The sequence below is a fragment of the Amblyomma maculatum genome, chromosome 9 (genome assembly GCF_055883805.1).
Source record: "Amblyomma maculatum isolate TAMU_Amacu chromosome 9, ASM5588380v1, whole genome shotgun sequence".
Lineage (NCBI taxonomy): Eukaryota > Metazoa > Arthropoda > Arachnida > Ixodida > Ixodidae > Amblyomma > Amblyomma maculatum.
In genome coordinates, this window is record NC_139352.1 from 3,866,898 (window position 1) to 3,927,845 (window position 60,948).

Here is a 60,948-nt window from a genome sequence, read left to right on the forward strand (position 1 = left end):
ACGGACCTCCGTGTGACGCCAGGCTGCCCATTTTTTGTATCAAAGTTGTTACGCAATTTCTCTTAACGTAACATTCCGGATGATGTCGTACCATTTCACTTCCCATTTAGACTGCATCTGATAGTAAAGCTAGAGGCTAGTTTGCGATAAGGAGCTGAATCAGCAACATATGTACCTCCAATTGTACGTTTTAACGAGCGGCCGTGTCTTACTTCACCACCTTAACTATCATACTGGGCGTCGTCAGAATAAAGAGAGTACAGCAGGCATCGCGTATACCGGTCGCGTGGTGGCGCGCGCCAGAGGAGTAAGAGTTACTGTATATGCTACCAGAGTTGGTAGATTATACAGTAATTCTAAATGAAGTCAAAAAGGAAGCGTGTGGATCGAGCGCCGCAGCAGCGCATCCTGCGAGCAAGCTTTCGTTAGTAATAGACGAAGGCTAATTTTTTAATGCTTCATCGTCATTAGCAACCTGACTACACCCACTGGAGGGCAAGCGCCTCTTCCATATCCCTCTAATTAACCATGGTCCTGTGGCAGCTGGATTCATTGGGTCCCCGCAAACTTCCTCATCCACCCACCTAACTTTCTGCCGCTCCTGGCCTTCTCTTGGTCACCCTTGGTCTTGTTCTCTGTCACCCTTAGCGACCTCAGTAATCTTTCCTTCGCATTACATTCCCTGCCAATGCCCGTTATTCCTCCTGGATTATTCCACCAAAACTCGGGATGACATCATCGGTGAAGACAACTATGCAAGATAACGATATGCCGTAATATTATGGCAATATCGTACATAATTAGATCACAACTTGTGCCACAAAGCGGAAATTAGACGATGTGTCAGTATCAAAGTCAGTATTAGTATCAAAGTCCTGGTATTTTCCGTATCTTGAATGTATACGAGGCCTTTAAAACTAGTAGCGTTAATGCGAGCGGTGTATTTGCCCTTTTGAAACCGGGCTATCGGCATCGTCCAGTATATTAGGTTTTGAGCCAGTACTGCTATGTAAGGCATTCATCCTCATTGGACCTAGCACCTATTGATGCCATGTATGGAGTATTGAAAAAGAAACATTGTTCAAATTTCTGCCAAAATATCCCGATAAAACGAATTGCAAAATCACAATATTGCTTAGTTTTTGTGCCACGCACAATTGAATGTGTAACAGAAATGTACGCGAATTTTATTTTTGTACCTAAAAAAGTCCCTGTTTTCTTTTTCCGAGAAAATGATGTGGTCAAGGGAAGACAAACTATGTAATAAATCTGAAAGTGCAATCCTAAAAATTTCGCGAAATTTTGACGGGCGCTTTCAAACCAGTCTGCGAAAAAACGATTTCTTTCTCTTGTTTTGAAATCATTATTTTTGTTTTGCTCTCACGTATAAAGACAGCTGACATAAGGATTGAATGTAGTTCCATGAAAGAATCAACACAATTACTCCACTCTGGCGACCGCAAAGTTTTTGTCAGAAAATGCAAATGTGCAACGAGCGTACTATAAAACACATTTTGGAATCGTCCTACGGATATTATCTTGCGCATGTTTGAAAAATGTCGAACTCTTCTACATTATAGCTCTTTCTTAGTGCTGTCTCGAAATCAGAAAGCCTTGCTGCAAGCCAAAACTAAGAAAAAAGCCAAGCACTGCTCGTGGCCGTAATACCCCAGACTTTCACTGCTTCTATATACCACGTGATGAGTAATCGAAAGCTGTCTATACGTTTACACACTCTTTGGTAGTTCCTCGCCGTCTCGCGTTCCGGCCTCATTCCGTCTTTCTCACTTTACGTCCGAGGAACTTCGATCCATCTTATCAATGTAGAGTTACCCTACAGACCAAAGCCACAGAAACACTGAATGTTGAATATCTTGCGTACTCTGCACTGGAGAAGGAGAAGAAGGACTGGTTTGGTCTTGCTTGATAGGGTTTTCCACGTGGCTGTTGAAGGAAGAAGATATCTCTTGAATTTTGCCTGGTCAAGGGTTTCGTTCTTTGTAACATCATGTGACATATTTTTTGTATAAGAATCCGCTTTCTTCCTAATAAAACATTAGTTGCGAGTCAGCGCTCGTCTGTTGTGCGTCTCTTCTTGTGTTTCGTCTTTTCGCGCTGTTCTACCCACTATGCAATTGTACCAACTCGCCCAACTGTCCATCCTACTTTACATGTGAAATTTTCGCTTCAAAAGCACACCTGATCGGAGGTCACTGGTGAGGGCGCTCTTCAATTGCTTCTACACTTGCCTGCGCTTTCTTCACCGATCCTGCAGAGTAAAGGGGCCCATTGAAATATTATCCGGTGGCTTTGGGCATGGGCAGATGCAAGGAGCTCAGTCGTAAGCGGAGTGGCGTAGGAATCTTCTGAAAATTTCTAATGCGGGCTCTGAGTCAGATAATATATACACACCGCTCTTTAGATGGTTGATCTAAAGCCATTATTTAGCAGCGGCTGATGCAGAATTATGTCTTAAAATGAATTTGAGGGTCGGCTTCTGAGCGGGTATCACCACGGCTGCAGACCGCGCTTTTGGTGACACAGATCCCTCAGCGTATACGAGAATATATAGTTTTGATATTCTGACCATGTATACGCCAGAGTAAGTTGCCTGAGTCCATTAACTGGCCCCATAGGTTTCTTCATTATCCCGGGAACATGCAGGTGTAACCATGGTGAATGGGTGGGATATGATATGGAAACGCATATTCTTATGGTATTTTCGGCAGATGGAGGCGGGGTAAAACTGTTGTCCGGTCGCTCATCCAAAATCGGTGGCAACGCTGTTGTGTATAGGTACGCGTAAATACACACGAAGTGGTTCGTGCGACAAGTATATCGATTCTATTAGGCAGGTATATGCCTCTTCAATCGTGCCTTTGCTGGATGTACATCGTGGCAAGCCAAGGTATATCTTGAGCGCCTGCGCTTGTTCACTTTATAAAGTCAGCAAGCAGGAAAGGCTCATATTAGAAAGTACTGGGAAACTGCACCAAATGCACTGTACGAAAAAACTCGTAAAGTCGCAGTAAGGAGATCTCAGTTACAAATTGATGCTTGCTATGAAGCGATGAACATGACACCATATTTATATGGTTCCATCAGCCATGACAATCTGCGGTCAATATATATCTGAGAAAGACGAGGATATGAGAACGACGAAGTTCCGCTGCGCTGCTTGAGCTTGCTTAAATTATTTCAGCAACACTAACTCCTAATTAATAGGTTATCTATCATACAGTCAAATCGACATTATCAATTGTATTAGGTCATCTACAATGAATTCTGGCCAATCCCCCACTGTGGGTATGTGCCATTATAACGAACCAGAAGAATGGCTGTGTTCTAATTGGGTTGCTCGCCGTGCAGCTTACGGAGAGTTATATTCCCTCTTAAAGCACTCAGTAAAACCCCTTTCACTTGGTGGAGGTGAGGATTTCCTGCCGCCCTGGAGCTCCGCGCAGTAGCACACTCCCGACAACAGCCATTACCGACGCTACTACCCTTAGTCCAACCGGCCCTCACCCCCCGTCTTCTGCGCTGGAGCTTTGCGCCAGCGGGATCCTCCTATCTTCAACGGAACCGGCGACCACGACTTAGAAGGCTGGCTGGCCTCATATGAGCGGGTCAGTACTCACAACCAACGGGACGACGGCCTAAAATTCAATAGTGTCATATTCTACCTAACGGACGTTGCAAACCTGTGGTTCCGCAAACACGAGGCCGATACTGCCGATACCACATCGTGGTCTGTTTTCAAGAATAGTTTTGCCAATATCTTCGGCCGGCCTGCAGTGCGCAAGCTTCGCGCTGAGCGACGCCTGCGCGGCCGTGCACAGCTTCCTGGCGAGAATTTTACAAGCTATTTGAAGATGTTGTATACCTGTGCAAGCGCGTACGGACGCTTCAATGCCGGAACGCGCCGAGATTGACTACATTTTGCAAGGAATTGACGATGATGCGTTCCAGATGCTTGTGGCCAGAAATCTAGCAGCCGTCGTCGACGTCATCAACGCATGCCAAAACTTATTTGATGAGTTACGCAAGCGCTGTAACCTCAATCGTTCTTCGCTCTCACACCCGCAGCCTCTTGCAGCTTTAACACCTGACTCAGAACAGTCGTCCTTGCTGCCCCAAATAAAGCAGTTTGTTCGAGAAGAAGTTGCCCGTCAACTATCCGTCGTTCACCAGCGTCCTGACGCTCGCTCTCCGTTGGTGTTGAGGTTGCAACAGGTCATCCGCGAACAAGTCGCAGAAGCACAATTCCCGCGCTTCCTGAAGCTCCTTCTGTCGCTCCTTTGACATACGTCGGAGCATCAGTGCAGTATAGCCAACCTTCTGTTCTGGCCCCTTTGACCTACGCGGCAGTGGCAGCGCGGCCTCCACCTGAGCCGTTACCACCCATACAGCCTGTCCTACGCCAAGCACCGCTTTCTCCAACAGCTCCGCTTCATCCTCCCACTCCGCGCTATTACAACCCTTGGCGCAGTTCAGGCAATCACCCAATTTGCTACTACTGTGGTTGCCCTGTTCTTGCTACATCGCCACGGCGCGCCGCGTGAGCTGCTGAGTGACAGAGGCCGCGTCTTCCTCTCCAACGTCGTTGAAGCTCTACTGGCCGAATGTCGCATCATACATCGGACCACCACAGCCTATCAGCCTCAAACAAACAGGCTGACTGAGCGCTTCAATCGCACTCTCGGAAATATGCTCACGATGTACGTTGCCGCTGATCAGACCAACTGGGGCGCTGTTCTTCCTTTCGTGACATACGCATACAACATCGCTACGCAGTCAACCACCGGCTTTAACCCTTTCTTTCTCCTTTATGGGCGTGAGGCGTCGTCCACAATGGACACTATCTTATTATATTGTTCCGACTCCTCCAAGTGGACTCCCCTTTCAGACGTTGCAAAGCATACGGAAGAATGTCGCCAGTTGGCCTGGAGTTTTACATCGGAATCTCAAGGCCGCCAAAAGCATCGTCACGACAAAGATCAGGCGCCACACGTTTTCCCTACAGGATTCCTCGTTTGGCTCTGGGTTCCTGGAGCCCAACCAGGATTGTCATCAAAATTTCGAACCGAGTACCACACTCCCTACCGCATCTTCCACCAAACCTCCCCTGTAAATTATATCGTGGAGCCTCACTCCTTCTTCGGAAGTGTTTCCTTTAATAAAACGTATACACTTCGCTTTATATTCTTCTAATTGTTTAAGGTGTTAAGTGCGTCTCTCTTTCTCTCTCTCTCTCTCTCTCTCTCTCTCTATATATATATATATATATATATATATATATATATATATATATATATATATATATATATATATATATATATATATATATATATATATATATATATATATATATATATTCTTCTAATTGTTTAAGGTGTTAAGTGCGTCTCTCTCTCTATACATATATATGCGATCGCTGGACACTTTCCTGCCTTTAAGAGCAAACCTTGACGCCGTAGGTACGTCAATGTCGACGACATAGTTCCTGCGATCACCAGTACAGATGTTCATGTTGTCAGCATATGCACTGATGTGGTTGGTTTATGTTTTATGGGGTTTAACGTCAAAACGCGACTGGGGATATGAGAGAGGCTTTAGTGAAAGGCTCCGGAAATTTCTACTCACGCACGAATCGCACATACGGGCGCCTTACTTTTCGCCTCCATCGAAAAGCTACAGCTGCGGCCGGAATTCGATCCCGCACCCTTGGGTACAGCAGTCAAGCGACCTAACCCCTGAGCAATCGCGGCGAGTGAACTCATATAAATTTTGGCTAATAGCTCACTCACCAGACTAATTAGCGCAAAGTTAAATAAAGCTGGGTTAAAGACTCTTCCATGTGGAACCCCACGACACATATGCGGCGAGCAGTCTATCAGGCGCAGTCATGTAAATTGCGTAGCATGTGCGGCTACCAACGTCGAATGGAACACGGAATAGACTGCTCAAACGAGAGCAGTGGCGATCAAATTTTCATTTAGTGAAACGGGGTATTTTAATCGGGTACAACGTAGAAAAAAAAAACGGTTTTAGTCCCTCACAAAGACTATAGCGTCGACCGACTCTCATGACATGCAATGTTGGTAGATTAAAAAGGGTCGAATATTGTTCCATCGCGGATTAACCGTGGCGTCGTGCAAATTTGTCGATTCCATTGGCTGAAAGGCGCCTCTTTGACGGGCACCTGGCGCTTTTTTTCTTGAGTTGTACCTGTAACTGGCTACAGAACCCTTGATTTCTGCATCAGTGCTGCGAAGGCTGCTGCAGTGTTAATTGACGCGATAAATATGTATCTGTCATCCGTTCTTCTGTCCGCGCTTCAATCTTTAATCATTGCGCACTAAATTAATTTAGCGCGAACCTCGTGTTCCCAACTTGGAGTGCCGGACTTCGAAGGTGAAGTGGAGGAATTTCGATGTTTTCGCTATAGGATGGACAACCGTACCTTGAGCTTACAACAGGATCCTTTGATAACAAACAGATCTACGCGAAAAACGACTTCCATCTGATGCCGTATTGAAAAAAAAAAAAATAATTTGCAGAGCCACATGAGAAAGCGTTACTGACTGATGTGGCCACAACTTGACCGCAAACCTCTCGACATGCGTTGAAGTTATTTGTACACATTTCTGTGTCTGTTAATTTGTTGCGCACCAGATGGACAATATTTGGGTCTTCTCGCTGCAAAGCGACGATTTCCGAGTCGACGCATTTGCGAAACCACGAGGTGCATTAGCAGTAGACGTAGACAACAGTGTCCACAGCACACCCGTTCAGGCTCAACCAGCCGCTACGGCTCCTCCCTTTTCTTCTTGTGGCTCAAACGTACTGCTCCTTTTGCAGCTTCTGCAAATTCGTCAATGACGTATCGCGTGACGTCACAGAGGCCGCCGACCAATCAGTACCCGACCATGCCACCTGCCAACTACCAACTGCCAGATGCACGCTCATGATTTTTGTGCACAGACAGGAAGACGGACGGACGGACCGACCGACAGACAGACAGACAGACAAAGACGGACGGATGGACTAATTTTAGGCTCAGTAATATGCTTTCGAAATAAAAGGACCTTACGAAACCCCCGCACACACACACACAATTAAGGTTGGTTCAAACTACCACAACCTCTGGTCGGTAGACGCTTTTGCCACACCCACATCCCACTGCTCACAAAACGGCGACGTGATACCCGGCGTGTGGTCACTGCTCTGACTTACTTGGACTTTTTGACACACATCAGTGGTCACTTTTAGAGATTATGAGAAGTACACAAACGGCCGTGCGCAGAAATATTGATTTAAAGCCAGCAGTTTTTAAATTAAATTCGCAATCTGCGGCGCGCTTTATAATTTTTGGCGGACCGCTGCCATGAGAAAATTATTCATGTCCGCCAACGACGCACTAGCTCCGAAGAGAATGTTCCCGATCGCATGCAGGTAAGGGTTTGACGCAGGCTGACGAAAGCGCGAGGCATGTCTCCCGGTAGCGGTTAACAGTTTTTCCAAGGAGGTGAAGGTACGCCGCCTTTGTGACAGTCAGAAAGGTCAGGAATGTTGAGCTCTGTCTACCATGCGCTGCACCATTCGCTGCTGGTTCCCCCTATTAGGAAGATCTCACAATCTGGCAAACTTTCCTATATTGCGGAGGGATGGTTTCACAAGGCAAGCAATACCGACGAATTCAGGAGGCACCAGCCTCTTCCTTATGCAGAGGTCAGAATAATGGGGCAGGTTCGACTGCCCAGAGACTGGCTCCACCTAGTGTGCTTTTCACAAGTCCCTGACCATATCGCCTTTATAAGGGCTGTCTCTGAGAAAGCTGGCGGAACACACGACGGATTTCCTGTGGAAACGAGCTCTCCCAGCGTTAGAGAAGTGAACCAAAGAAATCACAAACGGCAGTCCACAGCTCCGGGCTCTCAATGGCATTGATATTCCAGAAGATAATACCGGAGTCCTAAGGAAAGGGCCGAAGTACAGTGTCGAGCCACAAGTTACGTGACATGAGCTCCTATCATTGATTACAAGAATCGTCAAGAAAGGCTGGCCCAGAGGACAAGGAACGCTGTCTCCTGGATGGGGTCGAATCCTTCATTAAGACCGTACCTTCCAGTGGGCTCAGGGTTAAGATGCTGTAGCAGTCCGTACGTAGAGCCGAGGCGTCGGGAAACTCGGGCATGACAGAGGCGATGTAGTAGTCGAAGTCAGCAGAGTCACATTCGCGGTCAGGGAAGACGTGAAAGACAGTCTGCATCAGCGTGTTTGCAGCCACTCATGTACGAAACAGTGAAGTCGTACTCCTGCAGACGAAGGGCCCAGCGTGCCAGACGATCAGATGGATCACGAAGGTTGACGAGCCAACACAGGGTATTGTGGTCCGTCACAACCGTGAAATGGCGTCCATATAAGGTAGCACCGAAATCGCTGAACAGCGAAAACTACAGCGAGGCACTCCTGCTCCGTAGCAGTGTAGTTACGCTCAGGTTTGCTGAGGGAACGGCTTGCATACGCATTTACATGCTCGCCGGTTGGCGAATGTTGCACAAGCACAGAGCCGACACCAATCTCCCTTGCATCAGTGTGGACTTCCGTTGGAGCGGACGGGTTGAAGTGGTTGAAGTGCCGTAGTATGGGATGTGACGTAAGCAGGAACAAATTTAGGTGGTAGAAAGACGCGTCGCAATCTGAGGTCCAGTCGAAAGGGATGTCGTTTTTGAGAAGGGACGTCAGAAGATATATAGGCGACGTCAGCAAATCTTGGGATGAATCGTCTAAAGTAAGAGCACGGTCCCCAAAACCTGCGAACCTCATTTTGAGTCTGTGGTCGTTGGAATGCGGCAACTGCTGCAGTCTTCTGTGGATCTGGCCGAACTTCATCCTGGTCGACGAGATGGCTGAGTACCAGCGCTTGACGTTCGCCAAAACGGCACTTTTTAGAATTCAGGACAAGGCCAGCCTTCTGCAGGCAATCTAAAACAATGTGTGTGACACCACCTCCTTCGTTCCGCGTGCGCCGTTCCCCGTCACCACGGCGCCGATCTCCGTCACCCTTGCAGGAAAACTAGCCAGCGCGGCCGATGGAGGTGAGGTCGCTGGACAATGTGCTCTGCTACAATAGCTACAAAGAATATTGTACTCTTCTTCAATGACAATAACTTTCGTGTTCTTCAGGCAGAAGGACACAATAACAAGGAGGGGGATTCGTCGCCATGCCGTCGGAAATGTTCTGTGAAAAAGCTCCGGAGGCCGTCCGTAAGAACTTTAAGGAAATGAAGTCGAAACCAGTAAAGGTAAAAGGCAGAGCCATTGCGCTTTGTGAAGAGTTAGGTTGGCAAAAGCTAAGCAATTGTATTCAAGATAGCAACTTTAACTGTTACCTGTCTTTTTCACGGTTAAAACTCACACAGAAAATATTCCCTTTAGTGCATTTTCAGTACAAAATGGGCCTGGAAAAACCTGGTTAAGCCCATTTCTCCTGAAAGGGTTAACACACTGGTTGTAGATTATCCTTTTGTTGTCAACAATAAACTTTTTATTATTGAATTCTTGCGTTAAACCAAAGTAGACAGGATGTATGTTTTCGGTATATATATATATATATATATATATATATATATTGCCGCATAGAAGACGACGCCAAAGATGATGACTGGGCCCCACAAGCGCGAGCCTGGAAGAGAAGGAAGTTGGAGCGCAAGACTCGTCCAGGTTGATTTATTAAACCCGTCCTATCTTTGGGTCCTCCTTGGCGTTCAATCGAGACGTGACACTGGTGGAGCGCGCTGGGGTATGCATAAGACTCCTTCCGGCAGTCCACAGCGAATCCCAGACATCGACACGCCTGTACATCGCGCTAGCCGCCGCCTTCTAGGCCTAGCCCCGGAGTACAACCATCTGCCAAGCTACTCTTCAAACGACCAAGTCCATCAGGTCTCCAAAGCCATGGCACATCCCAACCCTACACCGGTGACTCTTCAGAACACCAAGGTGCCAGAGTGCTTTCGCGGGGAAGCGTTTGAAGATGTCGAGGACTGGCTTGACCAGTTTGAGCGAGTGGCCAAGATTAATCAGTGGAGCGAAGATCACAAGCTTTGCAATGTTTATTTTGCCCTTCAGGATAATGCTAGAACGTGGTTTGAAAACCACGAGGCCAGCTTATCCACATGGAACGACTTCCGCCGCCAGCTTGTAGACACCTTTGCGAGAACTGATCGACGCGACAATGCGCTGCGCCTGCTTGAAGTGCGTGTCCAGAAGCCGAATGAGAGCGTGGCTATGTTTGCGGAAGACATGGCTCGCCTTTTTCGCCGTGCCGACCCTGATATGAGTGAGCCAAAGAAGTTACGGCATCTCATGCACGGTGTCAAAGAACAGGTGTTTGCCGGCTTAGTACGCAACCCACCTAAAACCGTGAGTGAGTTCATTAAGGACGCTACGGCTATAGAGCGAGCCCTCCAAGATCGGTGCCGCCAGTACAACCGACCAGCCGGCTGTGCCCCGACGACTGCGGCGGCGCTGACTGCAACAGATCAGACCACTCTTCGAGACATGATTAGAGAAATTGTCCTTGAGGAGTTGCAGCGAATTTCGGTTACGAAAGCTCAGTCGTCAGAGGCCCTCGTGCAGGCTGTAAGGAATGAAATTCGGTGCTCCCTAACACCGTCTGCCCAGTGCAACGAATTTCATCCAGTCGACAACGCGGCAGTCATTTCCGAACCACCATACCGCGTTCCACAACCGGTCAACTACCCGGCCAACATTCCTGCACCTTATCACGAGCCGCAATCTGAGAGCTACGCCGCGGTCCTACGTCGCCCGCCTCCAGACCACGCCTCACCGAGCGCACCAAGCCGTCAGGAGACGCGATTCTTCCAGGGGCCTCAGTGGGCGCCTTCCAGGTGCTCTCAACTACGCCGAACGGACAGGTGGCGCAGTTATGACAGCCGGCCACTCTGTTTCTACTGCGGACAACCTGGCCACGTATATCGGTACTGCCGTTACCGCGAAGAGGGGCAGGCCTTTCCGTCTGCTTCTGCTCGCCGCCGCTTCGACGCTGACACTGCCCAAACCGACGATGGCCTTCCGGTCAGCAGGGAAACCGAATCCCCGGGCTTCCGCCGCCGCTCCTCCCCATCGCCACAGCGTTATTCTCCGCCGATGCGTCGTGGCAATGCTGACGTTGGCGGACGGCGGTCCCCTAGCCCTCACCGGGGAAACTAACAGCCGCAACCTCACGAGGGGAGGTTGCACACAGTCTAAAAGTGTCAAAACCCTCACCACCGCCGCAACAGCCGACAGCCCGTGCTTCTGACGCTGCCGTTAGTATTGACATTGCCGCACTACCGCCGAAAATGCCGCCTACATTACCACCGAAAATGCCGCATCAGATGAGCAGCCCCGACGACGAAGCTGATACCGCTGACCTTGCCGCACTTCCGCCGAAAATGCCGAAAGAGACGAGCAACCCAGATAACGTTGTTAGCGCTGACCTCGCCGTTTCCATTGATGGGCTGGAGGTACATGCTCTGGTGGATACCGGGGCGGATTTTTCAATTATTAGCCAGAAACTGGCTGACACGCTGCGCAAAGTAAAAACCGAATGGACTGGGCCAGTAATAAGAAGTGCTGGAGGCCAGCTACTGGCACCGACAGGGAAGTGCACTGCCCGGATAGGAATAGGAAACGCGGTGTTTGTTGGCAGCTTCGTTATTCTCCCTGACTGTTGCAAAGATCTCATCTTGGGCATGGACTTTCTGCGTCTTCATGGGGCTGTAATCAGCATTCGTGACAGCGTCGTTGCCTTCACCATCAATCATGAAGACCTTGGTTGTGCGGAAGTACCACTGATGCCCTTACGTGTCGCCAATGAGACAGTGACATTACCTCCGCGATCATGCTCTCTTGTTGAAGTGAAGTGCGACATGGCGCATACCGGCGATGGTATCGCCGAAAGGGCAGTCGCCCTGGTACTAAGCCGAGGTGTATCTATAGCTCGAGGGCTAGTCAACTTGACCAATGGACAGACCGAAGTGCTGCTGACAAACTTCAGCGACGAGCGTCAGCAAATTCCGAAAGGCACAACTGTGGCCTTTTTCGACAGCGTCCCAAAGGCGCAGCACTGCTTCTCACTGCAACAGGAAGGATCAATGTGCAAGACGCCCGTAACCATCGTCGATGTGAGTAAAAATTTGTCTTCTTCAGAACGGGACCGTCTTTTGGATCTCATAGATCAATTTCGAGACTGCTTTGCTTCCGAATCGCGGATCGGCCAAACGCCTTTGACAAAACATCGAATCATCACGGATGACTCGATTCGCCCGATTCGACAAAATCCTTACCGTGTAGCTCCGAAAGAACGTGCAGCCATTCAGCGCCAGGTGGCCGAAATGCTTAGAGACGACGTTATCCAGCCGTCACAGAGCCCCTGGGCTTCCCCCGTGGTACTTGTTAAAAAGAAGGACGGCAGCTTACGATTTTGCATAGATTACCGCAAGCTCAACCAAGTAACTAAAAAAGACGTGTACCCTCTTCCTCGCATCGACGATTCCCTTGATCGCCTACGAAATGCACGTTACTTCTCATCAATGGACTTGAAAAGTGGATATTGGCAGATAGAAGTAGACGAGAGAGATCGGGAGAAGACAGCATTCGTCACTCCCGATGGATTGTACGAGTTTAAGGTCCTTCCGTTCGGTTTATGCTCAGCACCAGCAACATTTCAGAGGTTGATGGATACTGTGCTCTCGGGACTTAAGTGGCAAACATGCCTGGTGTATCTTGACGACGTGATTGTGTTTTCGGCCACATTTGAAGAGCATCTACGCCGTCTGCTAGCTGTATTTCAGGCCATACGATCTGCGGGCCTCACACTAAAACCCGAGAAGTGCCACTTCGGGTACGAGGAGCTGCAATTCTTAGGTCACGTCGTTAGCCAAGAAGGTGTCCGGCCTGATCCTGAAAAGCTCTCCGCAGTCGCCAAGTTCCCGACACCTACGGACAAAAAGACATTGCGGCGTTTCCTGGGTCTTTGCGCCTATTACCGCCGGTTTATTGCTGGTTTCTCACGAATTGCCTGGCCATTAACTTCGCTGACGCGTGACAATGCTGTCTTTCACTGGGGTGAAGAACAGGAACAAGCGTTTAATGAGCTGCGGAGACGTTTACAGACACCACCTGTCCTGGCGCACTTTGATGACGACGCCCCTACACTGCTTCATACGGATGCCAGCAACGTGGGCTTAGGTGCTGTGCTGGTGCAGCGCCAGGGTGGTGTAGAAAAAGTAATTGCTTACGCCAGCAGGACCCTATCTAAAGCAGAAGCGAACTACTCGGCAACCGAAAAAGAATGCCTTGCAGTGGTATGGGCGGTTATGAAGTTCCGCCCTTATTTGTACGCTCGCCCCTTTCAAGTCGTTAGCGACCATCACTCGCTCTGTTGGCTGACGAATCTAAAGGACCCTTCAGGGAGACTCGCGCGTTGGAGCCTTCGATTACAAGAATTCGACATGGCAGTTATTTACAAATCTGGGAAAAAGCACGCGGATGCTGACTGCCTTTCGCGAGCGCCGGTCGAACCTTTCACTATGACCGATGAAGACACTGCATTTTTAGGTGTCATAGATGACGCAACGCTTTCCCAACAGCAGCGAGAAGACCAGGAATTGCTCCCTCTTATTGATTTCTTGGAAAAACGAACTACCGTTGTGCCTAAGATTTTCACCCGAGTAATCTCTTCATTCTTTATTCGCAACAACGTGCTTTACAAGAAGAACTTCCGCCCTGGGGGAAACAGTCATCTACTCGTCGTCCCATCTGTTCTCCGCAGTGAAGTTCTGCAAGCGTGTCACGACGAGCCAACCGCCGGTCACCTAGGCTACACCCGCACGTTGGCTAGAGTCCAGCACGGATACTACTGGCCAAAACTGCCTGCGACAGTGAAACACTATGTACGTACGTGCATAGACTGCCAGCGCCGTAAGTCACCCCCTGTAAAACCAGCTGGCCTACTCCATCCTCTTCAAGTGCCAACAACACCTTTTAAGCAAATCGGCATGGACCTCCTGGGACCATTTCCGACGTCGACAGCCGGAAATAAATGGATAATTGTCGCCACCGATTATCTAACCCGCTACGCGGAGACCAAGGCTCTGCCAAGGGGTACCGCCGCCGAAGCAGCTCGGTTCTTCGTGGAGAACATTGTCCTGAGGCATGGCGCTCCGGCGCTCATTATAACTGACCGAGGAACTGCATTTACGGCCGAACTTTTGGAGACCGTTCTCCGCCTCAGTGGTACCAGTCACCGTAAAACTACAGCCTATCACCCCCAAACCAATGGGTTGACGGAACGCCTCAATAAAACCATTGCAGACATGCTTTGCATGTACGTTGACGTGAACCACAAGAATTGGGACGAAATTCTTCCCTACGTCACGTTCGCCTACAATACGGCACGCCAAGACACCACTCGTATGACACCATTCAGCCTCCTTCACGGGCGACCAGTAACAACTATGCTGGATGCAATGTTGCTCCCGAATGCCGACACCGACGATCTCGATCAGGACGCCGAGGAATTCGCTCAGCGTGCAGAGGAAGCCCGCCAACTAGCGCGTGTGCGGATCAAGAATCAGCAAGAGCATGATGCACGACGCTACAATCATAGACGCCGACATGTCATGTACGAACCTGGCGACAAAGTGTGGGTCTGGACGCCTATTCGCCGCCGTGGACTCTCCGAAAAACTATTGCGGCGATATTTCGGGCCATATGTTGTTCAGCGACGTTTAACCGACGTCACTTATGAGGTGGTGCCAGACGGGGTGTCGACCTCGAAGCGACGCCAGCAACAAGCCGACGTCGTCCACGTTGTACGCATGAAGCCGTACAACTCGGACTGACCTTGACCCCCTACTCCCTTTTGTGCTCATCGGGACGATGCTTCCTGAGGAGGGGGGCAAATGCCGCATAGAAGACGACGCCAAAGATGATGACTGGGCCCCACAAGCGCGAGCCTGGAAGAGAAGGAAGTTGGAGCGCAAGACTCGTCCAGGTTGATTTATTAAACCCGTCCTATCTTTGGGTCCTCCTTGGCGTTCAATCGAGACGTGACAATATATATATATATATATATATATATATATATATATATATATATATATATATATATATGTGTGTGTGTGTGTGTGTGTGTGTGTGTGTGTGTGTGTGTGTGTGTGTGTGTGTGTGTGTGTGTGTGTGTGTGTGTGTGTGTGTGTGTGTGTGTGTGTGTGTGTGTGTGTGTGTGTGTGTGTGTGTGTGTGTGTGTGTGTGTGTGTGTGTGTGTGTGTGTGTGTGTGTGTCATGAAAGCCGGCCACTCATTTTTGTAACATAACATAGGTTTTGAGATATGAAGACGGCTTTTGCAACCCAATTGTACCAGAGTTGGCGGACGTCAGAAAACAGGTGGGTTATGGTACTTAATAGTCTGGTTAACCAACTTTTTAATTATTACAGTTAAGCATGAATTACAGGTTTATAGGCGGCCACCCATACAGTTTGTAGAACTTCGAAGATGCGATTAACGTGAGATGTGGCTCAACAAATTTTGGCTACCTCTCGCCAAAACGCACTCTTTCGAAAAAAATTTGCAGTTACTTAGCTTGGTTAAGCCTGGTAATTGCGAAAGCAATAGCTATGGCTACGCCTAGGTTCAGCTGGTGGTGTAGCTGGTTGTGGTGCTTGTGGTTATGCTTATGGTTATGCAGTGATTCACTCTGGCCACGGCATATGGTTCAACTATTGTTTATTGCGGGGTGCTACCTGGTTATTCTATGTATAACTAGTAGCGAGGCAAAGAGTGCCGTGGCTGCAACGATGTACCTGGTTGTGGGTGAGGTTAAGGCAGAATGTACAACTGCCGCTCCGGCACCGGCTGCAACGGCATTCTTTACGCCAGCAGAAATGAAAGCATCCCTGGAGACTGCGTTGGTTCCACCTGCTGCTAGGCCACCTCCTATAGTATCCAACGTTGCACCCCCGGCGGTAGCTGCGGCTGCAGCCCCATAATTCTTCTTAGCTTTAGGAGCATGTAGCACAACTGCAGCTCCGCCCGGCCGTAGATCAACTCTCGGTGTGTAAGCAGTGTAAGGGTGTACCCGAACCGGCGCCCCAAACGTCTTTGTAAACGGTCTCACAACAGTCTCAGGGATGACGTCACTCCGGCTGTAGCGCCTCTCGTGGAAGGAGCGGGAGTTAGGCCGCGGTTGGTAGCTACCGCCTCGCGAGTTTACGGCGCGAGTTGGGGCCCCTGTTTTTGCGCAGTTGTGCTTGGCGGCGCGCCAAAGTCACGCTAAAGGTCAATAGTAGCTATCGCCTCGCTACGCGAAGGGCTGAAAAGTGAAAGTAGTATTGCTTTCGCAATAAAAACGAGCTTTCGGCGCTGCCTCCAGCGCCGTTACACATAATCGGGTCACGGATGAATGCAAAATGGCGCACGAGTACGGGGACCTCCAAGTAGTGCTTCGTGTCGACCGCCATTTTGCGTAAATTGACTACTGGTTTACTGGCTACTGGCTTATCCGTTCATAATTATAATGTTATTGTAACGATGCGCCCCCATTGGTGTGCACACTCCCAGACGCCTTTAGAGTGTGGGGAGGGAGGGGGCGGGCCGGGTTAGCTGTTCCGGTCTCAAACGAGATGCCCACGACGCGTGAAATCTCAGCCAAAACTCAGCTACCTGTAGTGACAGAAGGGGGTGACCGTTTGGTGCCCAGCTTTCGCCGGTTCGAGCCAGTGTAAGAATCGGAATCAGAATTAACAAGCAAAACAAACTTTATACAAAAAGAGACGTTACTGAGGAATGCACACTAACATTCAAAGTGCACAGACGAGATGTTCACAGAAAGGCAATGCAAAGCAGGCAACTCAATAAACGCACGAGGCTTAATTGGCGACGCTGAGAATCAGAGCAATTAAACACCAAATTGTTCATCGGGTACTATCGAATACCGATGCCTGAAGAGTCACGATGTGGCCGTCCTGTAGACGAGCGCCGCTCCCTCGCAGATCAGAAGCCGATCAGTACTCGAGCAGTAACAGGCGCTGCAACACTGGCTAGCTTGCCGAAGCGATACGGCCCCGTCTGTCTGTTACAACCATTCGGCAGGTGGCGCGCACATACACAGTAACTTTCACTCTGCAAGCATTCTCCCGCCGAAATTAACGCGTCATTGGTCTAGGCTTCGGCCGAACCTTCTGGAGACATTCAGTTGCTTCTCTGGCCGGGTGGTCGAGTCATCGTCGCCGCCATGTGATGAGGATGGGGTGACGCCGATGCACGCAAGGCTACGAGCTCTCCTAGCGCGGAAAAGGAGACTTTTCTCCAATCTGCTGGAACCCTCCAAGCGACGCCACGCGCTCGTGCGCTGACTCAACGAAAATGTGCACCGATTTCGTGATGCCCTCCCGCGAAGTGTGATTGACCTTGTACCCTGTGGCACGTGGGCTTGCTAGCAGCAACGAAATATACTTACTCTACCTTTATCCATGAGAATTTGAATGAAACAGTTTTAATTCACTTTTGCAGTAAACGGAGGCCCAGATGCTGCTACTAACGTGCTCTACTAGTGCTGACGACAGTAAAGGATATCGTATAAAGCGTGCGCTCGTCATCGCAGCCTTTGACTATTTATTCGATCGTCGCTAACATCAACAAAATTTCTGAAGCGACACGGGGAGTCTTTCGTTGTCAACACATGAGGCCCATTTTATACGAGCGAGGTCTAGGCTTGCAAAGAAATAACCCAGAACAAAGAGAACAGTCTGAACCAGGGAACCATTACAGCGCATCACCGGATATTCCTGGCTAATGCAGTGCTCGCGAAGCCACTCCCCCCGCGCCGTAGCTGCGGGGACGGCAACAAACGTCGCCATGACAACGTCGTACGATATCGGCCTCCGGCGTTTTAATGAGACGTGACCGGCTATGACAGCGCCAGTGGTCGTCCTTATCTGGGAGGTCGTCTCAAATGTCCTACCTTTATTCAAGTTCCGTGAAAGAGGGTAGGAGTTCGAAGAATTAAGGGAGCTAGATAGCGCATTCTTAAAAAAAAAAAAAAAAAAAAAAAAAAGGGGGGGGGGGGGGGGTTGTTGGCTCTGGGCTTCCAGCCAGGATAAAGCGTACCGGGTCTAGTCGAATTGATATATACAGCCAGCCGTCATACAACGCGGACAACAAGAATATTGCGACAAGAATACAAGGAAAGTTAGTCATAATGCATAGGGGAATATATAAACATGATCGTTTATCGTAACAATAATTGCGTAACAATATTTAAGCAAAAGCGCAGATTAAATCTGCGCATATTGAATGCTTAATTCTGACTCCTAGAGATCGTTTGATGATGCCCGTCAGAATTATTCTTTATTATTTTTGCCATCTGGACGGAATTCATTACGTCATCGCGTGATATCGTGCATACACTTTTGGGGCATCCGTGGTGCTTGTGAAGCAAGGATTAAAAAAGCGTCCAATGATTATCGGAAGTAGCGCATCAGATAATTGAGGTACATTTCATAGCAATCGAAAGGAATTTATGTTCGATGCTTTGCTCGCGTATTATCGCTCTGATAAAAAAAAAAAAAAGAGCACATCCTTGGCGATGACCAAGAAGTGTGCACGGACGTAGACAACGGTTATAGAAACTGACACCGTGATAAATACGCACAGTACATGCTGCGATCTTCTGCAGAATCGCTATATACACACATGTTCTTTCAAAACGCGAAAGTAGGGAAAAGGTACTTCGCCTGGTTTCTGTCAATAATCTATATGCACTTACCTGCTTCATGTCTATTTCACGTCTCTTGTTTACTCCAACTGCATTTGCAGAAAGTTTGCGAGATTTCTTTCAGACGAGGTCATGCCGGGTCGGTCAAGGGTAGCGACGTGAGTGCCTTTAGCGAAAGAAAAAAAAAATATATATATAGACGCGTCGCCCTTGAGCCTTCCTTCTTAGATATCAGAGCCTAATCGATCATTCCTCACAGACATCAAACACTATGCAAGTGCTTAACCACTTCCCGCATTTGGCAACGGCACAACAAATTTTGCCCCACCGCGGCCGCGCGCGTATCCGAAACAAAAACTGTAATCTGTTGCCATGGCGACAGCGTTGGGCTCGTGTCGCCATCCCTCGGCTGCCCAGGGCAAATCGAAAGTGCCTGTGCTGCTGCTTGCAGCAGTATTGGAAGTGTAGAGTAGGAAAGCGGTCATCCTCGAGCGTGGATCAGGGCTGTGACCTCTCCGAACATCCTGTGCGGCGTCTGGTGGACCCCAAGGAACGTGTCGCGGAGCGAATCTGCGTCAAGGTTGTCGTGTTGCGGCACGCGTCATAACTAGAGACCCACCACCCGCATCCTCGGTCCGTGGACGTTCAAGATGGCGCCTTTCCCCGAAGAAGTGGATGTGTTTTCGGTGCCGCATTCGCGGATGAAGCGGCTCGTCGAGGTGTACAACGAGAAGGTATAGTGCACAATCACACATTACACAGTTGTCGTGCCAGTGAGCTTCAACTCTGCTTCTTAGGTGCCTGCTCAGTGTAGTCTGCATCACTCGGCTTGCTATCATGTCTCGAAAATGAGAGCTCTTATTTCTCGGTTCACATCTGTGTACATAAGTAGTTGATCGTCTTGAACATATTAAAGACTTTCGGCAATATTCCCCAGTGTCCATTCTTTCATAGTGAGCCTTGTAGTTAGCAAGATCGACCCTCGGTATCGTCCAAGCTGTACGGTAGCTTGCAAATGCTGCTCGCGCGTGGTTTCGTTAATGCAACTCAGCTCACTCACCGTAATATTCATTCTTCGGCATCGCCTGTGCGTTATAAAACAACGTTTGTTTAACTCGAACGTTTTGTAAAAGTGCGCTTCAATCTGAAAAGCGCAGCTCCATACGGTATGCTTGTGTCAAGCTCTATCGGTGTACCGGTTTATAGCGCATTGATTGACGGCTCTTGGAACGGTCTTTGAATTTACAGCTTGTTAATTTTTGTTTGCTGCCGTTGACGAATACACCGCCGTCAAATACTAGACCTCGCTGCCTTTTGCCGTCAGATTGATCAGATCCAGCTCACATTTCGCCCTTCCGCGCGCGGTAAGGTAGAACAGCTTTGTGGCTGTGCCGCTATTCAAGCATGCGAGTCGCCGATCTGCAGTGTAGGCATACATGCAGTGAACTCCAGTGGTTTGCGGAAACGCGCTTGTGCAATCGCCTAAATTACCACGGCTGTTCCCGGGAAAGCGTCCGCGCGCGTAGGCGTGCCGACTTGGCAGCGATGCGAACAAGGTGCGCTTGTAGTGCGTTTTGCTTTTTCTGCTATGAGCCGGCGGTTGTATCTGCGTGCGCTTTGGCACGTATACACGGCAACGGAACGTTTCTCTTTTTTCCTCAGTTTTTTACCCCTCCCTCTAACAAACGTTTGCACTTCTCATGTACGTCTTTCACAGCTGGTTTGCACGGACTTCGCCGACTACGGTGCCCTAGAATCTCTCCTGCACGAGTGTACCAGACCTTCCGAGAATTCCGATGTCACGAGCAGATCGAGAACCAGCTCATCATGACCAAGTTGAAGAAGAAGCTGAAGGTGAGGTTCTATGCCCCGATTCCTAATCATATATTGATATTAGCTGAATCCTCTTCTCGAAAACGAAATTTTGTACAGCTTGGCGTTTTGTACCGAGATTTTCGTGGATAGACCTGCTCCCCAAAACATGTGTTACCTTAAGCATATTTGCTTGTATTTTTCGTCCATGGACATGTAGGAGGCAAAAAATTAAAGTTTGTCACCCTAGTTCAGGCATGTTTACTTGTTAGTTAAACGTGCTGTAGGTTTGAGCCAATCTGCCAACTGCTGAAGTAAGAGTCCATAGTGTGGGTTTATTTTGTTTTGGCTACCTTCGTGTATTTAATTATTAGGACTAGGTAGTTTTGTTTTAGTAGGGTGGGAGCTAGTAAAATGGATGAAAGAGGCACATTTATTGTGAGATATGGTACCATTATCCATTGTATAATACAGTGATTCATACACTTGTTAATGCGCTGTAGGGATGCGCACTGGTGCATATTTGTTGCATTTCCTGCAACTCATTGTGCGCATTATATATCCTTGGGACGCTGAAAGTAAACCACAATAAAAACGAAAGCCTATGCCTGATAAGATATTGTTCTTAGCTGCGGGCTGGTCATGCATTATTCCATTGGGTTCCGCAGTGTGGCACATCCCATATAAGTGTGTTTGGCATTTTTTAATCACTGTCAGATGTTTGTCGAAGATGAATTGAGGGAAGGAATGTTCTTTTAATCCCGAACACATTACTTGAGATTGAACGGTGAAATATGCAGTTTGCACTCACAAAGTGAGGCTACATATCATGCTGCAGCTTTGAGAGTGCTAATCATTCTCAAAGGCAAAAGCAAAAGGGCATGGGAATTTGCATATGCAAGCGATAATTTTAATGCATGACTGTTTTACTGACAACAAAAAAGGTGCTTGGAGGTGCCACCTTGCAAGCATGCAGCAAATTACAGGAAATGGCAGGAGATTTATACCAATAACTGAAATTGGTGGTCATTAACTTAATTTACATGTATAATGGTGTCATATTGTCAATGGGTAATGGTAATTACACAGTTGCGAGCTTTTTGTTGCTAGGCTAGGTGTTAAAGCTTAGCAGAGTTACACTCGGCCTGCAAAGCCAGGCTGTGTACATAAATGGCGATGAAATTTTGCCATTGATGTGTCTCAGATGCTGGGTGTGCACACATTGTAAGCTGCATATAAAATTGAACTAACCACAACTTTATGGCTTTACTAGGAATTTGTTGCACATGACTGTGTAATTCTCCTTATGGATTACTAAGCCAAAATTTTCTCAGCATTTCATCGTGTGGAAAAAGGATTCGATGTCATTTCTATTTCCATGGAGGAATCAAACCCACAACTTGCTGACGTGAACAGGCCCACATAAGTACATGCATAATCCTTACCCTCTGTTCAAGGCTGTTTACCTTGTTTTGTGTCTTCTTTCGTATTATGAAGATGTTACCTTTGTTATTGTGCAGTGCAGAGCAAAGTACCATGAGAATGGCTGCAGTTGCAGCTAACGTAGCATTTGACATGAGCTTGATTGATCTTATGTTCGGTTTTATTTATTGTCACTGTTGTTGTGGCATGTGCATACACAAAAGGAGAGTTCTGATTTACTTGCGTAGGAATAGTGTAATGGCAGGCCTTTGTTTCAAGTGGGCTATCTATTATTAGTGTTTTCCTGTGTCCGGTTTAGGAGACAACACTTTCTGGCTTGTTAGATTGAGGTTTGTGATGTTTGTACAGAAAGCGTCCAAAGCGCTGCCTCATTTATGCTAATACCTTGCTCAGAGGTGGCATCATCTACACGGTTTTGTGTAACAACAGGGCATGTTGCAGTATTTGGCTGCTTTGCCTAAAATATATTAAAAAAAAGTTATTTATGGTGATGTTAACCTGTGTCCAAGCATTGCAGTTTGCTAGGACCACCCGCACCCATATTTTTTTCTAGTCAGTGCATAAGGATCAGACTTGCCATTCCACTGAGCAACATGCATTCCGTGCCTTTCGGCGTTTTGAAAGGGTGAGGTTGATGTGGGACTGGGCCGAGGAGTGAGAATGTACAGGGAGACGAATGAACAAGACAAAAGACTGTCGGAGTGATAGTGCCAGCGATCCTCTCTTGGGAAATGAGAGTGAACTGCATACACACAAAAAGAGGCGATGTGGTGGCGCGGCCGCTGACGGGTGTTGTCTTCTGATGGGTAATGGGTTAATGATGGTGTTTCCAGGGTACACGAAAATACACAGGCCCGGTTCAACGTTAAAACGGCGTGGAGTCTCTCAGCATAAACTAAGGCATGTATTCTCAAGCACTCCTCGCAACAGAATAATTCGTTCTACTACGTGAAGATCACACTTGCCAGTGAGTGTTACAGCGGCACCGACGTGCACAGTAATTCATTTTTTCGCCTCCCGCCCCTTCCTCCCTCTCACTGCCCAGCTGCAGCTGTACCAATTTTTCAATTGGTACCAGTTGGAAAATCTCCAGTCGTGAATTAGTAGACATTTTGACCAATTAAAACAGCCTTTTCCATATATAAGGTGTCATGAAGGTAATAGCACTCAGTAGACATTCACAAGGTGTACTTCTACATTAAGGCGTGCAAAACGCTCAATATGAGCGATATTAAGGTTCAAGAAAAAAAGTCCAATTGCAGTTATTGGTGTACAGGGATGACACTCAGCCTTATTGTGCCAACATTTTTATGAAGGAGTGCAAATCATGATACTTGCTTTCACATATATAAAACAAGCAAATAGTCAAGCATCATACTCAAGGGATATACACTGCTAGTGTAACCAAAACACAGATTCATAGAACACATTTGCTCCCTCTTATATATCCCATATATTGACACGTGCATTAGAGCTAGAAGAAGAAGGAGCGAAATGGGACGAAGTAGAAGACGTTGAAGTGCCCGCCCGTTCCTGTTGCTCGCGTTCCTAACTAAGCTCTCCCGGTGTCCTCGTTCAGCGGTTACAGCAATTCTTTAGTGTAGCAACCGTTACACATCTGAAGAATTGCTGTAACCGCTGAGCGAGGGCACCGGGAGAGCAGACTCAGGAACGCGCGGGCACTTCGTCTTCTACTTCGTCCCATTTTGCTCCTTCTTCTAGCTCTAATGCACGTGTCAATATTTGACTCTCATGCTGGGACTAGTTATGCTTGTTAGTCCTGCACAGTTATTCCATTTAATTACAACTGCAGAAAAGTGAAAATGATGTAGTATACAATTCTGTAGATTAAGGTCTTCAAAGCTCTTAATATAAAAACCGTAAATATTCTGTCGTGTTTGTCAAATATTCAAACGTTTCCACGGATATTTTGGGCACAGTTAGGCAGACCAGTTGTACCTATTGGCAAAACCAACTCTTTTTCCCAAATGGTTCAATTTGCAAGTGCAGTTGGACTCGTTTGGAATCAATCAAGCAGTAGCCGCATGAGGCGACAGCCCCTAGCGATCCGTCACGCGACGCTGCCGCCAGCGCCTGTCGTCATCACTAGTGCATACCGCACGGAGCGACGGGGCTCAGTGACAGAGAGGCACGTTTTCAGCGTTTGCTCTGTTACCGCCGCCTCGTCATTCATTCAAGGGCAGTGCAATCACACTATATCACATTTCTAAGACTATACAGCATAAAGTACGATAAACTTTCTTGCAATGCATCGCATTTTAAAGGGTCACAGCACAGCTGTAGCGCAGCGGTGCGCTACTACACTGCAATCCCGACTTGCTTTGCACGCTGTGGCTTTCTCCTGCCCCTTTCGAAAATTAACAATATCTAGCCACACAAAGCCCCCCCCCCCCCCCTCCCCTTTTATGTTTTTTACTACCCTTCCAAGCTTCTGCTGAATTGTCTCGATGCACTCTTATATACACGGATCAGATGAAGTGAGTGCGTACAGGCACTGGTTCTTCGCCCAAACTGGACTAGGAAAACAAACTTCACATGAAAAAAAAAAGAAGCCAGAACGGAAGTTGAGCACCCCAAAGCCTTCTGCGATTGGCTGCCTCGCGAGTTGCTTTCGGGCGACACGCGATATTTTCTAAAAACCCAGAAACTGAGCGACAGCGACGAGCGGCAATGCTTTGGCGGCCCTCAACCCGTTGCGCGGCGTGTCGCTGTGAATTGTCGCCTCATGTGGTTAGCGCTTCATGACTCAATTGTAACCAATTGGAGTCAGTAACTTCTCAGCTGGTCCAGTTCATTCCCATTTGTAGGTACAATTGGAATCAATGGGTTTCTCCTCTCACTCTATCGTAACCAATTGGAATGAAGATTTTTCCAACTGGTTCCAATTGATTCCATTTGATTCCCATTGGTAATGCCAATTGGAGTCAATTTCCTTTTTTTTTTTTTACTTTACTGGGATAGGCTTGACTGATCATGAAAAGTTTTGCTGCTTCAACCTTGAAAGCTCGGCATTGGCTCATTAAAGGAACCCTGAGCACTGTTCCGTGCAATTTTCATTCTCAATAAAAATGACCCTCTCAGTAGCAACAATGGGGGATTTTATTGATGGAAAATTGTATATAAAAAGAAACTTTCATAACCTGCCACCCAGTTTAAAGTCGGGATGTTTATAATGACTCCATGATTGACACTTGGATGTAAAGGGCCTGCCGCCTCGCCTTGGATATGTGCACACGAGTATGGTTAGTGACATCATCAGAGTTTGCTCGTGAGAACAGTCAGAGGTGGCATCATGTGTATTTTCCTTCCCAGTCTTTTCTAGCCTCAGTTCAGTTCAGTCGTTCAGTCGTGTCCGACTCTTCGTGACCCTATGGACCATGTCACGCCACGCTTTCCGGTCTTTCACCATCTTCCAGGGGTTCTATCTGATGTTTCTATCTGGGGTTAAAGTCTGTGTTTCAGCACATGGTAATCTACCTTTCTAGGCCAGCTTCAGTTTGTCCTCGGTGCTTATGTGATCTAGCGTACTCTTGTTGGGGGAATTTATTGAGAGCGAAACAGTAACTCCGGTGTGCTTATACCTTGATTTCAGTTACTTGTAATCAAAGATAAACGGCTGCATTTATCATTAAACAAGCTAAAAGTCCTGTGACATATCTTGCATACATAGAACTTATTAAGCTTACTTTTGACAGACTGAAAGAGTGTGAATAATCAGACTTGTTTTGCAGAGCATGTTGCACAATCAGACAATATTTGCACCAACATCTAGAAATACTACATGCTCTTTTTGAATAATAATTCTACTTTGCCTCTACAGAGTAAAAGATTCATATGCATAATATGTACTATATCATACAAGCAAAGTACTTGTTACTGTCCACAGTGATTAAGAAGGATTTGTGGCTTATGATTTGTAAGATAATGATGGTAATTGTGATTGTGGACTTTCCTTTATAACGGCCTTATATGTTTAGGTTGGTGCTTGGCTTTTGCATTTTATGGCCCAATAAGTGATTGGGCCACAAAATGCAGTAAAGTACTAGGAAGAATGAGAAGCCGCTTTTCCAAATCTGCAGCAGCATATTAATCTGAGAGTGTTAAAAGTCCAATTTTTCAGAAAATTTGTTGTCAGCTTTGCAGTTGTGAGCAAAAAAGGAAGTAGCGACAGGTGCTAGTTTGCATATGACACAGCCTAGCTCTGATTGGTCATTGTGTTGTGTGACATCACGAGACCACATGACGTGGCCGAATTGACAGGAGCTGCCAACCCAGTTAGCTCCTTTGAGACAGTGGGGGAAAGGCCGGAATCAAACCCTGCTGGACCCACGAATTCTGAGTCGCACTATACTTCTTGGCCACATAAGCACGGTCATATGGCTTGGCTAAAATGGTGTTTTATGTCTATGTTGGGCGATGTGTCATTTAAAGTTGTAGGTTAGAACTGTATGTTAATGAATATGTGAAAGCAGAGGCACAAATTAGGGGATTAATGATAAAGATTAGTGATTAAATTAGTGATTGAGTGCTTGTTCGCAAACAAACGTCTTTAAGGGGAGACCCAGACAGAAGCGAAAAACAGTCATTATACCCTTAAAGGGACACTAAAGAGAGAAAGGAAGTGGGTTTGCATCGATAGAATTCCAGTTCCTGATTACAAAAAGACCACTCTTACTGAAAACAGAGCTGTTATAAGGTAGTAAAGAAGAATAACAGAAATACAGGTATCGCCACCACAGCCAAACGGCCGAGGCTCGCAACTACAAATCACGTGACGCGCTAGGGATCCCGGAGGCTGACAAATGCGAATTACGTTGCATGTTTGAATGCGGTAGTACGTTTTTTCTCAAAGATGATAACACGCTTTTTTCATACGTAAACGACGGCGAAAAGACAACGTAAACGTTGCAAGGCAAATACAAAAATATACTTGGAGGCGCCACAGGCGCCCACTTCAGTTTTGGTTATGTTTCGGCTCAGGCATTTCGTGCGCACTCGGATAGTTTGTTTGAGCCTGCAGCGCCTGAATTACGAGCTTGGAGCAGCAGATGCGCCTTGATGGTTCCCATTTGAGCATTCGGAGGCACGAGCGAGCGAAATCCGCTACCGCCGACACACTCCTTCGTTCACACTTCTGCGCCAACATATCGCCGCCGTTGCCGCTTCGACTGCGACCTGACCGCTTGACTGCCGCTACGTACGCCACGAAAAGCATACATATGCTAAGTACCGAAGGAAAAACGCATTATCATTCAATTGTTCACTAAATCATGGCACATCTGACCAACATATACTGCGTCAACAAGACCTTCAACGTGCAATTTGCAGGCGTCGTAAACAAAAGGGGCATACTGCCGCTCATACCAAGGAGAGCATCGATATATTGCGCTCGTTGCCCGGCGAAAAAAAAGGGCCTTGAGTAAAAAGTAAAAACTAAAAATAACGAAGCACCAGAAATACATTACAAAAGGTTAAAAAAAATCGATTTGTAAAAAAAAAAAAAAAAAAAAGAAAAAAAAAAGAGAACCCGCCAGAAGCGGTAAGACTCGAACACGCTACTGCTTGCTCCGTAACGTTCGGCGCTAACCGCTCGGCTACGCCGCGCCACAAGAACCTTGGAAATATTTCTAGTTTTTGTCATGACCCCATTTACAATAAAGTGTTTCTGCTGCCGGTCTAAAAATTACAACTTCTTGATCATCGGCGCATGCTGCCTGCTCTCACGTCTTGCAGCTAATGTTCTGGATGCCTATGCGCACTATATTGTGCACTGGATCCATTTTAACATGTGGAATTTCACAGCGCTGGCAAATGTAGTGGCGCCGGCACTTCGGTCATGTTCTGCTACCGTGGACGTAATTTTCGCTGAACACGGAGCTGTAGCACAAACCTTGAAGGAAAAAAGTGCGACGAAGCTTCAAAACTGACAAGCGCAGCAGCGAGGACACTATTTTGCTGGTAACTAAATCTTATTTGTATGTAAACATGTCAGGAAGCGTTGCGATGACCGAGGGCTCGGTTTGTTTATATACAGTGCAAGAAGGAGCGCAAAAGCTTGAGAAACATGTAAAGTATCGTGCATTACAAGCGCTCTATGTTTTTTTTCTTCCTTTATGGGCCCATCACTCGGTAAATTACTCTCTTCATCGTTTTATTTATTTCGGCTGAGGCCGTCATTGCGAGTACGCTGTTGCCAAGTTGGCCCTCAGGGATGAGACGCCGCGGGCCGCGCCGGCTCGCTAGCTATCACGGAGTCTCCGCTTACGTCATAGTGTGCGTCACTCAACTCCAACTACGTAGTTGGAGGCCACAGTTTGAATTCGACCGGCGGGAACAAGAAAAAATCTCAACTTCTTATCGCAATATCTCAGCAATTATTCGATTTTTTGCTGCCGGATATGCGGCGACAGTGTCACCAAATGTAGTTTATTAGATTTTCATACCATCTTTGGCTGTCTTTAGTGTCCCTTTAAAAGCAAAGCTTATGTCTCCCTCTCCCTCTGATGTTTTTTTTCTAAGTGTGAGGAATTACCGTTATTTAGTGAATGCAGCGAAAAATTTGAGATGAGGTCAAGGCATGCGGACATAAGTAAATGGAGCACGCTTTTCCGTTCAAATTAAAACCACGCCTTCTGCTCCAGAGACAAGAAAACAAAATTTGTTTCAGAAAGGGCACTGGCGTCTACTATTGGTTCGCATATACCATTACTGCCAGTTTCAATTATGCTAAGCATGAAAAGTTTTAGAATAAAATAGCATGCTCCGTTTACTTTTGTCCGCACTAGTACATTCCTGGGATTTTCTCCTGGAACAAAGGAGAATTTTCCAATCGACGCCTCAGGGAACTAGACCCTGGGCTGCGCCTTCGTGTTCCCCCTAACAAAGGGCGGCGCGAAACAACACTGATGTGCCGTATGTGGCTTGGTGTTGCATTCACCAAAAAATATGCTTATGTGATGAGAATGGCGGATAGCCCTAACTGTGAAAGATACGGCTGCGAAGAGACCACACAGCATCTGCTTTGCGAGTGCCCTGCTTTTTCAAGCGAAAGATATGCGCTGCGTTCGGCTCTGGACCATCTTGACAGCTGTCCTTTCACAGAGGAGAAAATCCTCGGCCCATGGCCACAGAAGGCGTCTAACGGCAAAGCCTTCAAAGCACTTATGTGTTTTATGAGAGACACAAACTTGATTGAGAAACTGTGACTGTGCTCCTCGCCGCCTTACCTTTCCTATCATTCTCTTCTATCTTTCTCCTTTAGACTCCTCATTCCCTTTCCCCAGTGCAGGGTAGCAAACCGGAAGCTTTCCTGGTTAACCTCTCTGCCTTCACTCTCTTTCTCTCTCTCTCTCTCTCTCTCTCTCTCTCTCTCTCTCTCTCTCTCTCTCTCTCTCTCGCACGTGGCCCATTTTTAGCATTTGACTGCACTACTGCTCTTGTTGTGAGAATTCATCCACGTTTGGCTGAGCCTATTAACTAGTGTAGAAGTACTTGAATTGTGAACAAAGCAAGCATATGCATTAATTAAGTAAGCGCAGTATATTATACTGGAGGCACCATCAGGGGTCATCCATGTTGGAAAATTTAGAGCAAATGGTTCAGTATTTCAGCCATCAGGCAAATTTGTGCTCACTGCAGTTAGCTCGTTGCACTCTGTATATGAAATAGGATGAAAATGCTGTTGAGAACGGCATTCACACCGTGTTGTGTCTTTAGATATCTGTTTCTCTCGCAGGCGCTCTCCATTCACGATTCAGCGGTCTGCAACTGTCACAGCGACAACCGCCTGTCGGACATGCTGGCCCTGGTCCGGGATGGCTATTCCTGCACCAACAAGTCGGCTGCAGAACGCCTCAACTATGGGCTGAAGCTGCAGCATGCGCTCATTGAATTTACGGAGAAGTTCTTGCCACACATGAAGGAAGAGGAGGAGGTGAGTGCTTGTGCAGGAAGCTTTATTGAGACCTTACTTTGCCTCATGAGCGGCATGGGCAAGAAGTGTGAACAGGAAGTGGCAGCAAATGTATAACATGATTTCTATATCATAATTGCGATGCAACTACATTCATTGTGCAGCATTCAGGGTGGTTTTAAGCCATTTCAATTCCCATTTAGCGTGTGTCTAGTCAAGTTGGAAGCTAATTTGCAATAGGGATTCAAACCTGTCCATCAAGAAGTGACACATACTGCGCTTTTCCTTAACCCAAAAACCAAATTAATTAAAGATGTTAAAAGTAAAGGCGCTTAAAACATTGCCAAATTCTGTGCTATTCTTTCAATTCTAAACCACCAAGAACATGCCAAACCATGCCAAACACTGCTTTCGTACGTCTTATTCGGTTAAAGTGGAGCTAAACGGTTGCTAATTAAAATTTTTTTATTTTACCCTTAGCCTGGCCATGTGTTGCTTATGTAATATCTCTAGAAGCAGAATATATGACGGGTGAAATGACATATATGTACTATTCATGGTAAAGAAGTGCTGTGCTTATCTCTGTGCCGTCCAACAAACCCAAGCTGCAGCATTACTGAATTACATATTTTGTCCCATAACTTGAGTAACATTGGTTAGTTACTGAAGAGTTGTTCAATCGGCAGCTTTGAATAAGGCTGACTTTGGTGTTGGAGCACGGATCACACTGTTTGTCGACCTGTGTGGCAGAAATGATTTTGCTTTTTGTTTAGAACTGGTTATTTACATTTGAATTTATGCTTGTGCAAACGGTGTATTGGTGCTGAATTTTGAAAGTCTAGAAGGTAACCGTGGCAGGTCATGCTAGTGTTGGTTTTCTTCTTTTGCCATCACTCAAATGTGCAAGCCTTGAGTTTAGTCTCAGTTTTATTACTGAAGGCCATTAGTGAAATCTGCTTGCTAACATTACTTTGTTGTCCTTAAAGGTGAATAGTGCACCCATATTTTCGGTAATGCGTTTTCCGGTAGGGAGATATCTGTGAAGTAAAATGTGTGCAGCTTCAGGACATTGAATCTAATCTTTGACATCAGTGTGATGCAGTCTTCTACAGATTGGGTCCATTCCAGTAATTTCTTGTCACCAGTTACCCTTTGTTCACTTCTGTGTGCCAGGGAGCGGAGAGGGCATGGCAGTTTGTCGTAAAAGATGATGGGAAGACAAATGTCGATGACCATAATGGATGGTGGAAGCAGTGGTAACCGTCAGTTAGGCCTGTTTCAGTTCATGATTCACTCCACTTCAGCCTTCCAAGGATGTTTTTAAATGAAGTGTGAGAGGCGTCAGTATTTCTATTGAGTCGTGCCACTGACTGCAGTGAATGTTTGAAATGAAAGCCTTGCTTCACTAACTGTCACAAAATAAGGCCGTTTGTTGTTTCATAAGAAACTTTTAATTCTAGCTTGGTAAAGTTTTAAATAATTCTAAAAAAAAAAGTTAAAAAAAAGTAAATGAAAAGGTCTTTAGATTTGGAATAGGTGGTGTTCCTTGTGGCTGTAGCTTGGTGCATTCTAGGTTATTTAATATAAAAATTGACGCTAGGTAAGTGAAATGTAAAGCTAAGAGGAAGTGCCTGTCCCTGACGTGCTGTGGAAATACTGTTAATCCAGCCTGGCAAACTTCCCAGATGTAAAAGTTCTTAATAATTAAAAGTGTGAATAATATGGGACAAACACAGTGAAAACGACTGAATGAAGCGCCCGTCGTCAATGTGTTTTTCCCGTGTTATTCGCGCCTTTAAATATTAAGAATAGAATGTAACCAACTCACCCAGGAACAAGTTCTCTTAAACTTATAAATCAGATGCATCATGATCATGTCAGGTCGTAAAACACACACATACTGCTTGGCTTGCACCTGGTGAATGCTACTCAGACAAGTGAGAGGAGGAACTCTGTCGCATGGAAACGAGCATATAAACAGGTAACGTCATGTCAGGCGTTCACACAGGCATACATCATTGGTGACACATGGGGACAGAAAATGCAAGCTTCCTGCTTTGCAATATACTACAAAAGAGGTAATTATTTTAGGCTTGTTTTAAACTGTCTGCACTTGTTTATATGCTTTTAGGTACACTTCATAGTGATATTCAAAAACATGTCATGCAAGAAATGGGATAGCGGTTGTCTTTCTGGCTAGCAAATGGCAGCAGCATATGTAGTAGTTAAATCAGAGCTATGCAAACATATGTGATATTAGGGGAGGGGGGAAATGTGGTTTTCCAATGTGAAAAGGAGAGGAGGAGGCCTTGGCCTATGCAACTGGACAGGCATCTTTTGGTTTGTTTCTTTTTTTTGTATTAAGGGGGTAGCTAGTTCATAGCTACAAAGGAGACAAGATCCATAGCGGTTTTTGAAACCCTTGATTTCGAAAACCCTATTTTCAAGGCCTCTTAGGCCTGTGACTTTATGGAAATACAGTCGGGCCCCGTTAATACGGACGACCCGAATTATGGACAATTTTTCTGAAAATGAAACTTTTTCAATGTATTTGTGCCTCGTTAATATGGAAACTCACTGTCTGGACAATGGACAGAAAATGAATGCACAGAACCCACTCGGGCCCATGTATTTTTGTCTCGTTAATATGGACAGCTCTTGAAAAAAGCAGGGGAGTTCGAACGCATGTTAAAAAAGGGTGCGCCGCCCGGGTACCTATGTGACAGCCGATAAGGCCGGATGTCTGAACGAGTTTTGTTGGATTGAAAAGAATCAAAGCAGGCGTGTCGTTTTTTAATTTATTTTTGGGGGTGAGGGGGAGCGCAAGAGTGGAGAGGAATGTACATAGCAAACCGAGGGTCAGCTAAGTAAGAAAGACCCCGAAAGGAGGGAACCGGGAGATTTCTGAGTGCAGCGGAAGCGCCACAACGAGGGGCCGCAGTTGGGAAAACAGCAACATGAGGTTGCAATAAATTCTGCTGAACCTGAACAGAGAGGTCGGTAAAAGCATAAGAAAAAAATAAGAAGAAAGACAAGCGCCTAAAGTGGCGGCGGGAACTGAAGTTTCTCTTTCCCAGATCACAATGGGTGTTCCATAAAGCCGTTAACGCTTTTCGGTCAGAGTTAAGACACACTCACGAGGTAGAGCGACAAAAGAAAGGCGACTAGCACTCAACCGAGACTGGTTGTCCCGTCCTGGATGCCCTTCCTTCTCATGTTCCTGGTTTTCGTCACTGTTGCGCTGCCGAACTGCCAAATTTTGCACCCCAGGCGGTCCATATGTCAGCTTCGCTTTGAGTCAACGATGTGGCCTTGACAAGGTCTGAGCTCTTCTTAGTCTGCTAGCCGTCGTTCTAAGCTGTACTTCAGCTTGCAGTGTTTGTTTCATAGGAACACTACAAACGGTGCCAGAAGGGGCTGTTTGATAGCCTTTTGCATAGCAACCTGCCAGATGGACTCCCTCGCTTCCTTACAGAAATGCATAAGGCTACGATGACAAGGATAATGCACTCAAAATTGCCGATGTTCTGTCAAATTTTTAGTCCAGTGCACACCGTTATGTACAAAAGCAGTAATTAATTACGAATCTTTTTTCCTCAATAAAATTCTTTTCGCTTTTATTCATGACTCGTTATTACGGACGACTCGCTTTATGGACAGTTTTGGTCGCAAGCCAAAGTGTAAAGTCCTTGAATTTTGCCTTCAGTGACATTTTGCGACTTGTGGTACAAGCATTCCGCGAAGTGTTCTGTTCAGACTCTGCTTAGAACTGTTGTCACTCTGCCATCTATGCAGCAGTGTTTGCACCAGGTATTCTTGTAATGCAAAAAAAGAAAGTAAACACAATCACCACGTTGATGTGGGCCAGCGATGCGCGTCCTTCAATGATGTGCGGTCCACTGGGGTAGAGCATACTTACTCCTTGCCGCCAGGTTATATGTGCTCTGTGTTGAAACAATAGCAGAAAGGGCATTCAAAGGTGCTACTATTACTGATCAGAAAAGGGTTAACCCTTTAACCACCAAGTTAACTCCCAAAAAACGTACCAAAATTGCCAAATTTTTTTTCTTAGTAATTTTTTTAATGTAGGTAATTCTTGTCTTAATATATATTATATCAACAGTTTTTGGTTTGAATAAGCCAAAATAAAAAAAAAATTAAAAGGTGTGTTTGAGGGCAGCATTTCCTCAGCACATGCCGCAGTTATTTGTCACAACATACTGAAATTCCAAGTGTTCATTTGAGGAAATACACTGTAACACATTGAAAGGTGCATAGGTGTTGTTTCATCTTAGCATGAACAAGGCTTCCTGATCAGCAGTCAAACTTTTTGTGATAGATTAGGGAGCACAGGGTTGCACAAAGCCCGACTTGGCAGTCCTTGCCCCACGCCGTCTGGAACAGTATCCAGCTGGAAAATGAAGTCAAATCACTGTTGGGTTGTAATTCAAGGGAATCAACAACACTGCTTTCAGGAGTTCTCCAAGAACCACATTTTTTTTTTCTTTAAATATCGCTATCATTGACATTCTTCTTTTGTAGCGCCCATTATAAGATGCGTGTTGCCAGGCTTAAAATGTGTGCGAAGGGCACGAAATGTAGTTTTTCATAGAAAACTACCGCATGCTAGGGGTTCAAATTGCAATTGTTTTTGGCTGCGGAATGACGGCAGCATTGAGCCGAACAAGCTTTAGTCGTCCTAGGCGACGTTAGTACAGTCGAACCCGGATAATTCGAATTTTGGTTATATCAAACTTACGGAATATCCTCTTAAAACTATAGGAAAGCTGCATTGTATATCGAACTCAATTTCATCAGTCGTGCGATATATCTAACTCTGCACCATGCATTGGACGGTGGTGCGCCTTCCTCAAAGACGATCGCATCACCCTCGGCCGTTTGCCGCGTGACTTTTTCAGGCCACGCACGGAAGGAATAAGAGGGCACAGTTCAGCGACGGCTGCTCTAGGGCAGCGCCGTGCCCTCTCCCTAAAGGCACGCGCCGCGGGCCAGCACGTGACGTTCGCAAACCATGGGTATTAAGGAATGAGAGGGAACCAATGCAACCATGGGAGAGGGGAAAAACTCAATAGAGCAGATGCTAGGGCTGTTGCTTATGGCCTCTTACAAATACCAAATTGCAACTATAGATGCCTAACTGTATCAGTACCGAACAGACCGAAGATTTTTCGAATTCACCGCACTGCGCGCTTCACTGCAATGCCAAACTGCGTGAGTAGAACGGTGAAGCGTTTTCAAAATTGGATGGTGCCTTTTTGTGAAGAGGGCTTTCCCGACTTTGTGCGCGAGGTGAAGCATAAAAACGTCATTATTACTTCGGTTTCATCACCTATCAGACAAATTTACTTTGACACAAACAGATTTTAAGTTTTTTCAGACCCATTTGATAATTCTAGCTTTCAGTTCATTCGGATCTTTTTTCTGGTTCCTTGAAGGAGTTTACTGTGTTCAGAAGCAAAATGATGGCTCCACTCGTTTTCATGCAGGTCCTTCCTTCGTTTACAAAAAAGTGAATTGTGGAATAAACAACTAACAGTGTTTGCGTTTGCTATTTTCCTTCTTTTTTCTTTTTTACCGATCAGATGTTCAATATTCAGACATTTTTTTCTCATAATCACCCCATTCTAATCGTATTCGAAAACTTCAATATTTAGACACCTCTATACATCATTTAAAAAGCAAAGTATCAGAAATTAATCAGTTTATAAGCTGCCATTATTTCTCTGTTTTGTGATGTTTCCAACACTGGTACTGTTGTACCAGAAAAGTCATCTTCCTATACCAAAAAGCCCATTTTTAAAGATTGAGTGGTCATCTTAACCACCTGGTGTATTGCGATATTGAACAAGGACTGTTAAAAGTGACTAAAATATTCAGTTGGGAATTGCTAGTGTGTTTCAGGGCAAAGTATTTTCTATTTTATTTTATAAAGATCAGCAAAGTTATTGTTAAAGGTGGTATTTTCTGTCTAAACAGCTAAATACAACGCTGTTCTAAGTCTCTGAAATTGCTGGGTAAGAGCCTTAAAAGCCCTTGGAAACCGTTGAAAGTTTTCCTTTTAAACTGTTACGAATCATGGGAAAGCTGCACACTTTTTGCAGAAACTTCGTAGTTGAGGAAAAATTTGTTCTGGGTAGGAGTCTGGGACCACTGCCTCTCTGAAGCAGTCGCTTCACCAAGTGGGCTAACCAGATGGCCAGCAAATAAGATGGTCAGTTTAGAGCAAAGTGATCAACAATTTGGTGGGGAACGGTGTCCGAATAATGTTTTGGGGAGTCCCCCAAGGTGGAGTAAAATTTGTAGTAATGCTGTAATTGAATAAACTACCATTCCACTTTGAGTTGTCTATCAGTGCGCTTTCGGCCCCGCCGTGGTTGTGGCGCCTCCGTGGCTGTGCTGTGGGTAGGGCACTCAACTGCCCAAGGATGTGGGATCGAATCTTGGCCGCTGCGGCCTCTTTTCAACGGAGGGGAAAAGCAAGGCACTCGTGTGCTGTGCAATGTCAGTGCACATTAAAGAACCCCAGCTGGTAGAAATTTCCGGAGCCTTCTACTATGGCATCTCTCATAGTCTGAGTTGCTTTGGGACGTAAAACCGCACAAACCAAATCAATGCAGTGTTTTTTCACTTTATTATCTCATTTGCTGGCCATCTTAGTTAGCTCGGTTGTTAGATTACTGGCTCGGAAAGGTCGTGGTCTCAGATCAGGACGAATTTTTCTTAAGCTATGAAGTTTATGTGAAAGCTTTGTAGCTTGGCTTTGTAACCTTATGGCTGAGCGTTAATGAGTAACTACTCCCCTATTACAAATTCTGCTCCATGTGTGGGGATTTCCTTGAACTATTCAAGTACTTTTTGTATTTTTGTAATGTTCGTTGCTTTCTAAACATTCTGAAGTGCTTCCTTGGTGTTTTTCTAGGTGTTTCAGCCCATGCTGATCCAGTATTTTGGATACGAGGAGCTCAAGTTGCTGAAGGAGAAGGTGATCCAGGAGCACACCAGATGGCAGGAGCAGTGTGCCCAGGAGAAATGCTGTGTGGAGCTTGAAAATATTGACCAGAGTGAGTTGGCGATAAGTCATGTGTGCTATACTTGTTGATGTTCCTCTTTTATTCATTGATACGATGTGAGCAGTGTGGAGGAGGGAACAAAGGCAGGTCAGTGATATTCTTGTGGGAATCAAGAGAAAATGGCAATGGGTTGGACATTTGATGCAGTGATTTGATAAATTGACAGTGCTTCAGGGTAATGAAGTCTAGAGCATGACTAATCAGTGGATGGCTAAGCGGAGGTTGGGAAATTAGGTTTTCAGGATAAGTGATGACGATGTTCTTGTAGTCCAAGTGCTTTCTTTGCTGAAATCAGTGTGAGGCAAGTACATTTATGGAAAAAAGTAGTACTAGGTGCATGCGATTAGTACTTTCCTAAACAGGATAATATATGAATACTGTATCTTTGCTTTCAAATTGAATAGCGAGATAATTGGATTGAATACAGATAGAGCATTTTTGTGACTATTCACTACAGGCATGCGAGAGTGCAGCTTTCACATTGCCCCACCTCTGAAGGCGTGTACAGTAAAACCTCGTTTGTGCGTTTGTTTTCCTTTTTCAAAAATTACGGTGAAAAAACATATTACCCTGGAAAACGTATGGTCCAAGTTGCCCGATTTTGAAAAATATAATCGTAGAATGGAGGTACAAAGTCATTTACAGTTGACACTTTCACTGCATAAAACTGTAGATTAGCATTCCTTGGGGTGAACTATGATACTTCATTTTTTCTTTTATTTCTCGCAGAGTTCAGTCTGTGTTTACTTTGTCCTAAGCATAGAAGTGATTTAATAACAAATTTAATAACAGTTGCTTGGTGGAAAACAGCAAAGCAGACTGGGATGCTCATATTGGAGTGTCTAGACTTCTTGAATTGTAAGATTATGTGCGAGGCTGGTTTTCAGTGACCGGACGTCATTGCCATGTAGTTGGCTCCCAGGGGCTCAGGTCATCTATGAAACTACTCTAGCAGGCCAGAGAGGGGAACTTAACAGAAACAAAAGTGAGTGGTCATCTTCCCTTAGGCCAGAAATTTTCCATGAAAAATCTGCATTTGCTCCTCATTTCCCCAGTGAGGAATGGTACAAAAAAAAAAAAAAAACATGTTGTGAGTAGGGGTTGCGTTAGCTGAAAGTGGAGGAACTAGTAATGGGCGTGATTCTTTTGTGCCGTTTGCAGAGGCAGACAGTGATGAAGATGATGTGGCTGAACTGCTCCCTTCGTGGGCTGACCTTCCCCAAGAGATCTTGCTTGACATCTTCTCGCGCCTCAACGCACGTGACCTCTCCATCAGTGGTGGTGTTTGCAAGAGTTGGTACAGCGTCTCTCGGGAACCAGCCCTATGGAAAGACCTTATGCCTGTCCACTGGGCTCTTGGTAAGTGTGACGGCCATACACATGATTGCTTAACTGGAGAAGCCCTGAATCAACCATGTTGGGGTTTCCTTCGGCAGCTTTTCCTCAGTTTCCTGTGGCCACTGGCACTGTCAACAACCCATTCTTTGACAGCTCACCAAGATGCCCATATAACATTACAACATGTTTACGTTTACCGTATTTACTCGCATAATGATCGCACTTTTTTTTTTAAAATACTGACGCAAATTTCGGGGTGCGATCATTACGCAGGGTAAATTTTCTACAAAAAATTTTTGAGCACCGAAAACGCAAACAAGTTGCAGGTCAGACGTCTTAGAACATATATCTCGATTACTACCAAAAATAAAAGCTGAGTAAGGCTTACCTTCGCAATAAACACGCACATTAAGCATCACATGGAGTGCACAATGCCCATTTATTTTTTTTCGTCAGTACTCTAATCAAAGTCTGAATCCTCGCCATCCTCGCTTTCACTGCTGCACGACTCATCGGAAACGGCAGTGTCGTCGCTGGGAGCATCTTCACAATCCCACAGGAAGTCATCTTCCATTCCATCCAAAGCGTTAGATATGCCTGTCTTCTTAAAACTCTTAGCCACTACCTCGTCGGGGATACTGCTCCACGCTTCTGTGATCCACGAGCACAGCATCTCCACGGATGGCCTTCTAATCTTTCCGCTCGGCGTCAAATCATGCTGGCCCATCGCCATCCACTCAGCATAAAGTCGTCGAACGTTGTCCTTGAACGGTTTGTTCAAAGACACGTCGAGAGGCTGCAGCAGCGAAGTCAGGCCGCCAGGAATGACTGCAATGTCCGTGCGCAGCTCTTTCAGCTTGGCACGCACGCTGTCCACAAGGTGACCCCTAAAACTGTCCAAAACCAGAAGCGAGGGAAGCAGAAATGCTCCTGGTCTTCTTCCCCAAACAGTCTTGATCCAGTCGACCATCAGGTCTGCAGTCATCCACCCTTTCATCTGTGCACGTATATGGATGCCACGGGGAAAGTTTCCCTTCGGAATAGTCTTCCGTTTGAAGATCACGTATGGTGGCAGCTTCCGCCCGTCGGCCGTCACAGCCAGCATGACTGTGCATCGCTGTTTTTCTGCGCCAGACGTCTTCACGAGGACGCTCCGAGCACCCTTCTCGTTCACAGTTGTATTCCGGGGCATGTTGAACGTCAGTGGAGTTTGATCGGCGTTTCCAATTTGCGACATGAGGTAACCGCATTTTTCGCGAAGCCTAGTGACGAAGTGATGGAAGTCTATCACTTTGCTTTCATACGTGGCTGGGAGCCGCTGGCACAACGACGTCCGCCGCCTCAGGGAAAGTCCATTCCGTCGCATAAAGCGAGTCGTCCAACCGGAGCTAGCGCGGAAATCCTTTGCGGCGATTCCCAGCTTCCTGGCAGTTGTGCGCGCCTGCGTCTGTATCATTTCTAATGACACTGCACAACCATCCTTGCGCAGGTCCCTCACGTATTCTAGGACTGCCTCCTCAACACGAGGGAACTTGCCCGTTTTGGGTCCACGGAAAGCCCGCCGTGTCTTGTTCGTAGCCATCAGCTTCTCGCGCTGCTTCTTCCAATAGCGTATCCTCATTTCGTCCACGCCGAAATGCCTACCAGCAGCGCGGTTGCCATGCTCCAGTGCATAGTCGACAGCCTTGAGCTTGAACGCGGTGGTGTAGCTGGCATACCGCCCCATGGTGAAATGGCTTAAACTCGCACAAAAACACAAAGCACGCTACGACGCTGCCGAATTGCAAAATGGCGAATGCCGCAAAGCATGGAATCATGGGAACTCCAACGTTACTAGATTAGGTTGGGAACTCGTCGGAATGCATTCGCTGCGGGATGATTGTAGATCAACCACCAGGTGGCTCCATGTTCGGGGTGCGATCATTACGCGAGGAATTTAAAAAATGGAATTTTGACCTCAAAATTCAGGGGTTCGATCATTACGCGAGTGCGATCATTACGCGAGTAAATATGGTACCTCCTGCTATTGGAGGGTGGGGAACTTGACAGAGTGCCAAGACGTTGCACCCTTTCTAGGAGTTGTTTCTGTGGGATCAGGTGACTCTCATGTTGGCTTGCTGGCTTTCTTTGATGCTTTGCCCCTTTGCATCCTGGCACTGCAGGAAAGCAACTGGCAACTGTGGTTGGTGAGCACTGGGAAATTGTTTTAACCGGGAATGTATCAATGAGGTTCTACTGTACATATGGCAGGGTTGTAGTAGCATTTTTTTACATGAAAAGAGTTAAGCAGAGTTGTTCTCAGTACAAACTCCCCTGCTGCAGGAATATGGGATCAAGTGCCTCTGTGGCCTGACCCGTATTACGAGGGCAAGCAAGTCAAGGGGCACGCTGATGAGGATGCCGATTTCGACGAATCTGGTGGCAGCTCCTCGGATGAGGATTCGACATCGAGCTCGGCTGCGGATACCTTCAAGCGAGAGGCTGCGGTGCTGCACTGCTTGGTCAAATACTTCTTGCCCGTTGTCGGCAAAGGTGTGCGAAAGATTGTCCTCGCCACTTCCCACGCACTCAACAGCCGTCTGGTGAGAGGCATTTGATTGCGCGTGGGAATATTAAGTATGAACATTGAAACTTAAGAAACATTCTATTAGAGGAAAATTGGTCTGGTAAAACGCTCTAGATTTGTACACGACAGGTAATGGTGTAGAGGGGCAAGCACATATACAAAGTCTCCTTGTTAGCGGCTGTCCTGCACAAGGTGAATACTAGTTGCTTATGTTTTGAGAAAGAAGGAATATTTGTCAACAATTTCCTGTACACTATTGCTTATCCCCGATAAGTTGGCTAGAATTGTTGAAAGCCTTTTTACACTCGATGGCATTGCTAATCTTACTGTGCTGATCCAACTTGTGCAGCCTCACCATTGTGTATTTTCTTCGGGTTCATCTCTGTATTTATTAAGACATGCTACAAAGTAACACCTCACGGATGGCTTTTGTGGGCTTGTATTTTTATCTACTGTGCCTTTTCGTCTACAAGCCACGAGTGTACGCCGCACGCCCACTCCATAGAAAAAAATCGTAACCCACGCTGCTGTGTAAGGCACACACCTGCTCATTTGGTAAGCGCCATAACAGCAAACTTAAGATTCCTCTGTTTCATGAGAATAATAATAATAATAATAATAATAATAATAATAGTAATAATAATAATAATAATAATAATAATAACAATAATTGGTTCACAGGAAAGGAAAGGTGCAGTATCTGTCACACTTGTTCTGTGGACACCTGAACTGCGCCTTGAGGGAAGGGAGGAAGGAAGGAGTGAAAATGGAAAGAGAGAAAGAGAGCTCTGTGCTTTATTCTTTTCTTTTTTTTTTTTTTTTAAGAAGCCTGTGTTGTGAACTTTACCAACTGGAGCACACTTGACGCTTTCCACCTGTTCTGGATCATTTTTTCGTTCATGTTGGACCACCCATGGAGAAGGAAGAACTCGGGAGAGACCATTTTATGAGTTCGAAAATATAGAAATTAAAGAGGAAAGCATCAGCCTCTTTAGACAATATATGGCATGTACTGTTGGCCAAGGCCAGGTCTTAACTGTCACATACGGCCAGAATAAGAGGAAAGGGGACTCTTTGAAGAGCCCTTGGCTCATGAAGGCTGGCTGCATGTCAAGGTACTCTCAAGGTGATTTTTTTTTTTTTTTACCTCTGTGGAACTACCTCCTTGCTGCCCGGTTGTTATTCTTCAGTGTGTATTCAACAACGCATGATGTGGGCTACATCTTGTTCAGCACGAACAATGAACAATCTACGAAGTTGAAAACTTTCAAGAAAATATGGTCTAACAGTGAAATGTATTAAAAATAACTCGATGTCTTTTTTTTTTGTTTTGCCCATTTTACAAATAGATTTTCTTTTTTTAACCTTGTTAACAGTATATATCTGCAGATGACACATGTGCACGCAACATTTTTCATCATACACACTGCTGTGAAGGACACTGTGACAAAAAATTTTGTAAAATGCCACAACTTATACACCAGGAAATATGGTACGTGTATATTATTGTGAAGTGAAAATTAGGTCTTACATAGTCGTGAACTATAGTCAGCTTTTAGAACATGTGGCTTGCAAAATGTGTGGTTGAAAAAGATAGGCTAGGTGGGAGAGCAATTTCCGTTCGGAAGTGCTGTTGGTGTACATGGAGTTTGGCTGTTTTGAGCATCGTCTTCTCCTTGCACCTAACCTAAGCTGGTTCTTTCTTGCAGCTCAGGTCCATCCTCAAGCTCTGTCCCATGGTCCGCCACCTGGACCTGTCGTACACTGATGTTGGGGACACCTCCTTTAAAGGGTAAGCAGGGCTGTTCGTGCCATGTGGCCCATATTAGACCTGTTGCTAACTCAACTTGAACTCATCTGCCCCTTGCTATCCCTGAATCTCATTAGGATCCACTCCATCCCCAATGCGATCATTGGCTTTGTGCTCTCCACATGAAAAGTTCTGCCAATGCCTACCATTTCTTCTAGATTTTGGTTGGCATGTCATTACCTTGCGTTTGTTCTCTGACGCACTCTTTCCCTCTCCTCCATAAGTTAACTGCAACTTGGACAATATGCGTAACTCACAGAATGGCTAAAAGACAGCATGAATGAATTTGCAGGTTGATTAAATCTGCCTTAGCTGCATTAAAATAATGATACAATATTTCGCAATCAGAAAAACTTGTTTTCGGGTGACAAACCGGCGCACGTTAGGAAGCTGAGCTATGTTGGAGGGCTACTACTTCAGCTCTTCTCAAGTTTTGCATTTTATTCATTAATCTTTTACAGTCAATTCTGTTTATATCGAACCCGGATATATCGAATTATTGCTTATATCAAACTCTCAGGATATCCCCTTGAAAATCTCATGCAAAAGTACAACAGTGTTGTTTACATTTATTGAGATACTGTTCATTTGATATATCGAACTGTGCGCTGTGCCTCTGGAAGAGATGCTTCTCCTACCATCTCTGATGTTTCAAGCGGAGCAGCAGTGGCGTGTTTGCCACTTTATTATTATTATTATATTATTACTACCACGTGACTCGCTGTTCGCTTGAAAAGGAGGCAACACTGCTCGCTTGGCAGTTTCCCCGCTATGAATGAAGCAAGTCGGCCAGAACTGTCATCGTTGTCAGACCCACCTTATAGCCAACAAGCTGAGTCGGATCACTCAGCCAACGCTGCCGGACATGCTAATGATTTGGCTGGAGATAGGGAACATAAACATGCCAAGCTAGCGGCAGAGACCGACGAAGAATGGGAATATCAACTGGCTCAGCAGTATTCGCAGCCATAAAACCAAGCAGTGAATAAACATTGCTAAACAATGCATACATGCAGTCGTGTATATGAGCCTTATCGGCTTAGCAACACAGCATAATCAAGCTTAACACAGCTTTTGCTTGCATAAACGGACTTAGCCAAGGAGCCATTTTTCTTTTTTATCAACACTGCTGTCATACAAGAGAGTCTGTGTGCGGTTCACTGCTAGCTGAGCTGAAGTGGTGTGATTTTTCAGCACTTGGAGCAAGTTGATGCAGGAGTATAGTGCTGAGCAAAATGTGTCCCTGGAAGCTCATTTGTAAAGCATCTTTTGTAGTATTTCTTGCAAGAAACTGACTCTCTTAGTTGCTGTTCCTCTTTCTCAATGTACAGTGAAACCTCGTTATAACGAACAGTTAAAAAATCGGAAAATAGTTCGCTCTATCCATAATTCGTAATATAACATTTCGTAGAAAATCCATGCAAGAGCAGCAAAATTCAATCAGAGAAGGCACAGCAACTTGAAGGGTGCCTTCTTGGGTCACGTCCGTTTATTTACGCGCAAAGAACTGCTTAATCGCGGCCTGCTTTTTTGTGTTGATCGCGTTCCATATCACGCCCTGTTCCATAGTTTGCAAACACTCAACAAGGGCAAACCCACTGCTCTCAATAGCACTGTAGTGGCGGCGCAGTAAATCCAATGCAGCAAGCGCTTCTTGTGAAGTCGGAATGTTCTCATCGTTTACACGGTCAGCCTGAGCTTCGTCTGCGGCATGTTCAGAAACTTCCACAGCGATTTTGGCGTCCGTCAGTACAGCCGTGGTCGCCGCAATGTCGTCGCCGCCTACAAAGTCCTCTACAGTCATTGTTGCGGGCATGTCACCTCATCGAGCTCGCGGAGCTCTGCTTCTGCTTCGTCCCCATCGTCACTTGATGCGCGGGCCTCTGCTGGAACAAAAGCTGCGTGCCGAAAGCAGTTGGCAATCGTTTCGCCTTTCACGCTGTCCAATGCCGCTTTAATGCTCCCAGCAAGTTGATCTTCAAGTCCTGCTTCATAAGAAGCTTCATGAGAAGAGTGTCAATCAGTCTCCTCTTGTAAACTGCCTTTATCTTGAGCTTGGTCTTTAACGTCAGTTCTGCTCTTTTTTTCACGTTCACCACCATCACAGCACTACACACACCCGCGCACCACACTAGACACGACGACCGACGCAGCCTCCGCCGAACGCTACGACAGCCATGCCGCCGCTAACACTAAAACCAAAAAACCCGAATGGCGCAAAAACCAAAAGAGCAAGTTGTTTCCTTCGTCCATGCAAAAAAAGGCAAAAAACAACATTCGATCGTGCCGCTGCCGCCGCTGCTGAAGTGGCGCTGTCGGCGATTGTGAGATGCAAACGATTTCTTCTGGCCTCCGAGATCACCTCCGTGCGCACAAACAGGCGCGCGGGGGTAATCTCGGAGGCCATAGATTTATTCGGCTGTCAACTCCCAATGCCGTCGTGGCATCTGTGGCGCTGTCAGCGCCTGCGAGGTAATCCTGAACTTTTGCTGCGCCGCATAACACACATGTAGTGCAACGAAGCCTGCCTCCTGCTATTAAAGTGAGGTAGTGCTTGGCGTCGCGAAGTTCGTAATATCCGTTTTATACCGAACCGCGTTCGCTATGGGATGTTAAAAATACATGTGTTTGACAAAAATATTTCGGAAGAGTTCGCTATATTCAATAATTCGTTATATGCGTGTTCGTTATATCGAGGTTTGACTGTAATAGCACTAGAGTTCCTAGAATTGAGCTACAAAACGGAGTAGTGCAGGAGAACCCAAATGCTAAATTTTCTTTTGAGAAGTCTCAAGTGGTCACATAGTTTTTCTGTAATTGTTCACACTGCTTTGTCTTCTTTTAATGACTATGCTGTCTGTGCAGAATGCTTGTTAATTTTGCGTTAAATGCGTTCTGAGGACAAAATGTTGGCCTCTTTTGATGCATAAATGTGCTCTAATTGAAACTAATTAATTGCACATCAGACAGACCTTTTAGAGGCAAGATATTCAGCTATTGCCTCCTCCACAGTCCGGTTTCACTAGCAGACTGTGCTGCTGTTAAGAGATTTCTTTTGAATTGGATTTTTAAAGCTAGCCATGAGCTTTGAAACAGTGATTCTGAAGTCGCTTTCATTGTGTCACAAGGTTAAATCGGGTAGCGAAAGAAAAGAAATGTTCCAATTTAGTGCGACAGCACTAAGGGCACAGTTTTCAGTTCTACGGTATTGGTGGCACTGGGGTAGAAAAATGGAGGAGTGCGAGGGAAAGAGAGGAGGCAAGCTTAATGGTACTGAGGCACTGATCTGGCCCGATGCCAAGTCTATCTGTGGCATCATCTGTGGGCAGCATAGAAGACTAGTCTGTGATCAGCAAGCATATATTGAGAAATTTAATAAATGTAGAAAAAGTCAGGCACTCGTTATGAGGCATATATAAAGGGAGTCAGCAGCCACTGACACAAGGAAGGTGTAGGGGATTTTGTTTCCCCTTTTTTTGCGTTAATTAATTAGAAAATAAAATTTAATCTTGGAGATAAATGATTAGAAGCGGAAGAAAAAAATTACCACACGCCACTTGCTGAATGCGAACCTTGTGCTCTACCCAACCGAGATACGGCAGCTTCTCTTCAATCTTTTGCTTTCTTAGGCCTTTGTGTTGTGTGTATCCTACACTTGAGAGTGTTTTCTTCTACTTTCTGTTCATTTGTCTTCAAGGTTACAGTTTTATTTAGCATTCATCAGCACCAAAATAAAAAATCCCCAATGCCTTCCTTGCTGTCAGTGGCTGTGGGCTCCCTTTATAAAGTAGTGCATGTGCAGACTGCCAGTCCTTGGATTCACATCATCCTCATACACAGTGGAGTGCAAGATTCTGCAGCAAAACCAAGGAAGTGAGAAAGGCGTGCTTCCATGCTGCAGTAGCAAACGCAGAACAAACAGGGTCCTGTAAACTGCTTTCGCAGAATATCTTGTATACCCAGGTGGGGTAAGTGTCTAATCGTACTTTACTCACCGTAGAAATAAAAAGCAAAGTAATCCGTTCTTACTGAGAACGAAAATTAGCTGGCACTTTTAACTGACCTGCCCTTCATACAGTTGCCTCTCTGCTTTCTCTCCTGCAGGCTTGAAGAATCCGGTGCCTGCTCTCAGCTTGAACAAGTTGACTTATCCGGCTGCTCGCTGCTCACCGACGTGGGCCTCTGCCGAATAGCCCGATGCCTGCTCCAGCGGAGAGGGGCAGAAAATGGCGGCAATTTTATGCCGGGCATTGACCCCTATGACCAGCACAGCAACAATTCCACTTCGTCAAACCTGTCTTGGAACTCCCTGGACGCCTGGGACGAGCTGGCAGCCGGCACTAGCCAATCTGTTCCCTTTGTTATGCATACGATGGGCCGTTTCTGCGACGGTTGCCCTTTCAGAAATCGCTGCAGTGGCGTGGTTTGTGTAAGAGCCGAGCATGATCTCTCGGGATCTGATGTGCCGGCACCCAGTTCGTCGAACAGCAGTATTACAGCGCAGGAGAACCCAGGCAATAAAGTGACTGGCGGATTGAGGCACCTGAATCTTTCCGGGTGCTTCAACATCACAGACAGTGGGCTTCTGTGAGTATTAGCTTCTTTGCTCGCTGTGTCGATTGAATACTACTCTGTTCTCTCAGTAGGCGTCGCAGTGCTTTTGGTGAGGCATTGCCACCTATTGAAAGTAGCTTTTGCCATTGTTTCCGTGGGGCTGCTATCTTAGAACAAGCAATGTAGCAGTTGATGTCGACTTGCTACGTTAGCTTTGTGATTTTTCTTCTTTTCACTCATAATCAATGGCACAAATTTTGTTTTCACCCATCTTTATAGTGGAGTTTACTGCTGGTGCCATATTTATTTACCAGGCATAAAATAACGAAGCAGGAATCATATAGTAGTAGTAATAGCACTAAACTTTCTTTTATATTTGTTTATAGTTTTGCGGATAACAGTTTTGGTGAGGCATTGCCACCTATTGAAAGTAGCTGTTGCCATTGTTTCCGTGGGGCTGCTATCTTAGAACGAGTAATGTAGCAGTTGATGTCGACTTGCTACGTTAGCTTTGTGATTTTTCTTCTTTTCACTCATAATCAATGGCACAAATTTTGTTTTCACCCATCTTTATAGTGGAGTTTACTGCTGGTGCCATATTTATTTACCAGGTATAAAATAATGAAGCAGGAATCATATAACACTAAACTTTCTATTATATTTGTTTATAGTTTTCCGGATAACAGTTGTGAGGGGTGAAAATCAAGTTGGTTACTGCCTAAGGCTTACGTGGAAAAAGGAGTTTCTTGAATGATGTAAGAAAGCTTTTAGATTGGTTACCTCCTTAAAACAGGGATGTCAATGGTACTATTTGCAGAGTGCAACAGCTGCACTTTATAGGGGGCTGAAGCATAATGCAAAGAGGCATTAGTAACGCGATGGCGCCGCTCTACAAAAAGGGCCACATTGGTACTTGTGATTTTAAATCGGTTTTTCAACATTCCTTACAGTGTGCGCTAAACAAAGCACTTTACGAATTCTCGAAAAATAGTCGTCGCATAGCTTTCATTTCAGATGTATGCACAACGACATTCCAGGTGTTCGTTAACAATATTGGTGTGATGCAAACGGGCTTCGGCAGTGTTCTAGGGCTATTCGATTATTCGAACTTCTTCCTGGGGGCCGATTTAACAAGGTTTAGCTGTTATCGATAAGAAAAGTGCTGCGCAGCCGCCTGTGCTGTCATCTTTTTCTCTTAGGACATCTGCTGTGTTGTCATTATTTGGTTTGTACCATCGCTGTCCCTCCCCCCCTCCTCAAATGTCCACTTCCCGAAATTTTCTGGCGAGCTTACAGCCAGTTATAGACTTTAATGTGCCTCGCTTGACTACACACACTGGACACAGGGCGGCTCTCAATGGCTTGCAGCGCATTATTTATGCACCGGTTCTTTCCGAGAGGCAACAGTCGCTTCAGTGGATAAAGGTCACGTTAACTTGTATTGCAAGTGCAAGCAAGGTCCTTTGAGAATGTTGCAATGTTTCACTGTCAGTTTAGATGAACTAGAAGTGTGTAATTTGTGACCGTTTAGTAAAAGGTTCGAATAGTGAATGTCATGTGAAAACTGTTCGAGATATTCAATATTCGCACACAGCAGAAAAATCAAGGACCACCTGTCTGAGTAGAAGTGGATTGGTGCTTGTGGCATTTGGTGCTGAGTACAAAAATTACAGCTTGAATCTTGACCCCACTGTCTGATTATCAATGGGCTGAGGGCATAAATGCCAGCATATTAAAATGTTATTTTTCATTAAGGAACCCCAGAGTTGATTCAGAGCGATTTCTTTTGGTATGCGTCAAAGTCTGTAGTGCAGTTTCATTGCATGAAAACAAATCGATTTTTTAGGTATTTGGTAAATGTGAATTGCTACCAAGGTTTACTATTGAGTTCCATATTTACTGGAATAATGCAGTGCTGTCTATTCCCTCAGTTGCCTAAACACATGGCTAGTGCGGTTAACTCTAATCATTTGTTGCTAGTTCCGTGTTTTCATTTTTGAGACTTTGAAGGTTTATTAATACTTGTTAGCCATCTTGAGGAGCACTTCTCACTGAATAATAAATATATAGTAATACCGTATACACTTGCATAATGAATACTGTTCCTTTTTTGTTTGTTTGCTTGTTTGTTTTCAAGTAAGATTGACATCACTTTGGGAGGAGGGTTTATTACTCAGTAAAAAAGCTTAATTTTTAATTTTTTTTTTTTTTTGTCGCAGGAATCGAAATATTACGTACCTTAGTCATATGTTCATCCATCTATTCATCCATCAATCAGTGATCAGCGAAATGATGCTGACATCCATGATCATGGTGTCGATTTTAAGCCTTGTTAGCTTCAAAAGGTCATTTTGTGGCAGTCGACAGCACCCACCCTAATCCAGGCACAATAAAGCGAACATTCTGAACACCAGAGTCCGTATTCCGAGTTTGCATCGTTTTCAGAAGTGTGGTTTTCTCCCTGACCTCAACTCATCTGGCCATCTGCCTAGATCGGGCTACATGTTTCAACACATGCAGATTTTTTGTTTTGCAGGTCATCAAAAATTGTTGTTTGTATATGAGCAAGGTTAAAACTGAACTTTTTTTTGTTCTTCGTGTAATGGCCTGGTATATGTTAGAAAAATACATGATTTTTAAAAATGGCTGTATGTCATTCAGTTCTTGGTTTTAATCCCGGAATACCCTAAATATTCATTTCAGGTATTCGAAGAAAACTGCTTTTTACTGCAGTTCTCTCGGAACCAGGAAAACACTATTTGTATAGGCTGACAGGAATAGAAACAGGAAGTTAGGGTAAATGTGTTCGTCACATTTTCTATGTTGAGGAACATTGCCACTGTGAAGTTTTCTTTTACAGATGAGTGATCTGAGATGCTGATACATATGGGCTGATTAGTTAGGCATGACTACTTCCACACTTTCAACCACAGAACTCGACATCAAGGGAGTTTATTATTTATGTGCTTGTATTTTAGCCACAGTCTTTCGTATCTGAGGTCTGTTTCACATGCTGCGGCTGCAGTGAAAATTTTCAGTGCAGTCGGTGACGCCGCTGTGTTATTTCGCACAGTGCTTTCATATGCAGCGAACCTGCGTGCGAATTCGGTGAGAAAGGTACCCCCAGGGTTGTTTGATGCTTTGTAGAAAAAGTGTAGGAAGAGCGCGTTTGATTTATATACTCGGGGTATGTTGCTGGGCGAGTTGGTTATTCATTGTCATAGAAAGAGCGCTATAGCAGACGACAGACCAGGAAGAGGAGGACACACACACATGCGCTCACTAACAACTTCATTTTGGAAAACCGCTGATCCGCGCCTTATATACATACACAAAGACTTAAAGTGCGCATGAGCATGGTTATCAGAGCTCAAGCATCCAAGGAAGGGCATCTGATATTGAGCAGAAATTAACGCGTTGACATGGAACGTGTGGGGTGGGACAGATGCAAAGAGCAGAACTGGGGCGCACGTGAAGCCCAGATAAAACGATAAATGAAGGGAGCCAACAAATAACATGGCTAAAAGCGAAAATGAAAGCATGAGATCAATAACAAAAACAACAACAGCGCGGGCATAAGCTCAGTTTAAAAGGCAAGGCTGTGAAAGTCAGCGAAGGTAAAGGTGCTAAAATAGGAAAAAGGAGGGAAAACATGAACAGCACCTAAAAATTCGCTAAATGAAAACAGACAAAACCAAAAAGGCAAGTAAAAGGACACTGAAAAAAAACAAAACAAACCCATACGCACACTGAAAAACAGGACGGGCTAAAGAAACAACCACAGATGCATGAAACCTTATGGCAACAAAACGATGGGGATAAGACAGAATTGCTCGAATAACAATTACGACAGGCGAACGCGGAACTAGCCAAAGTAGGCGAAGACTAAAAGAATGCACAAAACAGATCCAGGCGGAAAGGAATGAAAATTCTTTCTCTAACAACGCAAGTGAAGGAGTGCTAACGCACTCATGTTTTTGCTCGTTGATAGCGGCTGCTTCAATGATTTCGCGGGTAAGTTCATTGTTGCTCTTCGCCAAAATTTCTGTTTCCTTGAACATCGGGGAGAGGCGCTGGCAGGGACTGCAGTCTCGACAGTGGACCGCCAAATTGCCAGACTTTTTTTCTTCTGCATTATTTTGATGCTCTAATAGCCTTTTATTTAGGCAACGGCCCGTCTGACCGATATACTTCCTACCGCAGGGTAGCGGGATCGAATGCACGACGCCTGATGAGCAAGTGAGAAAAGGATCTCGATGCCTGGTTGTGCATTCTGGGACTTTTTCACCAGATTCACCCGACTCATATACTCAGATGTATTTTTAGATTCCAAGAAATAATTCATACGTATTTATGAAAACAGGCAGTCTTTCAACATACAAAAAGCGCGTTGCTGCCCCGAATGAAACCACTCAGACGTGAAAATAGGAGTGTCTCATGGGAGCGCGCACCCTCCTTCGATACTGGGACTGGGCGTGTCAGCCCGTTGCACGTCACATGACGTCGCGACGCTCCTCGGCTCCTCATTGGTCAGTCACAGAACGACTGCGCCGACTGCAACTGAATTCCAACCTGTTAGAAACTCTCACTCTGCGGCTAGACCGACGAGAATCGCAGTGTCGCAGGGCAAAAATCGCATCATGTGAATTCGGGCCTAACATGGTAGAATGAAATTAGTGGTGATGGACTGTGTTGAAAGGGAAGAGGGCACATTGTCTGGATCAGTAACGGCACTTGGCACATACTGTGCACTGTGGTTTGTGATGACTGACATGGTATCCTGCACTGGGTTACGAAGTTGAAAATGCAGCACAAATTTTTTATTTCTGACCTCTTCAGTAAAAGTTCTGTTCAGTTTGACGTTGCGAACCTCTGTTACCTCAGGTTTCTGTCCAACTGGGACCTTCTATGCCACCTCGAGTACCTCGACGTCTCCGGCTGCTTCCAGCTTACAGGCGACGGTCTGAGGGAGCTCATGTTGGGGACGCCCCGTCTGCAGCCCACGAATCTTTTCTACTGCGACTACGTTGACAACGGCCCATTCCAGGACTCGGCCAACGGCTGCCAGAACCTGCAGTGCTTCTCACGAGCGTGCTGCCAGTCTGGGGAATAGGGGGCTGTATGTCGCGGAGTGGAGAGCTTGCCGCGAAAAACAATCTTCTCTCGTAGCCAAAGCTTATTTTATTATGTGATGGGGGCGAGTGCAAGGGGCTAGCTTGTGGATCCGGTGCCGCTGTAATAAGATGCAGGCAGTTTTGAACCACGGACAGGGCACGTCAAATGTTTGCTGCCGAATAAAATATCCTGGGGGAGCAGTTTTTTTTTTTTTTTTTTTGTTATTTGAAGAGATATTGAAATGGGGGTTTCTGGTTTGTAACTGTAAAGGAGTTGGTGTGAGCAGCAAAAGGATGAGAAGGTAGAGGGGCTTGCTGACAGTCAAAGCCCTCATTCCATTAATGTCGAGCTTTTCTCACCGAGTTTTAACAGCTTGTGTACAGTATCTTTTCTTAGGGTGGCATAGACGTTGAATGTCAAGTATGAAGAAAAAGCTAAGGATGTTGTGAGCACCGCTTGTTTTAGCATTGGTTCCGCTTCTGGTGACGTGTAACCTGGAAACATTTTGTCGCCTGTGTAGTTTATTCTGCTGAATCATTGCTAATGTGCAAGTCAAATTGGCATAAGCAAAACTAGTCTAAATGGGTGCGTATATGTATGTTTGCAGTTTAGACAGAATATACAGTCTTGTGGGAAGAGGTCATGGGTATCGGTGATAATGTATGGCCTGATCGAAGTTCATTACTTACACTATTCTTCTTTCCTTGCTTCCATCCCACCTGGGAACATGTTTCTGCCTTGAAATCCTTGGTAGGCTGCCTCTGCAGCCACACATTGCCAGGTGTGTTGTAGTGTCTTTGCAGTTTAACAAAAGCAAGCAGGGAGAGTTTGAATGGAAGCTTAGCTTAGTGTGCACTGTATGAAGCATCAGGCACCTTAATGCAGTAGTAACTCTGGAACTGCTTTTTGGCACGTTGCCAAGGTTCCTAAATTTAATTCAGGCTTCGATGTTTTGGTAGGTGGACTGCCTCTGAGTATCCTTTCATCATGCAAGGAGAGATGTTGGCAGCTAGTTTCAGTTTTGTGCCATAGTCATTTTGGCTGATTTTATTGAAAGCCTGTCTTACCTGGAGGCTTTCACCTAACACAGCCTAAAAGAGTGAGCTAATTTGCATTTACCTTGTAGCACATAGTGTGCTGCTTGCTCGTGCAGCCTTATTTGGCTGAAACTGGGAAGTATTCTCTTTATTAGGGAAAGGTAGTACTGATCGTATGTCTTGATCGTGTGCATATCTTTCCAATTGCGGAGTAGATTCATGACAATAGGTCTCATTACTGTGAAAACTTTTTTTTTTTGTGTTGTTGTAGAAGTGGTTTTTACTGCTGTAAAGAAGATGTTTCGTATTATATAGCTGATGTGTACAGTTTTAAGAGTCATGAGTGAGTTTTGGCAGTCAGATGTTTGGGCATCTTTAGCGAATGGCATTAACTGTGAAGGGCAGAGTTTTCAGTCTTTTGTAAAATGAATTAGGTTTTGTGGGCCCAGCCTGCTTTAGGCAATGCTTTTTACCTTGTCTTTTTTTTTGTGTGTTTAGCTCAGAGGCAACAGAAACAGTGCCCGTAAATCTGACACTGCACTTGTGGTGCATAACTGTAACAATTTTCTGCTTCTCAAATGATATGTGGACGTGTCCAATTTGTCATCTGCTTCTGATAGCCAGTGACACTTTGTAGAGTTGGGCATGGAACTGTTTCAGTCAAGGCCAGCGTGTGTTGTCATTCTTGACTTAGTGGCCTGCAGAATTTTTATATGTGCAGCATTATGTACCCTCTCCATGTCCACTCCAACACTTGTCGAAATGTCCTAGTCTTTTATATTGTTGTTCCATGGAAAATGCCTGGAGCCAGACATTTCTGAGCTTGCCACTCCTTTTCTTCATCTTAAAGTTATTGTCGCTGTACATAGTGTACATAGAGGAGTTCTAACTTGTTATTCGTGCTTTCTCATCTGCCTTTGTGCAGAATGCATTTCTTGTCATGTTTTGGTTCTGCATAGTGCTGGCCTTATAATGTACATTTTAATGCAGCTGACCTCTTCCCCCTTTATATCTGTGACAAGAAGAACTCAATTGCCTCTACACAACTGAAATCAGTTTCCTGTGGTGCCTCCTAAGCGCAGACTCTATGGACGCGTCCAAAGCATCTGCACCACATGCCAGAGGAACTCTATGCATGTGCGCAGCAAGAGCCGTGAGCTGTGTGCGCTGGAAGCAGAATGCCAGCACACACCAATCGAAGGATGAGGCTTCCATGATATCCGGGACGATTCATCAAGCTGATTGCATTTGCTGGCGCAGCTGTTTTATTCTCTGCGAGAAATTGTCTGATCGCATATGTCAGAGAATGAGGCTGACATAGGGGTCCATGAAGCCACCGCTTTTTCCTACTGCATTTCCACTGTCTACTTTTTATGCAGTCATTCCTAGCCGTAGTCTATGTGGGGTGTGCTGTCAGAGTATGCAGAAACGGTAACTTCCCATTTGTGCAAGCACAGGTAGTCTTATGGCATTATCTAGCACATCTGGTGATGCAGTGACGATACCTGGCTGTGTAGAGTGCAGAATTTCCCACACTGTATATTGCTGGAGGAGCAACAGCGAGACACTAAAACACCAAGCACCATGTGTGTATTGAAGTACTGGTCCGGTCAAAATATTGCAGAGCACGCTTTAAATGGCGTTTAAAATTTTCTTACGCGTCCCGTAGAGAAGATACGATGGTCACTTGGATTCATATGCGAGCGCAACAGTGGCATGTGCTAACATATGCATGAAATACTTCCTAATATGTGCCAGGTGTCTCATGGCAAAAGTTTTTATCATCAAGGCGTGCTCCGTATGATTATGGGCGTGATTATACCTTCACATGCCTATCAAATTGAAGGCTTCGAAGTTATAACTACAACAGGTGTAGTGAGTGGGCAGGAGGGATAGTGCTCTTTCCTGTCAGCCAATGCCCCTAGCTGACCAAGCAAGCCAGCAATGAAGATGCTGATGACACTAAGTGGTTCCACTCGTGCAGCCTTTTTTTGTGACCTCGGGCACTCTTTTGCACATGCATTATTGTTTTACTATTGAAAAATAAGGGTAGAAATTTGAACCTTGATTTTCTTTTGGCTGGCATAATGTTTCGAGTTTGCTTTGGGAATGAGAAGATTGTTTCATTTTTCCTTCACACTTGCTTGGTATACTATACCTCGTATATACAATGTGCATGCAGGCTGCACTTGTTGCAGTTTACAGAAGGCAATGCACATTCCGAGGGATGAGAAGTAGGCATAACACATGAATCTTGAGTCATAATGAGATGGTTTTGAATCGGCATATTTTTAGTTTATTTGTGAAAGTTGTGGCAAGTTGGCTAACTTTTGTTTGGTATCCACTATAAGAGCTGAAATATCTAATGCCTCATAGCTATCAGCTTTATGTGAGCTAGTGGTGTTATGCAGTCCTTATATTTGCCTTTTCAGTTTACACATTGCATACAAAGCCTATAACATATTAGCTGCTATCCTGGTGTTGAGGATTTACTTTTTCATCTTCACTTGCCTAATGCTTTCTTCAATTTCTTAAATGCCATTTTATGCTTAGGGTATGTCACAGTTGTGGCTCGTTATATGTACAGCTTAAGGGCTATGGGTTCATCTCTCTGAAAGGTTTGTGATTCCATGAAAGCTTTGGCTTGGTCTCTGGTTGCACTTGAGCTGAAGTTTCCGGTACGTTTTGCAGCAGGTTTGCTTTAATGTACTATCGGGGACAAAAGTCTGTGGGCCATGCAAACTGCAACTAAGGTGCATCACTTTCGTGTCAGCCAGAAGACTTGGACCATAAGATTATAATTTGTTTACATTGCGCTCCTAGTCCAAGTGAGGCGTGTGGTCCAGAGACTTTTGTCCCCGAGAGTACCTCTTGGCTTGTCAGCAGAGAAGGACATGATATTCCTTTGCTTCCCCTATTAGGAGCACACTGGTGCATGTGCATTGTTGGTATTAGCTTGGTTGTTTAGCTGTTTGACTTCAGAGCTCTATGTTGTAATAATTCCACTGTTTCTGTGTTCCATGTTTGCCACCCTGTATCTTTCAGCCTGTGGAGACCCAGCTAGTGAGAGCTTTTTGATGGGCGTCCCACTTTTCTGCTGATTGTATTAATAAGGTCTCGAGCTAAATATTTATCTCCTGCGGTGGCTTCTTTCTACTTCTCTGGACTTTTGTCCATTTCTTCTGCTTAAGAAAGGCACTCACCTTTTTAAGGCAGCACAGAAGGTTTAACTTGCTCTCTCGTGTAGCTTTAACTGACAATGCTTTGATATTAGTCTCGGAGCAACTAAAAGAAATGGCTGTGTTAGAACCTGCACCTACTCTGAGTTATGTTGTCATCATCATCATCATCAGCCTGATTATACCCACTGCAGGGCGAAGGCCTCTCCCATATTTCTCCACTTAACCCGGTTCTGTGCTAGCTGCATCCACTTGACTCCTGCGAACTTCTTAATCTCATCCGCCCACCTAACTTTCTGCCGCCCCCTGCTGCGCTTTCCTTCCCTTGGAATCCAGTTTGTTACCCTCAGCGACCATCGGTTATCCTCTCTTCGCACTACATGTCCTGCCCATGTCCATTTCTTCTTCTTAATTTCCACTAGAATGTCGGTAACTTGAGTTATTTCTCTGACCCACTCTGCACGCTTTCTATCTCTTAATGTTATGTTATGTTATGTTGTGCTACGCAGCATAAGGAAGCCTGTGTTGCCATCTGTTATTCAGGAGGGCGGACATACCTACGTACAGTGTTGTTGCAGGATGTGATTTTGTGGTTATGTTGTTTGCTTTGCAGCACTGCGATGGCACTGCAAGCATGGAGCTTGAGAATGCCTTGCTTAGCATGCTTGAATGTGCCAAAGCAAATTATGCTCTCCACTGCTTTCAGTTTCTGTACCTGAGTCTGTCTCAGCCCATGTGCTGTTGCTTGGTTATTTAGGGAGACAGAAGGAAAGTGGGGGCACTGTTAAAATTGCTTAGAGGTTGTAAAACATCCAGCTGAATTTTGAATTGAAGGTGTCAGTCATTTGAACGGTACAAAATTTGCTGCTAGAGGGAGCTGCATGTATTGTTTGCTTTGCAGAGAATCGTGATGACTGAAGAGTTGTTTATGCAGGTCGCAGGAAGCTTTGTCTTGAAGCTACGTTGCATGACCTTGTAACCTTTTGATGAGTTTCTTCACAACCGTTGGAATAAAATCAAAAGTTTTAATGAAAGCCAGCTTCTTCAGTTCATTGTTGCTCCAGTATTGGGTTTTCTTGAAGAACATGAGGTTAGGTGACAAGAGTGGCTTGGACAACGCTTTTCAGAAAGATTCTGTAGCTGCGCCCAACAAATAGTATGAACCAGCAGTAGCATGGTCCCAGCAATTTCCTTCATGTCTTATATTAGAAGGAAGCATGCATCCACTTATGGGCAAGCAGAATTACATGATTCTCATACCTAGAGTGTCGTTGACATGCTGTCTTGACTCAAGAACATACCACACAACAGAATACAGTACAACATTACTGCCATGAATCTATGAAATATATTGGAGCTAACACATGGGGGGCAGCCATAGAATCGGACATGATTTATGACAATATATAAGCACATAACAATGTACTCCGTCGAGGCGCCTTGTAATCGGGGGAACGAATCGCGACAAGCCAGCGTAAAAGATAGGCAAAAAGTGACAAATAAGTAGAACTGCACTATAAAACCGCCAGTAACCTGTGTAGTGTGGTCTTTTACTGAGGGATTACTACGGGCAGTCGCGACTATCCTACAAGCAGCAAGAGTTACAATCCGCCAATAGAGCAGATGGCATGGATGGAGTTCAAAACTACTCGGGAGTGCAGAGTGGCATTCCCCTATATTCGCGGACAGCTTTTTGTGGCTTTGCAGCGAAGGGCAGGCAGCAAAAAAATTAGCTGGGTTTAGCTTGTGATTTAACCTGGAGCTACACGAGAGCAATCTGCATGGCTACGCTTAGGTTCGGCTTGAAAGTAAAGACATGGCTTTTGCACATGGTAGTTTATGGTTTCAGCTTTATGCCATAGGGGAATCAGCTGGCTGCTAAGCGAGACCCTACTTCGGGGCAGGCACGTACATGACTGAATTAGCTTACTGCGAAGGCTCGGAGATATGAACGCGATCTATCGCGACGCCAGTGGCATGCAGGGTGTGAACAATTTTCTGATAAATCATCGAATGCCTCACTCTGGCGAACGTTTCGATATGGAACACGGTCGTCGTTCTACTGACGCAGCAGCAACAGCATGCTTTGCCACCACTTGACAAGCCAGCTGCCCATAAGTCAAGAACGCCATCGAGAGACCGCGCGCAGTCGAGAAATAGCAGCTGCAGGAGCCAGAGCAGAGACGCGCGAAAAACGAAAACCCAAGGATCACTGTCGCGTGAGAGAGTCGGTTGGGGCAACGCCGCACAAGGTATCATGAAGACAAATCCGAGCTACAACGCCAAGACAGAAGACAACGCTTCAACCAAGGAACGAGAGATCAACGAGGCCCTAAAAAAGGAGAACGCGACCCTGCGAGCCACCATCAACAACCTCACCAAGGAAATCGCGGAAATCCGCAAGGCCCTCCGCAACGTCGAACAGCAAAGATCCAGCCTGAGCGGCAACAACAAGGCCGAAGCAACTACGGCCGACACAGACAAGGAGCCGGCAACGAAGAAGAGGGCCGTCGAATCGCGCAAGACCAAGAACAACATGAGCAACTGCAGCACCGACAGCAGCAACAACAACGTCGAGGCTAAACTTAACAGCCTCGAGGATATGATCAAATCGATGAAGCAAGCCATCGAAGCCTTCCAAACGGAGAACGTCAATAGACTCAACAATCTGGAAAGAAGAGTGCAACTAATACTAAGCAACCCAACGTTCGCGCCAGTACAGCATCAAGTCAACCAAGCGCAGCAACACGGAGAATTCCGAATCGGACAATCATGGCCTCCAACTCCACAGGCATAACAGTGTGGCAGTGGAAGTTTGCCGCGGCTTCGTCAAGAAGAAGGCAGTCGTCCAGCAGTACATCGAGCACGCGGCTCGCAAGCCCGACGTGCTCCTCCTCCAAGAAACACTAACGGACAAGCCGTCCCTCCCCGGCTACAGGGTGCGCGCGGGCCCGCCCGACGGCAGAGGCCTGTGCACCCTGGTCAGGAAGGGACTCACCTTCGTCGAACACCGGCTAAGCAATGTCAGGATTGAACACACGCTCACCGAACTCATACCGACCAAGCAAAGAAAAAACAGCATCTTCATTTTGAACATCTACAGTAACCCATCGCGGAGACTCCGGAGGTTCAAAGCCATTCTTAACAAGGCAAGCACGACGGCCGGCCAGAGCACGCTGATCGCATGCGGCGACTTTAATGCGATGGATCCGGCGTGGGGCTACGTCAAAAGCAATGCGAAAGGCAGAAACCTATCCCAAGACGCGGCGGAACTCGACTATACCCTCATAACCGACCCGGCTTACCCAACGAGAATTGGCAACTCCGTGTCCCGAGATACCAGCCCCGACCTCACGTTCGTCAAGAACAACGAACCGATCACGATCACGTGGAGGAACACGGGGGTGGACCTCGGTAGCGACCACATGATATTGGAAACGAAGTGTCTAAAGGTACGTCCGACGTATCCATTCGATTCTTGTAAAGATACGGCGGACGTCGATATACAGGCTCATGGCTATATGCACGTCGAACGCGGCCACATTCCGCTTGCTACGCGTGAATGATCTTATCCTCTATGATATCAGCTAGCCGGACTCTCGATGAGGTGCTACGAAGAGTGCATCCGTTCTAACATAGAATACGGTCTTCACTTAGGGTTGTGTACGGCAAGCATCGCTGTCACGCACATAGCTGCAGGCGATGCTACGTATGTACTGCACCAGCTCCACCAGCTGGCATCGAGATACGCACATTCACGAGCAGCTTTCGCTTCGCACTAAACTATCACCTCGATCTGCCCGTAATGCGAGCGAGCTATTCCTAGCATTTACGCTGTCTTAGGTCGTGCATCGACCTCCGAAGATCTAGCGCTGGCACAACACACACGCACCTCGCCGTGCAGAACATTCAGCAGTCCAAAGTATGTATGTGAAATGGCATTATGCTTGTTCCTCACATGCAGACCGAGGAAACAGGATGTTTCTAGCTAAATTCTTCGTTTAAATTCTACCTCAGAGTCGTGGCAGAAGACATGCCGAATCTACTAGAGGCCTGCGCTGCTACTGCGGCGAGCTGCACATCGACTCGTCGAGGCGAAGACCTACTGCACCGCACCGCAAGAGTGCACAACCGGAAAGACGGAAGCGCGAATGACCCGATTTCCATGTGAACAGCAATGTTCTTTGTGCTTAGCCTGCATCTTTTTCTTGTCGTTGAATTTTGCGTACATGTAGTTTAAACCCCCGCATGCTCGAGGTTAGCATGACCCGACTGAACGGC

At 45.9% G+C, this 60,948-nt stretch overlaps 1 protein-coding gene across 1 annotated transcript; it reads left to right on the forward strand.

Moving 5' to 3' along the window:
* Positions 1-19,206: 19,206 nt before the first annotated feature.
* Positions 19,207-55,856, forward strand: LOC146178115 (F-box/LRR-repeat protein 5-like). Its single transcript, XM_084577946.1, is given in 10 exon segments — positions 19,207-19,523; positions 20,507-20,558; positions 20,561-20,643; positions 29,801-29,998; positions 36,918-37,059; positions 38,230-38,427; positions 40,729-40,988; positions 42,682-42,764; positions 46,887-47,369; positions 52,221-55,856. Coding segments are annotated over 10 exon segments (1,812 nt in total). The 5' UTR covers positions 19,207-19,439; the 3' UTR covers positions 52,450-55,856.
* The last annotated feature ends 5,092 nt before the right edge of the window (positions 55,857-60,948 follow it).